This window comes from Rhagoletis zephyria, unplaced genomic scaffold, assembly GCF_001687245.7.
Source record: "Rhagoletis zephyria isolate East Lansing unplaced genomic scaffold, Rhagoletis_zephyria_1.1 Rzeph_scaffold_00025, whole genome shotgun sequence".
In the NCBI taxonomy this organism is placed as follows: domain Eukaryota; kingdom Metazoa; phylum Arthropoda; class Insecta; order Diptera; family Tephritidae; genus Rhagoletis; species Rhagoletis zephyria.
In genome coordinates this window covers 25,966-98,054 of record NW_016157109.1, presented here as the reverse complement: position 1 = coordinate 98,054, position 72,089 = coordinate 25,966, and the positions used below count along the sequence as shown (strand labels likewise).

Below are 72,089 nucleotides of genomic sequence, written 5' to 3'. Positions count from 1 at the left end.
ATCTTTTGTTCACGCATTTTCTTCCAAACAAAGTATGTTCGAATTTTTTTTTGTATGGAGGAAATCCGCAACGCCTTCCACAAAAAAATTTCCAAAAATCAATAGTAAGTCCTAGTTACTTAAAATTGGCATTTCATTAAAATAAAATTGAATGGGCTACAAAACTGCTTACTCAAAATGTTTAAAGAAGAAGTTTGAAACGAAGCTACACTTTCATAAAAAAAATAAGAAACATTAAATACACGAAAGGGAAATAGCGAAAGAATGCTAAAATGTCATTACTGTAAGTATTGTTACGATTATCCTTGAATTAACCGCTGAGTTCCTAAATCCTTCGGGTTCTTTTCACTGGATTGTTAAATTGTTTACGTTACAAAAATACTTGTATCATTAAAAATCTACGATTTCGAATGAACTATTTTTTTTAACGTTGAATAAGATAAATTATGGAACAAAGTATTGCAATGATTTGTATGCATAGGCGATATACTACTTTTAATACATATTTACAGTTGTGATCAGTTAATTAAGCCAGCAACATTTTGATCAAGTTTGGCTATTTTTCATTTGTTTATTTAATGTTTATTATTTTTCCGTAAAAGTCTAGCTCATTATATAACAAACACCACATAAATCGAAACTTCAGCTAATTCTCAACTTTTTATTCAGATTTTTTGTATTTTTTTTTATACAAAAAAAATTGTCGAATTTATTTTGTATGGAAAAAAATTTGTAATGCAGTCAGAAAAAAAATTATTAAAAATCAACACGATTTTTTAGCAACTTCGGACTTGCACATTATTACCCTGGGTTATTAAACTGCATACTCAAAAAAAAGTTTGAAATTTAGCTGAAACTTTGCAGATTTTTCATAATTTTTGCACAAAGTTTGAAATCTGTATTTATATGGTGAATTTATGATATCAATTTCGTGACGAAAATTATACGCATTTTTTAACTGCCTTTGAAACGTACGGAAAGTCCTTTTTTATTCATACGAATCGTTGCAAAAGTTTTATTTTTTATTTTGTGTTTCTAGCAGTAGACGGAATTTCGCAACGTTCCGAATAAATAAAAACGATTTTCCGTACGTTTCAAAGGCAGTTAAAAAATGCGTATAATTTTCGTCACGAAATTGATATCATAAATTTTGTGTTTCTAGTTCAGCTTTCGTCACTCGAAAATTTTACCTCAAAGAGGTGTTTTATTTGATATCAATTATTTTGCGGTAGCAAATTTAAAATCGACGAAAATTCAAACAATAATCTAAATGTTTTATTTTTCCCAAATAAATTGCTAAAAATATCACCTAAATCTAAATTATGTATTCAAATCGATATGTTTATTGACACATATAATTTTTCGAATACGGAATAAAGCGAAAAAAATGATCATATTGTATTCGAAAAAGTTAAAAAAAAATTAAATAAAATATGAGATATGATAAAAACTTATGAATTTGGTACGAACTTTGGATACAATAAACAACTGTATTCGTCTGATAGTCTCGTAGTTTATTTTTGTTAATATTTCTACCAGGTGTGGGGCGCATTCATTCATACATATTTATGTACAACTATAGGTAAATATCAGGTAGGTTAAGTGCGGGTGATAAACCCATGTAGCATAGTTAAATATTGTCTACATACCTGCAATAAAAATGGGAAAAAATGTTACAATTTCCGCTTGTGACTGAAAAAAAACTCTAAAATACACAATTTGTGGTTTCCAAGGCATGTACGAAGTGAAGCACAGCTGCATCCTTCAACTTGTCAACTCGCGGGAAATTCCCCGATTTGCAGTGAATTTCGGTTTAAGTGGCAATCGGAGAATGGGCAATTTTTTTCGGGGAACTGGATATGTTATTTTTATATCTTAAAGTAACCAAATTAGACGGATATGTTAATTTTTAACCATTTGACCCTTTTTGGAGCGACATTTTTTCAATTTGAATCGCAATATCTCCACAACAAGAGTTTTCCCAGATATAAGCTNTTAAGTGGCAATCGGAGAATGGGCAATTTTTTTCGGGGAACTGGATATGTTATTTTTATATCTTAAAGTAACCAAATTAGACGGATATGTTAATTTTTAACCATTTGACCCTTTTTGGAGCGACATTTTTTTGATTTGAATCGGAATATCTCCACAACAAGAGTTTTGCCAGATATAAGCTATATACCAGATGAAAGCTAAGGTTTTGGGCTAGATTTGTGGAAACCTAGAATAAAATCGATTGACCACTTTTTGAGAAAATGCCCGAAATGTATATTTTCAGCAGCGCGAATTTCAGTTTTCCGGCAATAATGTTATGACATATTGATATTTTATAAACACAAAAGCTGGCATTAGATAGCTTGTTTGAAGGCCCTTCTACTGATATCCACATCAATGACATGGACTGAGTAGTGCGGCCTGAGTGGTAGTTTAAAAAATTGCCTTTTTTTCGAATTTCAGGCAGCAGCCACGCCCACAAAGGCATACGAATCAAAACATCCTGGAACAAAACCTTCTTAGTTTTTTTTGTAAATACTTTAATTCCTGAAAGTTTGAAAAAAAATAGATGAAGGTACGTACACGCCACATACATACCAAAGCATGTCGTAGCGGAGACACGAACCAAAACACATTTACCTCTATATCTTTCCAGCTAGTAGCCGGAGCGTAATATATAGGGTATCGTTTGAAAGGTATTGGCCTATAGAATAACACTAAATACGTTGGGTGTACCCACATGCCCCCTTAAACCGGCAAAAGCAAAAAAATGTTTTTTGTTTCGCAACACTTTAGCCTAATTTTTAAGAATACATTTTCTGGACACACTCTGCAAGACCTTTCCAACGATATCTCAGACATGTCGAGATTCCAAATCTCGTGTATATATAAGCGAGCGAGTCATTTCAGCATTCTACTGTGGCTGCTTTCGTCACTCGAGCGCACTGCCGTGCGCTATGATAATGAGCTAGACTTTTATGGAAAAATAATAAACATTAAATAAACGAAAGCAAAATTGCCAAAATTTATCAAAATGTTGCTGGCTTAATGAGCTGATTACAATTGTTTGTATGTACCTAAAGAAATGAATAGATTCTTGAATGATTACACTGGTCTACAAATTTCAACTTTTTTTCTGCGAATAAGACGGGACCTGGTGTTTCTGAACGGATTTTTCGTGCTGAACACGAATCCGGGGTCAAAAATGTCCCATCACGTCACGTTTTCGAGAAAAAAGGGGTTGAAACCCCTAAAAACAGCGTTTTTGGCCATTTTCGAAAAATTATAGAGCTGAACCCTGACGTGGTACAAATTTTGCATATATCAGAAATTAAAGGCTAAACCGTGCCCTTTCGAATGAGCCCTATGCCGAATTGATCGCGTGCACCCTTAAAGCAGGGGGTGTATTTGTGTTTAGGGGTGCAGGAAAAATTGATCACAGAAAGAATTTAATCTTAAACGATCATAGAAAATTAATAATGCCAAGGTTTTAACTATATTAAAAGTCGCTGATTACGAATCTGCAGTTAGATTTTAAAAATTTAAGATGACGGGTCGAATATGGTGGATATAAAAATTGGACTCCTAGACACAAATACACCCCCTGATCTAAGGGTGCATGCGATTAATTCGGCATAGGGCTCATTCGAAAGGGCACGATTTAGCCTTTAATTTCTGACATATACAAAGTTTGTAGCACGTCAGGGTTCAGCTCTACAATTTTTCAAAAATGGCCAAAAACGCTGTTTTTAGGGGTTTCAACCCCTTTTTTCTCGAAAACGTGACGTGATGGGAAGTTTTGGACCCCAGATTCGTGTTCAGCACGAAAAATCCGTTCGGAAACACCAGGTCCCGTCTTATTCGCAAAACCCTTGTAGACCAGTGTTATTTTTTTATAATGTTATTTTTTTATGTTTTTCTTTTGTTATTATAAAAGTTTATCAAAAACATTTGTTCTTGAATGAATTTATATCCAGGTAATTTTTTTAAGGAATATCGGCCGATTCTTTGCCCTAAGGCCGATTAATCAGCATCGGCCACAAATGGGAATCGGTGTACTCTATTACCAATGGCCAAAAGTACCTAACAGCTTTCATTATTCATTCCGTGAATTTTAAAGACAATTGCATATATTTGAAGAAATATTGCGGTCAGGTAGGTGCAGGGTGAGCTCCCTGATAAGCAAAAACTTTTAAGGTAACAGGGTCGCCGTTTTTGAAATATTAAAATTTTTTTTAGTTTAAAAAATATCAGTACTTTTCATGTACATATTTTCTTTAACAGCATCTACAAACAAGGCTATACTTAGTAAATTTATTATGTAAAATACTTCCAGATAGTTGCTTAACCATATTCAAATGCAATGTAGTTAGAATATATAAGGTATATAAAGCATAAAATAAATTAAGGAACCATTAGGACTACACTGCCGGAACAAAGCATTGGCACAGCAAATTTTTCACAATATATGCCACCATTTTTATTCTAATATTTCTACGCCAATTTTGTATGAAAATTGAATTCATTCTACAACAAAAAACATAAAAATATAATTCCTAAACTTAGTGCAAAACGCGAAAATTCAGCAAATATGTATGCAAATTTTTAACTTTTTAATAAAATTTTTTAGAATTTTTCGAGTATGCAGTTTTGCAGCCTATTAAATTCTAGTAAAAATGCAAAATCGGAGTAAGTAAACAAGTAATTTTTAGCAAAAAAAAACCGACTTCAACTCTCATATAAAAAAAAAATATATATATATATATCTCATGATCCGCTGATCGGATCTGAACCAGATTAGTATGGGACCACCTCTGAGACACTACATTTCCGATGCAAAAAGAAATCGGTTGACGTGGTCCAAAGTTATGCGGTAACATACATAAAAAAAAAATATAAAAAACAAATATAAAAAAAATATAAAAAAAAATATTCCGACGAACTGATAACCTCCTCCTTTTTTGGAAGTCGGTCAAAAATCGCATTGATTTTTGGGAATTTTTTTGTTGAGGGTGTTTTGCATTTTTTCCATATAAAGTATTTTCGAAAAAAATTTTTTATATGGAAGACTGCGTGAAAAAAAATTGCCGGAAATCAACGGTAATTCCTATCTACTTAAAACTTGCACCTTATTATAATAAAATTGATTGGGCTACAAATCTGCATACTCAAAAAATTCTAAAAAATCTGATTAAAAAGTAAAAATTTGCTGAATTTTCGCGAGTTTTGCACAAAGTTTAGGAATTATATTTTTTGTTGTTTTTTTTTTGTGGTAGAATGAATCATATTTTTATACAAAATTGGCGGAAAAATATTAGAATAAAAATTGTTGCATATATTGTGAAAAATTTGCTGTGCCAATGCAACAAAAACCATGTTATTAAAAATTTCAAACTATTTCTTTAAACATTATGAGTATGCAGTTTTGTAGCCCATTCAATTTTGTTTTAATGAAGTGCAAATTTAAAGTAACTAGGACTTACTATTGATTTTTAGAAATTTGTTTGTGGAAGGTGTTGCGGATTTTCTCCATACAAAAAAAATTCGAACATACTTTGTTTGGAAGAAAATTTGTGAACAAGAAATTGTCGAAGATCAACACTTACTAGCCACTTCAAACTTGCACTTTATTATACTAAAATTTAAAAAACTGCGTACCCAAAAAATTTATAAGAACTGTTTTTTTTTTTTTATTTTGATTAACATTTTTTAAAATTGCGAAAAAAGTAGGCAGAATCGGCCAAAAACGGCCGATGCCGATTAATCGGTCGGACTCTAGTGGCGATTGCCTAACGCATCCAGAGTGACCACTTTGTGAGTAATTCCTAAAAACGTGAGGAATTTTCGGTGCGCTTGAGTATTTTTTGAGGATTTTTATTTTGAGGAATTCTCTCTCGATATACTTGCAGATAACAAATGCAACCATGTTTTACACAACAGAGTTGTTAAATTGCTCTGAAAATTATTGAGCAAAAAGCTTTCCCGAGTTTTATAAGGAGCGAAAAACACCACACACTCGGCTTGTCAAACATTCTTCACACCTACTTTTCCAATTTCGCCATACACCATGCAAACGTGACTCGTTCAAGCAAAGAATTTAAGTTTTCTTCCTCTTCTCAATGCAAGAGTTTGGTTTACTTCGATTTTTCTCTTTTGCGGCAACATGGCGGCCAGAAAATCAAAAAGTTTTGAATTTGGTTCACATTTACCTCAAACGGCTTGTCAAACCTTCAAACACCCCCATACACGACATAAATAGCTTTAAGCAAAGGCATATTTTGCTTGGTTTTTCAAGCCGCTTGTGTGGTGTTTTTCGCTCGTAAGCACATCTGCATTTGCTGCTAAATATTCAAAATGTTATGGATAATTTTTTTCATTCCATCGTTATATTTTCAACTTATTTTGAACTTGCAAAATCTCGATAAAGAATCGAGAGAACACGCATTGTTCGATCATAAGAATATTCATATTGATTCTTCTTTAGATCCGGAAAATGATAGGAAAAAAGGGTTTGAGTTAAAAGATTCTTCAGGTTCATATGAGTTTCCCAATTAAAAAAAATTATATCTGCATTACTTATATAGTAGAACGTAGTTTAAAAATGTGTAGGACTGACTTGAGGACCAAATTTAGCACTGATATAGTTGCAGCAATATTATATACAAAGCAAGGCATAAAAAATAACGGTGACACTTTGTTTGAGCCGCAAGAACAATTGTACCAATTGAATTGGAGAATGTAATTTTTTTATACTTAGTACCTGTACCTGGCACCGCAATTCTGCATGTCTTCAGATGCAGGAGCGCGCTGTTAGAGCCTTGGGGCTGCTCTTTTGTAGGGGCGTTTCATTCGGGTGTCCTCAGTAGACAACCGTCCTCTCGTTTGCAGCGGAGTACGAATTTCACGTATCTCGCAACTGCTTCCCACTTTTCTGCGCTGGAAATCATTATCCCAACTATGTTGTTCGGCGTTATGTCTCCGTGTCTTGTGTCCTGTAAATAGTACTACACACAGTACTCATATCGGTAATAAGCAGGGAATGGATTTTATGGAAATTGCCTTTTTTTCTGCTAAAGAGATAGAGTATATTCGATTAAGAATGTCCACGATTTAGCTTTCCCTGATTCCATATATACACATTTGATGTTGCATTTTTTTGCCTTTTTTAAGATATTTGCCTTTTTTTTGCCTTATTTAAGATATTTGCCTTTTTTTGCCTTTTCTACCTTTAAAAAAGTGATTATAGCATTTACAATATTTTTTTTAAGATTAAAAAATATGCACATGCCCTTGCGGCTTATAGGAGCGCAGGGACCTCTTGCCAAATTGGTGTTGGAAAAATTCAAAGCCGTTTTCTCAGCTAACGTAGGCTTGGAGACAATAAGGGGTGTAGATAAAATTGTAAAAGGCGAGGAAAACGCCCTTATTCCTGATAATATGAACGTTTCAAACGTTCCATTTTTAAATTGGGCTCCACTTGTATCAACTTACTGCCAGAAAACTTCAAAATGCATCTTGTGGTTCAATGTTACTACAATTATACAGATTAAAATTTTATGAGTTAGAAGCTCGAAAAGATAAAACAGTCAAAGATTCAAAGTACAAATTTTTCATATAATGAAACTACTTCATAGTTTTTCTCTTTTTACTTGTAATATAAACATTTCTAAAATAAATGTATTTTTTGGTTGTTCTTCGTATTTTCTGTCTTTTTTAGTGAGTTATTTTGCTTTTTTTGCAATACCTAGTGCCTTTTCCTGCCTTTTTCGCTATTTTATTTTGCCTTTTCCAGCCTATTTCGTTATTTTATTTTGCCTTTTTTATAGGTTTTTAGGTCCTAAAAATCCGTTTCCTGTTAATAAGAAAATTTTGAGTAATTTGTTCGGATTTTGAGGATTTGCAATTGGTTTTTGTGGAATTTGCTAAATTTTTGTGGCAACACTGATCGCATCGCATTTCTCTTTCGCATCGCATTATAGATAACCCAGGCTATCTGGTTAAAAATTATTATTGTCTAGTGTATTTTATTGTTGTAAACTAAATAAAAAATATAACCACATAACCTGATAACCAGTGTGTGAACAACCTCATAATAGCAGTGGCTCACGCACACCATGAAGTGTTGACACACTGTGTTGGCACAATTGTGTTATTGCTAGCAATCGAAAGTTGGTCAAGAAACTCCAAAACTTATCGCTCGAATTTGCCATTTCCTTGTGTTTTTGGATTATTGGCTGCAAAAAAACTCCACACAGCCAGTGTGCTACAAGGCGCCTTGGTGTGCTATGTGTGCTATGAATATTTATTAAAAGGACCTGGTTTAAACAATGGGAAGCTAACGCATTTGTAAGTTATGTTAAAAAAATATATATATTTTGCTGTGGCGGGTAGGATGTCCAATAAGCATTTCTTTGAACGCTGACAACTTTAAATGTAGTTTCGTAATAAGCAACCACTGTTTTAAAGTCCATAAATTTTACCTTATTTTTGGATAATAATTTTATGCGTTGTCACTTTCAATACACAGAAAGGCCTTGTTAACTTCATAACAAAAATACTGTATCAGAGATAGTTGCATTACAGCTGTGTTTATAGACAACCATAATATTTAATATTCAGAAATGGGCTTTTCGAATTTTAAAATGGGATAAACAGGGCGATTTTCAGAGGAGATTGGGATTTTCGGACCTTTGGAGTTGGCAACACTGGTACTCACCTATAGTTACTATTGGCCACAGTGCCTACCCACCATTTTTGATCAAATAAATATTTTTTTGTATAGTACAGCAGCAGGATTCCAGCATTTGCTATCGCTAATTTTGATCGCCAAAAAACTCCAAAAGAATAGCAGGTACGCCTAACAACACACAACATCTAGTTACATGCCCCTCATACTGCCATATTTGAAATGAAAACTTTGCGAACAAAATTGTATGAACGACCTTTCTCAACTCTGGATTGCAAATGTAATTTTTTTCAAAATGCTGCGTATAAGTGAATAAATATATAAGAAACGTTTTTACCATTACATACATTGGCATACATTTTTTGTAATTTTTTTTTTTAAGTATTTACGAAATGTTAGCTACTTCATAGCTTTTGAATAAACGTTTTTACCATTAAATACGTTGGCATACATTTTTTGTCATTTTGGTTTTTAACCGACTTCAAAAGAAGGAGCTATAGGGTTCCTTGGCATACGAGAAAATTAAAAAGGCTAAAGAATTTGAGGAACAAGTTTTTAAGAAAATTTAAATTAACAAGTGCCCAAACGTATAGGGGTAAATATTTGCGCTATTCCAAGAAGTTTAAACAGTTGAGTAAAATTCTCCAGCGAAATTATATTCGCAAATTTGAGTCTGATATTAAGTCTAATCCAAAAGCTTTCTGGCGTTACGTTAAGTCCAAAAAGTCCTGCTCTAATATTCCCTCTGAGGTATTTTACAACGGGAGTTATGCTTCCTCCACCCAGGAGGCAGCTGATCTTTTCGCTGACTTTTTTAGTTCTAACTTTGATCCATCGTCGGAACATCTGAGTGATAATTTTTGGAAAACCAATTCCACCATTAACTTTGGCTCCCTTTCGCTATCTATTGAGGATGTTTGGGATGGAATTCAGGGCCTTAAAAGCTCTTCGCTTGCGGATATTGATGGTTTCTCATCCTATCTCTTCAAGAATTGTCCTGCCCTTACATATCCTCTTTTGCTAATTTTCAATAAATCGTTAGAATCGGGGGAGTTTATTGATGCGTGGAAAGTTACGTCCATCACACCTTTATTCAAGGCTGGTAATAAAAAAGATGTTGCTAATTATAGGCCTATTTCCAAACTTTCTACGACATTGAAGCTATTTGAATATATTATCAAACAAAAGTTGTATTTTGCCGTAAAGCGTCGCATATCTAATAACCAGCATGGTTTCATGGCTGGCAGGTCAACCATCACTAATCTTGCTGTATTCACAGAATTTTGTATGTCGGCTTTCAATGACAGATTCCAAGTTGATACAATCTAGACCGACTTTTCCAAGGCTTTTGACAAAGTCAACCATTCAATTCTAATCTCCAAATTGCGCAGTTTTGGGTTTCATTCCATTTTTTTAAAATGGATAAAGTCGTTCCTTTCATGTCGTAAATGTGTAGTTGTTGTTGATAATGTTTCTTCCCAACCTTTTGTTGCCTCTTCTGGTGTCCCTCAGGGCAGTATTCTGGGTCCATTACTCTTCATCATTTTTATTAATGATATATCTGATTGTTTTAAATTTTCTGAATTTATTTTATATGCAGACGATTTAANAGTACTCTTCATCATTTTTATTAATGACATATCTGATTGTTTTAAATTTTCTGAATTTATTTTATATGCAGACGATTTAAAAAATTTTAAAACAATTTCAAGTCGATCTGATTCAGCTAAGCTCCAGTCAGATCTCAATAACGTTGTGGCATGGTGTGATAAAAATCACCTTCAGCTAAATATTCGGAAGTGTTCTCACATAACGTTTTCTAAGTCTAGGCAGTTTTTGGCTACTTCATACTTAATTAAGGAATCACGTCTCACCACTTTGGATGAAGTTTCTGATCTGGGAGTAATTTTTGATTCAAATTTCCTATTTCTGAGTCATTTAAATTATATAATTTCTAAGTCATATTCTACACTTGCCTTTATTCGGCGCTTTGGTTCAGACTTTACTGATCCTTACACTCTAAAATTACTATTTACCTCGCTTGTACGATCTAAGCTAACTTATGCGGTCTTTATATGGAGGCCATATCACCTTTGCCACATTAATAGACTTGAGCGAATTCAAAAGAATTTTCTTCGTTTTGCTCTCAGATCGCTTAACTTTGCTGAACCGATTCCTTCGTATGATGCTAGATGTGCTTTAATAAGCTTGAAGTCTTTACAAAGTAGACGGAGTGTTCTTTCACTCTGCTTTATCTTTGATATTATCAGTGGAGAAATTGATTGTCCATTTCTTTTAGAGCGCATTTATTTTTACATTCCACAAAGAAAATTGCGGAGCAATGATTTATTCTTTCTGGAGCGAGTCCGGACGGTTTATGCATCCTATGCTCCGATTCATAGAGCATTGAAAGAATTTAATCAAATCTCAAATTCTTTGGCCTTTGATTTCTCGTCGCCTAAGCAATTGTTTAAATTATCATTGAATGAACTATATAGTTAAGCTTGAACTTGTATCGTTAAGTATTTTTGTAGTAGTCTGTAAGAAATCATGTATTTCTAGATTTACTAGATATGAATAAATAAATAAATAAATAAATTCGTCGGAATATTTTTTTGTTTATGTATGTATGTATGTTACCGCATAATTTTTAACCACGTTAACCGATTTTATAATTTTATATATGGTACCTCAGAGGCGGTCCAACACTAATTTGATTTAGATACGATCACTAAAATTTTTATATGAGAATTGAAGTTGGTTTTGTTTTTTGCTTAAAAACTACTTGTTTACTTGTTTTTTCAAAGTATTTACGAATTGTTAGCTAGTTGATAGCTTTTGAATAAATCTGGATATTAAACCGTTATGAAAAATGTATGTATGCTTTAAAAATTACAATAATAGTTTGGTCAGATCGCCGTGTTTTGTTTTCTTGTAAAAAATAGGTAAAATACGTTGGGAGATCGATTTATTTTTTGCCGATTCCTTCCAGCATCAATTATTTTTTCATAAATCGATTTTTTTACTTCGATCTGGCATCTCTATCATACATGTGAGGTAGCAAGCTTTCTATGCGCAAAGTACATTTTTTGGAGAACTTAAAAGGTTCGTTTGTAGAAGCCTTTGAACTTCACATTGTACAATTTTGGAAATTTAAAAATTTATACAAATAATTTTGTACGTAGAAATATAAAAGTTGATACTTAACATGTATGTCATACATATGAGCGTCTGGTATTGGGGATTGAAAATATGGTTTGGATCAAATAAAAACTGGTCATAAAGGAGGCGGCGCGAAAATGGGCACATATTTAACAAATGGACATAATATGTATATGTATAAATCATGGTTCTCACTGAAACGATTTTTCATCCCAACACGCATACGCCCCTCATTCTTAAAGTTAAATTCTTAAAATTTTTGTTTTCGTTTTGTTCTCTAGCAGAACGTTTCCCAGACTTTTATTCTTATTTGATCCTCCTTGAAAACGTTCTCTATTTTTCGTTTTCTTTTTGTTCTCATCGAAAACGTTCCCGAAAAATTCGTTCTCATTATGTTCTTCTTGAGAACGTTTCCGAGGGTTTTGTTTTGGCATCCTACGTTACATATGAAGATGGAGTCCGCTGGAATTACAAGTCCTGTCGGACTGCAGATCCAAGGTTAGGTTAGTTTAGAGTGGCTTCTCCGCGCAGAGTGCGGAGCACACGTGGGCTGGAAAAGCCCGTTGTGACACCACTGCCGGAACCTTTTGCTTCTTTCCCTCCCATAGTAATTGAACCACCCAGTGCGTTTTATTTAGCACAAAAAGTCGAGAGCGTTCGCCGAGTTCAAATCGGCTAAACAATTTAGAAAGTACTTGATGAAGAATTGATTGCGCGTGTTGGCCAGGGCAGGACAAGGGCAGGGATAGTGTCTGTTGGAAAAACGCTACCACGGTCCGGAAGTGAAAACTGAGGTTTAGCGCGAGTTTGTCAGAGTAGATCCCGCTATCCACTCTTTTGTTAAGCTTGGAACCAACTGCATATATGGCCCAAGACCCTGGGTTCAGGTCTGTGGCTCTTTCCCACTCGTTCCTCTCTGGGATTCTTGTGGAGAATTTGTTGTCTAAAGAGGGTAGAGAAGTGGTATAATCTATCCGTCGTAGATTATCCGGTAGAGTTTCAAGTATTTTTGCGTGTCCCTATCTGAGGTCTCTCCACGGCTGTATTGTATTCAACCTGGCAGCACTGCAGCCGGCCCGAAATTCGCCGTACAGATCCACAGGTGGAGGATTTAACATTATTTCCAAGGTATTTAACCTCAGTTGAGAGAGTAAGTGCCACCCCGTTTAGGGTGGGAGGTTTGAATAAGGGAGTTTGTGAAAAGTACCATTTGTGTCTTGATAGGATTGACACTAAGTCCACATCCCTTGGACCAGATGTTTACCAGATCGAGTGCGCTTTGCAATAACTCACTCAGGACCTGAAGATGTTAGCCCGTTACCACGATCGCTATGTCATCAGCGTACGCTATGACTTGACAACCGATGCCCTTTAGGCTTAGAAGTAGGGTGTTCACTGTTAGATTCCAGAGTAGAGGGGAGAGAACGCCTCTTTGGGGAGTGCCTCTGGTCACATACTTTGTAATGAAACCATACCCCAGCTCTGATAGAAAAGTTCTCTTTTGCACCCCCGCCATGAGGAGGGAGTTAACAACAGACTTTGGGTAGATGTTGTTGAAACCACCCTCGATATTGAGAAAAACTCCGAGCGTGTATTCCCTTAAGGCCAATCCTTTTTCTATCGTCGATACGATTTCGTGGAGTGCGATCTCCACGGATTTTCCCTTGGAATATGCATGCTGATTCGAGGATGAGCCTCTCCATAGTTTTAAGAAAAAATGAACTGAGGCTTATAGGCCTGTTGTTGTTGTTGTTGTAGCGGCTACAACAACCCCGCCCAGAACGGTTGGTACAGGCATTCACAGGTCTAGAGTCTACATAACTCGAGACTGAGTCCCTGTGAATGCNCTGAGATACTTCGCCGACCTAAACGGGGTTAGATCGCCGAAACAACAGCCCTTGGTCGGGTGAAACCCGAGTCATTCCGGTACGTAGAACCGGCTGTCGTGGGAATGGCCTGAAATCCTTCGGTTTCACATGAGCGGCCTTGCTTCCTTTTGGTAGGAATAAAAATTTTGCCTTTGTCCACTCGTGTGGTATGTGAGTCAGGGTTAGGCAGACGGGAGATCCTACCTCCTATGAGCTTTATAAACCAATTGAAATCTTATGGCCGCTATTAAATTGCGACGATAATTGATATAATCTTAAGCATACCTACATTTGACCACAAAAAAATTTCACACTTCACATTTGTGAATAAACTTTCAGTTTCTCAATTACTTTCATAATTCCTTTGAGTAATTGAAAAAAACTGAAGTACTTTTGCAATTCCAGGTAACGGGATTGGAAGAAAATATTTTACAGTTTACATTTTCAGTTCCTTTCAAAGGAATTGAAAAAATTACATTTCTACCACGTAATTGATTCCAATTATAATATGAAATTCCTTGTAATGGAAAAAAAAAACAATTACATTTGAAATTACTTCTAGGGAATTGAATAAGTAATCAATCCTTTGCTGTGGACTGAAGGAATTGATTCCTTACAATTTAGTTGTGATTGTAACGTAATTGCATTTACCCAGCTCTGTTTATGTAGTCATAAGTGGGCGGTGTCTGCCCATTTTCCAAAAATCTATAATAATTTTACATATTCACGGTGCTCCTGAACCGAAAATAAATGAAACATTCTTGCACCTCGAATGTTCTTGCGGATCTGGAATATTTGAGATGTTTAGATCATAAAAAGTCAAAAATGAAAATCATACACGTAGGTAAATCTTTTCGAGAAATTCAAGTATAAATATCAGTTGAAGATTATCATTTAAAGTTTATTGTTAGGAATCAAGTTAATTTATTAGGAATTGCTATTATTGTAATATTTTATAAAAACTTGTACAAAAGTTATATCATTCATGCATTAGCAGAGTGCAATATTAGAAAACGCTGCACTATTAATGCCGTTGATTGCTCGTCGGTACGTCGTCGGGTCCACTGGTTGGTCAATGTAAGTCTGGACTGCGGCCTTATAAATGAATAGGTGCCCCCTGACGTGCCTGTGCGGAGGCTCCTCCTCTATCAAGGGTCTGTTAGGGTGTTGACGTCTGTGGCACCCCATCAGAAACTGCTCACAAAGCATTTTATTGTGCTCCCTTACGGGAAGCATTTGGTTCTCGCTGTGTAGGTGGTGCTTAGGCGACATCATAAGGCAACCTGTCGCTGTCCGGAGTGCGGCGTTCTGACAAGTCTGAAGCTTCGTCCACTGCGTCGAACTAGTCCCCGGCGACCAAACAGGCGCAGCATAGTTTAGAACCGGCTAGCCAATTGCCTTGTATGTTGCCAGCGACGTTTCTTTGTTCTTTGCCCAGATAAAATTTTTAAAATAATGGTCAATATCGTCGTTTAAAGTACAAAACCGCGTATGTAATTCTGCAAAAACGCGTAACTGACATTGGTTGCCAAAAATTAGATTTGCTCACACAAGTTCTTGTCTCAATCCTTATCCATTCGTCCTGAAATATACTAGCCAGAAATGCTATTGCTTTATAAAAAAGAGAACTATTTTGAAATATGAGTGTTTTTACTCTCTAGAAAATAATTTATGCAACCTCACATACGCGGTTTTGCATTTTGTTGATGCGCGGTTTTGTACTTTAAACGACGATATATATGTATGTATGTATGTACATTGACCACAAGGAATACCACAAATACACCTAGCAATAAAAATAAAAGATTCTTAACACCTTTAAACTAAACTAATAAATATTAAATTGTTCTTATGTATAGCTCCACGATGTATTTTTGCATTTGTAACTGAGGATAGGATAAGCTTACAAATAAATATGAAGAATCACATGCATATGTACATATATAAAATTACTAAACGAGACACTTTTATTTAAGAGTGGTGAATTTATGATTAGTTTATTGTACGCTAGTACGGAAAGCTTTTTGAAATGTCTCTGTATAATATAAAAAATTCATATAGTAATAAGGTATAGAAGATCTATAAGAAATATACTTATGCACTATATATTACATGCGATATTTTGAAAAAAAGTACCGTAGAAGACACGTTTGAACAATTTTTACCACGTTAAACGGACAGTTGTTGATTTACAGATGTTTTAAAAATATTGCTAATTACAAAGTTATTTGACTTCAAGGTTTTAATAGTTCGGTTCTTTGATATACATATGTATTCCTCTACCATTCTCAATAGAGTATATGTTTCCCTGCAGGGATTAATGATTGATATTGAAAATATTTCGAAGTTCGATCATATGGATAGATATATAAATATATATTCAACACAATATTTTGTATGGTCAAAATTGACTTAGTTCTACTGTAAGCTAAGCTTTAACGCCTGTTCAATCATTTCCTGTTCACGCTGTAACTCAATTTCATACTGCTGCTGATCCTGTCGGCTAAGCTGTAAAGCAATCGCAAGATCAGGATCCATATAGCTAAAACCACCATCGTCATCATCGGTAGCTGGCGATCCTGTATTATTTGCGGCACCACACAACGACTCTTGCAGTACCCTGGGTTTTAAGTGAAAAGAAAATCGAACGGGATATACGTGGCAAATAGCGTTAACTACATAAATACATTTGGTAAATACTTTAATGAGTTTAATTAGCAATGACACGAACAGATTGTGAAAAAATAAAATAAATTGATGAATCAGAGCATGAATTCTTACGAGAATAAGTGAAATGTCAAAAATGAGTCTTTGTAATCAAAATATAGATACATACAGGGCGTATTTCTTTATTCATTCCGGATCTAGAATAGAATAGTCATATTTTATACGGAATAATTACGGTGACCATATTAACCAATATCAAATAAAGGACTTTTTTTTCAAAATTATTTGGGAATACGTACATACAACTTGTATGATAAGAGTACCTTACCCATATCGTAATTTAAATCAAATATTTACCAGTTAATTAACCGATTCCGAAAAATGAAGCCAAATCCTTTTCAAGGACTTCGCCATCCTTTGCTGCCAAAATGCATTTACCATAATTCATACTGCACGCCGAAGTCAGCACACAGTGGTTGAAAATTGGAATTTAATGTTTATAATTCACCGCAGTCTTCATTTTTCAACCAATTTTTACTAAAAACCAAAAAAAAAATTATTTTTGTGAACCTTTTGTTATAACATTTCAAACATTTTTTTGTAATTTATTCAGTTTGGGGAACCATACAATTGTTTTTAACTAGTTTTTGTTATGTAACATTTATTAACTGGAACAGGAGAATACATTTTCTTCAAAATTGCCACTTTTTCTGCATTTTGCACTAAAAAAATTAATATAATCAAATAAAAATTCACAAATCAGGCCCAACTGGTCTCTTGCAAATATTATAAGCTTATAAGTGAAAAAAATTAAGGCTCCAGTGAATTACGAACACTAAATGCCAGTTTAGAACCACTGTGCAGCAGGGGGTTTATTGTTCTCTTTCAGTGGAACTGGAAACTCAGGGTGCAACACGATCCTGGGCACAACTTTCCCTGTGCTTTATAGATTGTGCCAAGATACCTATTAAAAAAACCCTTAAGTGGGGTGCGAAACAAACTGGCGAAGGTTTTCATTATATTTTATAAGGAACATTTTTATTTTTCATATTCTGTTTAAAAATTTACCTCTGAAAAGCGCAGAGCTGATTTAAAGGACAGTTTAAGAAATAAAGGACAAAAGGCGTCCTTTATTTTGAAAAAAATTATGAAGGACAGGGGGTTAAAGTAAAGGACTGTCCTTTAAAATAAAGGACGGATGGTCACCGTAGGAATAATGGGAATAAAGAAACAGAAAAGAATAAAATTATTAGATATCAGATAGAAAAGAACTTTTCACTGTTTCTCTATTAATATTTAATTTAATTTGCTAAAGGTTTTATTCGTAAAACAATTTGCATAAACTTACTTGGTTTCTCTAGCGCCATTATTTTCATGCAATTTGTACATATGCACACAATCAGCTGTTCAGCAGAATATTTTATGAATTCCGTGCTAAAGACGGAATGAAAAGAATGCGTTTAGGTTATCCTGTAACATATTATCCAGAACGTTCCAACGAATAAGTAAACATAAAAATGTATTCCGAACGTTTGGAATGAATAAAGAAACACGCCCGCAATCTAACTAGAGCAAAGATCTAGAATAATAATAATTTGATAGTTCAGTTTTAAAAAGGCATCCCATATTTCGTCGGAATTATGAAATCCTTTATAATAATTATGAGTGAGACAAACTTTTTAAGTCATCGATAACTGATTTTGAGACTCTAATTATAATTCCACCGTGCTACCAAGGCGAATTAATATAAGGTGATAGCAGGAGTACAAAAACAGAAATTTACATGTATGTATTTTGTTTTTGCTTTGGCGGCATAAACTGTCAAAATCTGTAAGTGTGTGTAGAAATTCAAACAAAATTTTTCAATTTGACATCAGAAGCCGTGCGGCGAATCCCATACACAAAATCAGCTGATCTAGTAACACCACCTTATATAAATTCGCCTTGCGTGCTACAGTAATTTTGCTTCAGGCATTAATTTTTATGGAGTATTGTGGAAGATAAAAAGCTGTCGCATAAAAACACTTTAGGTAATATAACTATGTAGATTAAATAGTAACGATTGTACAGATTTATTTTGAACTTACTTAAGCCAATATTACTTACTTTAGAAAATTATTTATAAGTTCAAAACATTACGTTACATATTTAAATAAATAAATATTTTAACTCCCAATTGTGTCTGATTTATATTTATGTAAACGTAGTTGATGTACTTTTAAAAGACTGTTTTCATCTTAAGTTGTACAAATGTTTTCTTCAATAAATATCAAACATTTGAATGTTTAGTTAGTTTCGAGTTACAATGGAAAAACTCGAAACTTTCGCTTTTCTTAATTAAACAATAAATAATGATTTTGGGAGTACAATAGAAAATTTTAAAAATGGTTTTGCGTTGTAATCGAGACGCAACATCTACTACGAGTTTAGCATCTTAAAAGTACATGCCATTTTTTCATTTTGTAGCACCGTGTTATATGCGAGATCCATTTTTTTAGTCTTCGAAGACTTTTATTTAGGGGTGTGCCGCATATCCGGCAGATATCCGGAATCGGGCTTATCCGTCCGTTTTTCTGTTATCCGACAATCCGGCCGGATACTGGCTAAAATCCTGCCGGATTTCCGGATTCGATTATAGAAGATTCAATTTAAAAATCTAATTCAGATTTTTTTTTTTTGTATTTTTATAATCAAATTTAATACATAGTATCTAATTAGTAATTAGAGTTAAAAATTGATATATATTTCATTATGAGAAGAAGCATTTTTGCATTACAGTGCAACAACCTATTTCTATTTTCAACATATCTGTGTTCGTATGGAAAAGTAGCTTATGTTGAAAGGCTGGCTTTAGTATAATGCGGCATTCCCGTTATTCTTTAAACGACAAAGAATTTTTTGATGAGACTTAATAAGAAAATTGACTTGCTAGTATCGGAGCTATTTCTTGCACGTTTATTTGCCAAAAGTTCTCAACGGCTCACCGCCAGTGAGTAATTCGCAATCGTATGCTGCGAATGCCGATTTATACTAAAGCCAGCCTTTCGACATAAGCTACTTTTCCATACGAACACAGATATGTATGTAAATGCTACCCGATGGACTAAATACTATTTTTAAGTTCACTGAGGATGGTAGAGCGCAGCTGTAAATATTTGCCCATTTCTAAATTGCTGCCTTTTTTCTTTAACGGTCACTGCCTTGTCTACCCACATCACTACAAAAACTGGAATCCGCATCAGAGCCGTTGGCGATTTCCTCAAAGCATTGCCAAATATCCTGGTGAGCACCCTGCTCAATAAAAGCTTTCACTAGAGTTTGACCTTTTTCATATGATTCAAATAGTTTCTCCATGCTAACTGATTTATATTTTCGAATTACTTCACTATCGACCCCGTTTTTAGATTTATTGATGTAAAAAAATTAGACCTGGGTAACAAAAAATAGCAACAATGAAGCACTACGGGACAATGCGGGAAGCAAGGTGATATGTAAGCATGCATAATCCCTGCAAAGAATTGCTGACCATATCGTAAAGAAAATATCGATTGTACACTCACAAACATATCGACCCCTTTTCGCAAAATTATCGTATGTTACATTTTGTACGAAATGCATTTTTTTGATGCAACTTTGTTTTACATCCCATAACGCATCACCTGTTCAAATATTACGGCTTAAATCACAATAGCTCCCCCACAAATTGACTGTAAATTTTATCGTATGTGACAATGAATTTTTTCTTGTGGGCGAAATTGTATGTTACATTTTTTACGAAATTCAGTTTTTGATGCAACTTTGTTTTACAGCCCATAACGCATCACCTGTTCAAATACTACGGCTTAAATCACAATAGCTCCCCCGAAAGTTGACTGTAAATTTTATCGTATGTTACAATGAATTTTTTCTTGTGGGCGAAATTATCATATGTGCTAAGAAATTAGAAAGGTGTCAACACATTCTACAAAAAAAAATCTTGCGTTTAGTTATATTTCTCAATTATCCCAGCAAATCTAAACTTTGGTATTGATGGTGCTAGCCAAAGCAGAGAAAAGTACAAAAAACACTTTCCAGTAAAATTTGGTTTTTGTATCATACTATAATTTTGCGCAGTGGGGTCGATATGTACAGACATACATACATCAAAGAAAATTTAACTTCATTGTTAGCTGTGGTGCAAAACATATAAAAAGTGGGTGAATGTAAAAGAAAAATAAAAGAAAATCCAGTGAATTTAATTTGTAATATAAAAAAAAAATTACAAGAAAACTTTTTCTACCTCTATATGGATAGAAAAGCAAAAATGTGCGGCCAATGCGGCGAAATACAAAAAACTCGCAGGATTCACCAAGGCCGACTGTGGAGGTAGTGACTCCAATGGAGGCAGAAAGTCCAAGCGGCTCTGAGGAATTTGTTTTTAGCGACGAAAATTCAGACTCCGTTGAAAAATTAGAAGAATTGTCTGAGCTCAGTGAATTTAATTTGTAATATCAAAAAAAAATAAAAATACAAAAACACTTTTTCTAACTCTTGGTGGATAGAAAAGAAAAAATTTTAGGCCAATGCGGCGAAATACAAAAAACTTGCAGGATTCACTGAGGCCGACTGTGGAGGCAGTGACTCCAATGGAGGCAGAAGGTCCAAGCGGCGCTGAAGAATTTGTTTTTAGCGACGACGTATGTTACGATTCGAGCCCAGGGTTGCAAATCTTTTTAATGGAGGATTATTTTATAACTTAACTCTATAACTCATAAGTATGTCGCTAAACAAAAAAAAAAATGAATATAATATTGTGAAATTTATTAAGGTTCGGGTATCCGAATCCGGCTCTTATTTTTTACATGGTATCCGGAATCCAGTTATCCGGCACGTCCCTACTTTTATTCTAAATTGGAAAAGTCTTTTCATAATAATTTTGATTGAAAAATATTTTTGACGTAGATTACTTTTAGTCTTACTTTTCGATATGGGGGCTATGATCAAATGTTGGAGTTGTAATTTTTAGAGCTTCTCGAAAACGCTTATTGCACGGGAACTAAAGAAGAGATTTCAAAGAAAAGTGTGGCGTTTCAAAGATAAAATTCCAAACCTATCGACAGATTCATTTTTGTAAGTAACCAATTCGGTTTCTGTCGTAGAAACAACGGTAAATATTGACTTATTTTGGGGAGCCTTTAAAGTGCTCTAGCAACTTATGATTTGCAGATATAATTTTCATTTTCGGGATGTATGTAGGTTCTTTGTAGCAATAAAAATCTTATCAGGTACCAGTTTTATATAAATTTAACAAATATTGAGCACTTTAAGGCAACAAATTTTTGAAAAAATTAACCAATTTTTCTTATTACCAAAATGCTTGAAAACCGCTTGAATGATTTTGTTTTTGTTTTTGTTTTCTTCAATCAAAAATTTAAGTTTTTTCCTTTCGTTTGTTATATGGGAAGTATTGGTTGATATCTTCTAAGTATGTTTATTTATTTAAATATGTGGTCATACGTGATTTTCCATAAAAAATCACTTCGTTATCATTTTGTAAACACGTGCTTGCGCTGGAATTGAGAGAAGGAGAGAAAAAGCATGTGTGTAGGTATTTCGGCTTTTGAGTAAGAGATGGCGCAATATTTATAACCTAATCACAGCGTATGTATGTATGTAAATACCTCTATGTATGTATGTATGTATGTAAATACCTCTATATATATCTGCAGTGTGAAAGGAAATAAAAATGAATCGAAGTAGTGATACACGTCATGGCATATATCTATTTATAATATATATCTATATATGATTGAAGTTAATGTGGAACTGCTTATCTATTGCTAATTATTAATATTTTGCAATTAATTTTGATTTATTAAATTCAATACAATCAAAGTGAATATTTCATGTACCGTTTTTAACTTGACTTAATAATATCACGTATTCTACGTTTAAGTTAGGCGGCTGTGACTCCGACAAAGCCCGCAGGTCAAGACGAAGGCCCTGAACTGATCCTTTTTAAGTCATCAATAAGTTTTGGTTTTACATCACATAATCTCTACTAATTTACATAATTATTTCTCTAAAGTATTTTTGTGTGGCAATTTTATATCTTCAACAATATTCCCATCAAAATTAATGGCCAATAAGACGTTCATATGGTTCACCTAATGTTTGCGCATTGAAACAACTAATCTCGGTGCGGGTAGCAGCTAAACCAACTTTGCATCCCCTTAACTTTCTATGTATGCGCATTGAAAATTAACATTATGTTCTAAAGGTAAGAATGGCGAAAAATAACATTTCATAAATTCACAATTTTGGAATCCATCCGTATCACATTTAAATTTTTTAAAGAATATTCGAATATGTATTATAAGAACAGAACGTGAACAAAAAATCAATGCGCGTCTGGTGAATCACTCAAATCAATACCGATTTAGGACATTTGGATAAGTTTCGAAACGATATCGACGCGTTCGTCTAAATAAATGTGTCGATAGTTAAGTTGTATAGATATCTCTTTATTTTGTACTAATTGTAGAGGGAATGAAATGTTTATTGTCTCATCAACTATTTAAAAATTTTTTTCATGTAAGCGATATCGGTTTTAAATTGATTTTCTGGTGCGGAAGTGTAATGATCGCCCTGCACTGTTGAATTGGTTATTGACGATGCCGGTGAAGAACCGCAAGCTTTTTCACTACTTAACAGTGCGTGACGAATTTGGGAATGATTGGAATTTATTTTACTGAGCGCGCAATTACTAGCTATACGTCGATTTGGGGAGCTACGGTTACAATAATGTGCTTTAGTGGGAACATGAAGTCTACATATCGAATTCATTTGGCGAAGCATGGGAGAAGGGTTAGTACACATTTTTTTAAATAGAAACATAAGCATAAAGTATTTAATTTAAAGTTCATATATAAATATATGCATAATGATACCTCTGCAACTGTTCGTCTTCCTCTGGAATTCCATCTACCCCTTGACCACGCAATGCCTCCCATATATCCACTTTATCGGTGTCCTCAGCTGTATTTGAAGCAGAAGCCCCGGAGGTCGTTTCCACTAAACTTTGTTCAATTGCATATTGCAACATATCGTCTTCATCCAAAGGCATTTGACGAAGAGTGTCCGCATCTGAAAAGCGAAAATAAATTCTCTGAACAACAAAAACGAATGCGAATTTTATTAATTTGTGTACCTCTGTTGACGTAATGGCTCGGTATATCGAAACAATGGTCGTCGACAAGGCAAGTTATGCGATCGTCTTCATTAATTGTGGTTACATTCTCAACGGGAGCCGTCATGCCGAATACATTTCCAAACGTGATGCATGCATTTAAAACATGGAAGAGTGGGATTTCAATTTTCACTGGAAAACCAGAGGGCAGCTGCATGGTAATGAAATCTTTCAGTTTAGATACGTGTGGACTTGCCATAGTAGACATTAAGTCAAGTATAGGAAGAACTTGTTCTTGCAGTCGCATAGGATACTCTTCGGAGAGCCATAGATTAGCCTTAAATCTCTGAATCTAAAATATATACTTAATTATAACTTCTCAATTAGCTGCTCCGTTTAATGTTAAATAATTGGTCTTTAAGCAGCAATCAACAGTAATACATTTTGATAGATACCTTGGTAGTGACTTTCTTTGGTCGTCCAATGTCACGTCCATTCAAATCGACATTGGGAGAAAAATACTCCTCTGCCGTAATAGCGTGTTTTGGTGGCGTTGTGCCTGAGCTGATACTGGCATTTTCTTCGGGTGTGCTATTTTCAGGGCTTTGATCTAGTAATGGACTCCCAATAGATGGAGACGGCGTCTGACATATATATGTAATTTATATGTGAATCGAGTATATATTTTCTCCGATTAAACTAACGAGCAAACATGCATTTAAGCTTGTCTTTTGTAACACTTCTTACCCGATCTTTGGCAATTATTCCTTCATTAGTGTGAGAATTTGTTAAATCGTCGTCAGCGATCCCTAAAAAGCTATGCAATGGTGTCCTCGCACATTTATTCTGGTCATATTGAATTTAGAAAATATTTTTCATAAAATGTTTTCTCAGCGATGTTTTTTAATAAAATTTAGAGTACCTTAATTTGATCTTCATTTAGGTGATCCATTCGGGTGCGCGTTATAAACTCAACGTTGCTGGCGCCATAAACTTTGCAATTGTATCCATTCACCATCTCTGACTTTTCGCTGCGCCAACCCCAAATTCCCGATTTATTCCGCTCAAAACTGATTTTTTCCATTTCTATATTGTTAGTAATGACGGGTGCATTGAGGCGGCCGCGCACAGCACCAATTGGAGGCGGTATTGCGACTATATCTCCGATTTCGCTATTCATTTGTTCTTCAATCACTTCGTGAGTGTCATGATCGATCTCAATCATCGTTGCAGAGTCCTCTGAAATAAATTTTATTAAATAAGTAAAGAATAAAGGTAATGTTATCGGCTCGTTTCTCTTACTTGCGCCTTTAAAGATATAAGAGCGATTGCCTCGTTGCCAGGAGTTGTTATGAAACCCTAATAATGTGGTATCTATTCTCACATTCGCTCCACGTTTATAAACTTTGTAGGTGTCGCTCGGACAAAGACGAGACATGAGGGGTACTGTAATATATGTACATTAGACCACGTCAAAAAATAAAAATCCTTCAATGCGACCGCTATCTGAATCAGACTTTAGTATTTGCTATAGTAATGATCCTCAATGAATATCCCCTCACTACGGCAATTCCAAGAGGTCGCGCATCGAGTGTTTATTTTTCCCATACGAATTACACGTTAGAAAATTAGTTATTGTCTTTTGAGGTCAATATAATTTTCTAGGATTAATGAAAACGCTCGAAACTATAATAATACATTGATTACATTCCATTTAAGTATTATACATGATCAGATTCATGTCAAATCTAGTAATTAAGAAAAAATTTGTTTTTGGAATCTAAGGAATCTGAGCATGCATAAAACTTAAATGACATGCAATCATTGTATTCTTATAGTTTCGAGAATTTTGAGTAATCCTAGTAAATTATATTGACCTCAAAAGAGAATAACTAATTTTCTTAGGTTTAATTCCTATGCGAAAAATAAACACTCGATGCGCGACCTCTTAGAATTATCGTAGAGGGGAGATTCATGGAGGATCATTGCTATAAAATCTGAGTCCGACGGTGGTCGCATTGCATGATTTTTATTTTTTTACGTGGTCAATGTATGTACATACATACAAACATATGTATGTATATATGTAAAAAAAATATTTTTTTATATATTGAGATGCAATAGTAAATTCATGATTATAAAAAATGGTTTACCCCAAGATGTAAACTCCCATTTCATTTCAATGTAGAAATCAGGTGCATCTAAAAGGTGTTGTAATAATTTCGGAACATGTGTTACCCGTTGAACATGACGTTGCAAATCGCGTACTTCAATGATGGCAGTCAGTATATCCTCATCGCCGGAGCATACGGCTTCTTGCACAACTGGAAATCGAAAATATGCATTTTTCTTCTATATATACATTTCGTTATGTAAATCTACACAATAATGTGTGAAAATATTTAGATATTAGTTGGCCTTACTTGACCATCCCTCGTATTCATAGGTGGCATTACATTTTGCTGCTAAAAGGCACTTTACACATTGCAAATGTGATAATTTCACGGCTAGCATCAAAGGTGTTCGGCCACGGGCATCGATTTTTTCCTTGTCAACCTAAACTTGAGAAGTTTCAAAATACATATGTACATTTTATTACAAAATAATCAAAACGCATGAAATATGCACTACAAAATACTCGTACATGTTTTTACAAATTAAGTTTTTAGTTAAGAGATACGACTAATGGCAGTATAGAGCTATGTATGTACTAAGGTAGCTTATAAATGCTCCTTAAAACGACTGGTTATACTTCGTATTTTTGTTTGTTTACTCGATTTTGTATGCCGTATTTGTATTTTTAACTGGTAACGTGAACCGTGTTCGATCATTCAAATACAAATTTGGTTTAGTTCCCATCATGAAGGATCATGAAGAAATTGACGGTACTCTTAAATTTGTATATTAACATTGAAGATGGTTGTGTTTCTTGCTTAAAAATTACTTGTGACTTTACTTATTTATTTAGTTGTATTGTTTGCACTTCATTGATTGTAATATCTTCTATAGTTTTTTTAATTAACTTCACGTTTTGACCGACTTCACAAAAAGGAGAAGGTTATCAATTCGTCGGAATATTTTTTTTATGTACATATGTTACCCCATAGCTTTGGACCACGTTAACCGATTTCAATAATTCTTTTTTAAAAGGAAAGGTGTTACCATACAGGTGGTCCCATACTAATTTGGTTTAAATCCGATTATTGGATCATGAAGAAATTAACATTCTTAAATTTTTATAAGAGAATTGGAACCGGTTTGGTTTTATGCTTAACAATTGCTTGTTTAATTCACATTTTTCTGCTGTTATTCGACTTCCTCGACTGTTTTACAAAAGTTGGCAGTCAGTAAACAGTAAATCTAAACATAAGAAGGGCATTATATGTATGTAATTAAAACCGTTCAAAAATGAGCTTGTATTAACTTATTCGTATGCAACTTCAAATATGTATGAAGGTCTAGGTTTTGAGTGGGATAACACTACTCGGATGAATGGCAACTATAACATTAATATTCAATTCCGGTGATACGGTATTTGATGTCTGATTATCCTTGTTTATAAGTTGAACTTATTCTGATGTTTTTAATTGTAAAGAATACATAGATATTAGAGTCCAGCGCAATTGTATTTGCCGCATTTCATTCAATAAGTACTCCTTGCATTGTACTCTACTCCCAACACATTGTTACTTTTTTTCCGCATACATACACTACTTGGCGTTGAGAGAGTAAATACTTGACGTACTTGCTATTACTCCACCAAAGTACGTACTCTACTTTCCCTCATCGCGTACGAGAGATATTTGCTGCTGCCAAAAGGGANTTGCGCTGGAGTCTAATAGATATTATTAAGTAAGTAATGTCTCATGCTTTACTGTATTCAGCCGAATAAAGGATGGTTTAATAAATAAAGGCCTACAAATATTGAACTACGAAACATAGCGACGTGTGTCACATCATGAAGTGCCAGTTCATGGTATGTCGCACATACATGTTTGACAATGACATATGAAGCCCCTGTCGAATAAATTTAAATCAAATCATGTATCAAGTCTATGCATGTCAACACATGCGACATAGTCAGCATTATTAATTACATTGTTTATACGGGTAGAAATTTTGCAAGCTCCTACTATAGTAAAACTCATTAAACAATTCTCTAATTAAAAATCTATATATATTTTCATACAAGGCAGGATCATACAGTACTTTAAATATGCTGCAGAAACACAACAGCGAACAACAGCTTAGCTAAGAGCAATGACATGCTATAACAGTATGTTTAAGATTGAATGACATGGCATTACACCTTGTTTGAGTTGGCATGGCATAGCAATGTATATTTTTGAAAATGACATTTTTACAGAAAATGTTGAATTTTGCAGTTCTTTATTAATAAATGATGGAAGCGATGCGCAAAAAAACTCGATTTAATGGGCCAGAGTTCGCGTAAAGGCTTATAAATGTTACATTGGGGCCCAATTCTCACACAGTATTGTGGCTTTTAAAGATTTTCCGGTGAGTTTTGTAATTCAGTTCCAAGTTAATTTGAGCCAAATTCGCTTTGAATTCAAATTGGCAGGTGCTGAAATTCACTCAGAAGTGAATTGAATTGCGGTCGTAAAATGGCTCCTCGATAGTAAGGCCGTGTGACCTGTCCCACAGTGCGGCCGAAATCCAAAAGTGTTGCCAAAATTGGAAAAAAAAGTTTCTGGATAGGGCTTTTCCATCATTAAGTTGGTAAAGAGATCTCTAAAAAACGAAAACCGTTCACAGTAACGGCCTGTACCCCAAGTTTCCTCTTTATTTTCAGTCGGAATGTCGTCTTCGCCCAAGCATAACATTATGGTAGATTCAAAGGGAAACGTTATAAACGTGTAAAAGTACTTTGAGTTAAGGAAATCCAACAAAACCAAATGGCATCTACGTCTAAAGGCTAGTACAATACGTAAAAAAAATGTGTGAATATCTACACTGTAACAGAATTTTTTTAAAGTTGAAATATAATGGTACTTTTTTTTACAAAATTTGAGTTGTTAAATGAAACATGATAACACGCTGTAGGATGCTGCCTTTAAGCCTATTGGAGGTTACTTAAGGTGTTCTTACACGATGTGTATTTGCGTCTGTAAATGTGACTTTTTCAATACATATGTAATTGCGTATGTCTGTCAAATTCCCAGTCTTTATTTAACTATTTAAAAATTCATGCTATGAAAACGAAATAAACTAAACTCAGATGATTCTATCTGTGTGTCAGATGAAAATAGAAACATTTCTATTTCGTAAGTACGTGCATCTGATTTGTACAGAAACAAATTTAATACATATCTTGTAAGAACACCTTAAGAAAACCACGATTCAATAATGAAAGGTTTTGTAAGACAAACTTTCTCACTCTAATTTTATCAATGACACTCCCACCCTACTCCTAAAAATAAAAACAGTGATCTTTCTTTTCGAAATTTCTTTGCAAGTTTAAGGAACATTTTTAAATTTTTAGTAGTGAAATTTTTACTTTTTAAATTTTAAGAAATGTTTGTCAGTCTACAGAAATTCAATGTAGACTAAAGGGCGTGTGTGAATCGGTAACAAAGTTCTATGGGGAAAGCTGTTGAATAATGTTTTTACTATGGTGAGACAGTTTTGCCAATCTGCTGTGTGAAATGAAATCTTTTTTGACAGCAGTAAATTTTTGATAACCACAGATTTATTCGGAATAAACTATTACAAATTGAAGTGAAATTGATATTTTAAACACATCTAACATCACTGATTGCATTTCATCAACTTAAGCTTTTGTTTTACGAAAAATTACTCACAGCAACAGTCTTTGCGATTGTCAAAATTTTCTATGCATTTGTCAAAAATTTCACTAGCCTCATGTGCTACTGAAATTTTATTCACCTCATAGTTGTCAAAAATTTACTTGCCGCAAACTTTGTTACCGATTCACACACGCCCAAAGTGACGAAATTCCCTTAAATGCCGAAATGTATTTGTCGACATTTGTGGAGACCTATTGATTCTGCCAAGTCGCTGTAAAGTAGAGCGCGCAATGTTTCTGGTAAATGAGTCAGCGAAGGTATTTAGGCATTGACACAATCCAATCAAGTCAAAAGCAGTTTATGTGATCTAAATTTAAACTTGCACTGAAGAACTGACCCTAAAAGTGCAACATCAAAGAATTCGCGTTATATAGTAAACAGACGACAGCGTTAATCTGGATCAACTCGGGAATTAACTGCATTTGATCCGGAATAAGTCCGAACACACGGAACGTTGTGGAGAAGAAGAACCCGAGCCCGCAATCGATGATGACGGAGTCGACGTTCCACCGCCTGACTATGACGAGGTACGTATAGCAATAACGCAGCTGAAAAACAACAAAGCTGCTGGAGCTGACATCCTGCCAGCTGAGCTATTCAACTACGGCGGCGAGGAGTTGATAAGGTGCATGCATCAACTCTTGTGCAGAATATGGTCAGATGAACGCATACCCGACGACTGGAATTTAAGTGTGCTCTGCCCAATCCACAAGAAAGGTGACCCCGCCATTCGCGCCAACTACCGCGGGATCAGCCTTCTAAGCATAGGTTACAAGGTCTTATCGAGCGTATTGTGTGAAAGACTGAAGCCCACCGTCAATGAACTGATTGGGCCTTATCAGTGTGGCTTTAGACCTGGCAAATCCACCATAGACCAGGTATTCACAANACTGAATTTGGCATCCCTTCAAAACTCATACGGCCGTGTAAAATGACGTTGAGCACCAGCTCCGTCAGAATTGGGAAAGGCCTCTCCGAGTCGTTCGCCACCAAACGGGGACATCGATATCATCGGCATCAAAAACCGCGAAGTCTGTTCTGCCTTTTCCAAGTTGGATAAGGAAGCAAAGCGAATGGGTCTGGTGGTAAACGAGGACAAGACGAAGTATCTCCTTTCATCAAACAAACAGTAAGCACATTCGCTCCTTGGCACCCACATCACTGTTGACAGTTATAATTTCGAGAAAGTAGAGAATTTCGTTTACTTGGGAACCAGCATTAACACCGATAATAATGTCAGCATNTTTGGACTGAGTAGGCAATTCAGGAGTAAAGTCCTCTCTCGACGTGCGAAAACCACGCTTTATAAGTCACTCATCATGCCCGTGCTGGTATATGGCGCAGAAGCATGGACAATGACAACATCCGATGAGGCGGCTCTTGGAGTGTTCGAGAGAAAGATTTTGCGGAAGATTTACGGGCCTTTACGCGTTGGCGACGGCGAGTACCGCAAATGATGAAACGATGAGCTAAATGAGCTTTACAACGACGTGGACATAGTGCAGCGAATTAAAATACAGCGGCTCCGCTGGCTTGGCCATGTCGTTCGAATGGACACCGACGCTCCAGCTCTGAAAGTATTCAACTCGGAACCCGCTGGTGGTAGCAGAGGAAGAGGAAGGCCCCCACTACGATGGAAAGATCAGGTGGAGAAAGACTTGGCTTCACTTGGCGTTTCCAATTGGCGTCAGTTGGCACAGAAGAAAAACGACTGGCGTGCTTTGTTGAACTCGGCCAAAATCGATTAGGCGGTTACAGCGCCAAAAAGAAGAAGAATGCGGTTCAACGCTGTCGTCGGTGCAGGCTTTTACCGTATTAGAAGCAATCGAGCCATAAACTCGAAAGAAAATGTTTTTATTTGGCGTTTTTTTATGAAAATTACTTATTTAATTTTTCCATCATATCTATAAACCGTAAATGGTACCGCAAAGAAATTACACGGCAACAAAAAAACAACAACAGAAAACAACAACAGCTCAAAGTCGACCATCCATTCTCAAGTTATACGCGGACTGACGTACGAAACTTTGGTATACATATACATAAATAAATAAATAAATAAATATATACATACAAATATTTTTTTTAATAGCAATCAGAGGATATATGAGATGTAAATAAGCTGATTTGAATTAAATAATTGAAGCAAATACTACCATGCACTATGTGGAACTTCGCTACTTTTTGAAGGTGTTTGAATTAGTGGGAGTGTCAAATTTTAGAAAAAAACTACTTACAAAACCTTTAATAACACTGTGAGACAAATGGTAGGGGTCAGTGATCGGGAAGGGTTCAAACTACCGGGGAAAGTTATATCGGTAAAAAAGAAGTTATACGTGTCCCGGCGTTTCGCTGGGTCACGGTTTCTATTTTGAGGCTGTTTTTGTACTTTACATTGGTGTTGATTTTATTTAAGATTCCCCTAAATTTGGTGAAGGTATGACTGTAGCTAGAGTTTACCTTTTGTCCATTAAGCAGTTCCGCTCTTAATCTAGGATTTAGAAACCATTGTTTGGTGAGTTCTTTTGCTGTTAGCCATTCTGCTCTTTTCAATGGAGTGAGTTCACACGCAATAGCATATCTGGCCAGTGTAGGAGTATTTGGAGGCAGCCCAAGACAGCGCCTTAGAGGTTCATTCACAATTGTTTGCAGTTGCTTGTTATATCCCTTCGATGCATTGGCGTAACTGGTATTCGCGTACTCAATTTTTGATCTTACAAATACTTTAAAGAGATTCAAGGCTATATTCGGTACTATTCCTGCTTTTATCGTCATTAATTTGGCAAGTAGATTTTTGCCTGGAGTTATGTCTTTTTTGATTTTGCCTATATGTTCTTTAATCGTGGAATTTGCATTTATTGTCCTACCCAACCATTTGAGATTGTGTTCTTGTTCTATTTTGTGGCCTCCTCCCTCTATGCAATATCTGTTTCTTTTTCCTGCCGTCATAAGCATAAATTTCGTCTTACTGAGGTTTAGTGTTAGGTGTAGGGAGTTTAAAATCGCCTGAATTTCCTCAATTTTGGAAGCTAGTTTTATAATGGCTGTTTTTTCTTCTTTATTGCGCACCACAATCGCCAGATCATCTGCAAACTGGAAAAGCTGAGTTTTCTCTTCGTTGATGTTGTGAAGTTTAGCAGTATATATATTGAATAGTGTTGGTGAAAGGCAACTTCCTTGCGGCAGTCCGTTGTTTACTTCTATTGTATGTTTTCCCAAACTAAGTTGCCGTGATGCGAAAAAGTTATGAATCCAATCTGCAATTTTTGTGTTAACGTTGTGGTCCACCAGTGTTTGATGCAGAGTTGTGAGATCAACGCAGTTGTATGCATCCGCTATGTCCAGGAGGCAAACGACCACTTTTTCCTTGTTGTGTTTACTGGTGGCACTAGATGTAACATCTCATTCAGACACATTGTTGTAGATCGGGTTTTTCGGTAAGCAAAGCTTTTTGGAGGGATGATGTTTTTTTGTTCGACTTCTTCTGATAAGGCGTCCCTGATGAGCAAGTTAAGGCTTTTTGCAACCACAGATATAAGTGATATGGGCCGAAAATTGCGAAAATCTTCTAGGTCTCTGTTCCCTTTTGGTATTGGTACTATTTTTATTTTTCTCCAAGTGTCTGGAACTTCATTTTTGTTAAATTGGTTTTCTAGGGCTTTCAGAAATTCTTGTAGAGTTTCTTCTGATAAGTTTTTCAATATTTGGAACGTGATGTTGTCGTGTCCTCCTGCTGTCGACTTTTTCTTGTTTAATTTGCGCAAAAAATTTTCTACAGTGAAATTTAAATTTGTCACGTTCGTCAATTCTTGACTGTCTGTGCCTGCTGTATGTCTCGTTCGTGTGGTGGAGCCTGTTCTTACCTGGTTTTTGATGTGTTCCAAATACTTTAAGTTGTCCTCAGAAGCCCATTCTTGGTTTGTATATTTTCTTCCTTTGACATTGTTTATGAAGTTCCAGGCAGCTTTGGTGTTCGGTTCGCAATTTAGTTCTTCCACTCTTCTCTTGTAGCTGCTGCTCTTTGCCTCTTTTACTGCCTTTTTCCATTCTGCAGTCGCTATTCTGGACGCCTCCAGGTCCTCTATATTATTTGTAAGGTTCGCTTTTTTCCTGTTGGCCGTATGTAGTCTGAATAATTTATTCAGGTCTACATTCCACCATGCCTTGGGCTGCCATCTTTTTATGTTTAAATCTATGCTTACGCTTTCCCTGGCCTCTTTAACATCTTTTTGCATTTGATTTAGGTTAGTAAACGTGATTCTTTTCACTTTATTAATAAAGCTACTTTTAGGGGTAAACAAATTTGGGAGTTTGTGAATATCTTTAAGTGTGGTCAGAACCGGGAAATGCCTACTGCCTCCTATGCTGATTTGTGAACACTGTCATTCTAATTTCTCTTTATTAAAGTTGGTGAAGGTAAGATCCAGTACAGATCCCGCATTTCTTTCATTACACAAGTGCGTTTTGGTGCCATCGTTTAGACATAGAAAATTTGCGTTTTCAGTCTCGGAGCTTAGCAAAACGCCTTTAGGTGTGTTTATTTGATAGCCATACTTAATACATCTAGCATTAAAATCCCCTAGTAGGATTACATTTCTAAAATTGCTCAGAAATATTAACAAGCGGTTTATTTCTGTCGAGAAATCATTGAATCTTAGGCTAGGCGGTAAGTATGCGTTACATATGGTTATGTTGGAGTTTAGGCTAGTAGTCTTTGCTATTAATACATCCATATTGCTCTTATACTTAATTTTCGTGAATTTGAGTCCTTTTTTGAAGCCGATAGCTACCCCTCCATAACCATCCGGCCTAGTCTTTCTTAGTAGATTAAAACCTATAAGATTGTGATTTGTTGTTGATTCGTCGTGTGAAAATATTTCCTGAAGGCATATAATGTCTATGTCGTGCCTATTATTAAAGTGGTCTAAATAGCTCTTATTTGCCTTAAGGCTTTGTATATTATATTGTAGGATTTTCGTGTTCATTTGTGGGAGTTGGTGTAATTCTGTCGCTAACTCTAACTTTACAAATTTTCTCTAGCAACTGTACTAGGGGTTCGTTTTGATCTATTTCAAACTTTTTAATGAGTAAGCTAACCAGTTTCTCTATTTCTGTCACTCTGTCCCACTGTGCACTTAAGACAGGCTGTTTAGTTGTGTCTTTTCTTTTTCGGTGTGCATGTTTGCGGGTTTGTACTGCGTTACTTGGCTATACTTCTTTCTTGTCAATTTTTGGTTAACTACCTGATCATTGTTTATGACTTGATTGTGATTGGAAAGAGTGGCCGGAAAGTTTTACTCAAAATTTAACACCGAAAAACGATTTGCTCTATTTTCTAAACTGTACATGTCAAAGGCCTCCTTTTTAGAGATTTTTTTATGGTCATTATTTCCAACACTTTTTCTTCTTTCTGCCACACTTCACATGCCTTTTTGTTCACTGAGTTGTGACCTTCATTCCCGCATAGAATGCAATTATTGGTATTGGGTTTACAGTTGCTATTACATCCTTCCTCTTTTCCACAAACAATGCATCGGTTTTTGGCTTTGCAGGTTAACCAGGTATGGCCAAGCCTTCCGCAGTTGAAACACTGTCTTACCCTCGGAATATAGTGCTGCACTTTAAGCTTAACATAAAATAGGTTTATTGTTTCCGGAAGCTCATGTCCTTGAAAACCAATTTTGACCGAAAATGTTGGCAGAAAATTTTCTCTATCATTTGGGTCCCGTCTAGTTAATCTAGTTACTGATGTCACTTTTATGTCTGATATGATGTTGCTTAGAATTTCTTGATCAGAAAAGCCCATCGGCACATTTCTAACAACCCCTATGTTTTCAACAAAATTTCTTGGAATGAATGGCTTCATTTCATTTTTAGTCAAATATTGGTTTGCAAGGCACTTGTTTGCTAATTCGTACGTTTCAAAANAAGAAGTAACACTGTTTCACGTAAGGTAGTCAATATGGCGGAATTAGAGCGAGAAGTTGCCAACTGATAACACCAAGGTGTATTAAACAAGGTGGTGTTGGGGCGACAGCTGAGTTTTTCGCCGTGGAGGCCATTACGTCAAAATGATGTGTTTGTTGTAACTCATACCAATGACAGTATGGACATCAGCGTATAATTTGTTAGTGTAATTTTTTACTTATATACGGCCAACACCACCTTGTTAAATACGCCTTGGATAACACCTTGTATTATTGCATCATGCTGGTGTACGTGCCTTTTGGTACAATCATACCTTGTAGCGGGATTTGCATTCCGTTATTTTCGTCCGTCTTTGTCTTTTTATTATTCTTTCTAACTGTACCTAATTTTGCACTGTCTTCGTCCGTCTCGGAGTCTTTTTTCTCCATATTACACCTTTAATTATTCTTTTTCTGTTTAATTTTTTCTGATTTCTACTGACTTCGAACCAATTCGAGGCCATAGAGTCAGACTCATTAATATCTACAGCCTCTGACGCCGAAGCGTCGGCCATGCTGCTTTGAAAACTTCTTGCTCACTTATATATGTATACACGGCACTGAGAAACTTACCCACAGAAATATGCCAAACTTGATGCCACGCTAAATTGTCCTCTAAATTATAGAGTTGTCCCAAAAAGTTCTATATATTTTATAAAAACACAATTACTGCACAGTGATAAAAGAAAACTTAACACTTATAAATGCTGCTGAAGTCGACGTTCCACTAAAGATGAGTTGTAACCTCCACCCTCGGCTGCTATGCTGCGAATGATTGTCACCTTTGGTGGTCTTTTTTTTGACATAACTCGAGAACCACTAGTCCGATTTTGCTCAAACAAATTAAAAAAAATTAAAAATTACAATTCCTTTAATCTGTTCATATAACGTTTTTCTATATAATCAACAGTTTTGCCGGTAAAAATAAATGTATGAAGAAAAAATATATTTTTTGCCTAAAATATTAAATTTTTTTTTTCAAATTCTTAAAAAATCCAAAACGGAAAAAAAGGCGTCGGATTATTTTCACGCAAAGTCACATAACCTTTAAGCAAAATTAGACATAGATCATGAAAATCGATGGACGCGTTTCGCTTTTATTCACAATTAAGTGAAGGTATCTCATACCAAAGGTGACAATTTCCCCTATATGATAGTTACTAACTTCAAATCGATATATCTCGATTCCTAGACGTGACCCAGCGAAACGCCGGGCCACGTATAACTTGTTTTTGACCGATATAACATTTCCCGTTGGTTTCATCCCATCCCGATTTTGACTGTCGCATAGTGTAATTGAATCATGCTTAGAAAAGCTAATAAGCTACCGAATAAAATAAAATTCTTCTGCCCAAATCTTCCTCTGAAATTTTAATGTACTCTTTTAACACGCTTATATATATGTGTTTCACCTGTATGTAAAACATTCGATCTTTTTAATTAGATTTCATAGAAAGATTTTAGGTATGCCGTTTTGTGGTCCATTTAATTTAAGCACAATAAAGTGCAAGTTTAAAGTAGCTGGGATTATGGTTGATTTTTGGAAGTTTTTTTTTTGCTGAAGGCGTTGCTTATTTTCTTCATATCATCGAACATACTTCGTATGGAAGAAAATTACTGACAATCTCAACAAAAAAATTTCACAAATTAACGACAATAGTCCAAACATAATGAAAGCCACGAGCTACGGACCACAGCTGCCAAATTATTTTAACCTGTACTCTTATGTAGATAATTATTTTGGCGACGACCGGGCTACGCGACCGTAGGCAGATTAGATCTATTTCTATTTTTCCAGCGACAGATAAGGTTCTTCCTCTTCTTTTATGTCAAAATCATACTGATTCATGATGTCGATTGTAAGCTGTGGTCCTTAGCTTGTCGTTTTCAATGTGTTTCTTAAGTCCTAGCCACTTCAAACTTGTACTTTACACTAAAATTTAGTGGGCTATAAAACTGCACTCTATGAAATCTAATTAAAAACTCGAAATTTACCAGACGCCATACTGGATCCGCCATTTTGAATTTTGCAATTCCGATAGGGGATTCGTAATTAGCGTCCCCGAAAAACCCCCAGGTACGATATTGCGAATAATTTCTTTAAGGCTTCGAATTTTGGCACACTTTTGGATTTCGACCGCATGTGTACATATGTATTTAATCTTTAAATTATAAGAAAATTTAATTTTAATGAAATACTATATATGTATATGTACATATCGCACCATTAATAATATTGAGATGTAATTCAAAATTTACGTTTTTAAAGATTTCATTAAGTATGCAATTAACAAACTTGATAAGTAGAACATGTTCAGTCGAAACCAAACTTTCCAAACATGGCGAAGATATGTGTCTTATCTTTCTTTTTCTATACCAACTGTATGAATTGATAAAACTTTCGATTGCGTTTTACCACTAAATTGAAATTTTGAATTACATCGTTATATTATTAAAGGTGCGATCTGAAGTTCCCCCGAGTGAAATTTTAACCATAATAACTATAACTGACGAATAAGGAATAATTATTTAATTGGAGGAATAACCTCGCAGTATGTGGACGTCTAAAGTCCCCGTCATGATTACATTGTGTACATTGAAAATGTCTGACGAAAATTAGAAATCATACAAGCAAATGCTATTACAGCGGTACTGCCTTTGTATAGCTGCGGAGCAACATTGGACACATCTTATTGAATAAACCATACTTTGAGGAACAACCTGACTTGTTGGGACTATTGGCTCCCTTTAGTCATTGCTTCAGTGCACAAAGCAAAAAAAAACATTATTGCAACAAAGCGTTTCATATAAAGAGTGAAGGCTATTTGATTCCAATGAGTCATTTTGTACTCCGAATATTGAGATTAGCACAAATATAACGTCTGGTTGGGCACCAACAGTACTTAGTACAGCTTAGGATTAAGCATCTATGTAGATCGACTTATAAATTAGCGTTTGCGAAGCCTGCTTAACGCGCTTAATTGAATTAGCATATTCTTGCAAAATTGCACATGAAAGTGATTAATTTCACTATTTTTCACCAATAGGAACCTTCTCCAGTTTGATATAATAAACATATTTTCGAACTCATCTTTGCTATCGTATCGAAACTTCTGTCCACTGCCTCATTCATTAAATATATGGTATATCCCTTTTATCTGTACCCGAAATCATCATCACCATTTGTTTCCTCACCGTGTCCGTTTTTAACGCCCATTTCAGCTCATCGACGCTGTTGCTCCATACAAGCCAATGCAGTGGAAACTCTTTTTTTATATCTTCCAATTTCTTCATTGCTTTAACAATTACCGCGAGCTTGCGCTTCCCCAATACTTCAAAAGATATTCGGCTTAGCCTTTTTGTAAAATAATAAAAGTTGGCCCTATATTCTACACTTTTGTATATTTCTGAATTGATAGTCCATTGCAAGGCGAATTTATACAAGGTACCAAGAATACAACAACCACAACCACATGTATCAAGGCGAATTTTTAATGTCAAAATAGGGTGTTTGTGTAATATGAATTCGCTTTGTTTACAACAAACACATCATTTTGACATTCAGTAGTATAAATTCGCCTTGATTTTCATGAACGAAAGACACAAGATCACGCCTTCCCGAAAGAAAGAAAAAAGTTATTTTCTTGCTGTTGAAATCTCGACGCCATCTTTTTTGTAAGAAGTAAACAACAGAGACGTGAACCGGATGAAAAATTTTGTCGGTTCGGTTCAGCGGTTCGAACCGTTTTTGCACTTTTGGATTGGTTCCTCAAAACGGTTTTTTGGTCTTTGAACCGGGGTTTCGGTTCGGTTCAACCGTTCGAAAAACAAACAAGTAATAAAGTCTAAGTTCGGGCGGAGCCGAACATTAAACACCCGGCGCAAGTATTAAATATATGATTTTCACCTTTCCGAGAGCCACCGCAACATGGTAAGCGGAGTGTATAAATTTTGAGTAATTAAGCGTCCTTAAATTTCGAAATATTGAAGCATCGCATTTCTGAAATTTACCGTTATATAAAAAGCGGCCTCAATTTCAGTCTGATTTCAATAATTTTGAACGTTTTGCTTTTATTTGGCAAGCACAATAGCCATACCGAATTTGGTATAAATTGGTAGACCGGTTACCGAGATACACATATGTGATCATAAGTGGGCGGTGGCACGCCCGTTTCCCAAAATTTTATCACAAACGTATTTCTTCTGTCTTTCTGTCACAGGGTAGGTATTACAATGTTTAACAAAANGATAGTCCATTGCAAGGCGAATTTATACAAGGTACCAAGAATACAACAACCACAACCACATGTATCAAGGCGAATTTTTAATGTCAAAATAGGGTGTTTGTGTAATATGAATTCGCTTTGTTTACAACAAACACATCATTTTGACATTCAGTAGTATAAATTCGCCTTGATTTTCATGAACGAAAGACACAAGATCACGCCTTCCCGAAAGAAAGAAAAAAGTTATTTTCTTGCTGTTGAAATCTCGACGCCATCTTTTTTGTAAGAAGTAAACAACAGAGACGTGAACCGGATGAAAAATTTTGTCGGTTCGGTTCAGCGGTTCGAACCGTTTTTGCACTTTTGGATTGGTTCCTCAAAACGGTTTTTTGGTCTTTGAACCGGGGTTTCGGTTCGGTTCAACCGTTCGAAAAACAAACAAGTAATAAAGTCTAAGTTCGGGCGGAGCCGAACATTAAACACCCGGCGCAAGTATTAAATATATGATTTTCACCTTTCCGAGAGCCACCGCAACATGGTAAGCGGAGTGTATAAATTTTGAGTAATTAAGCGTCCTTAAATTTCGAAATATTGAAGCATCGCATTTCTGAAATTTACCGTTATATAAAAAGCGGCCTCAATTTCAGTCTGATTTCAATAATTTTGAACGTTTTGCTTTTATTTGGCAAGCACAATAGCCATACCGAGTTTGGTATAAATTGGTAGACCGGTTACCGAGATACACATATGTGATCATAAGTGGGCGGTGGCACGCCCGTTTCCCAAAATTTTATCACAAACGTATTTCTTCTGTCTTTCTGTCACAGGGTAGGTATTACAATGTTTAACAAAAAGGAAAAAAGTTGGTACATTTATCTATTAAAACTTGGTTGAAACGAACCTTTAAACCTTTATGGAAAGTGGTTCGGTTTTCGGTTCGGATCAAACATTTGTGGAAAATTTCGGTTCGGTTAATGGTTCAGTTAATTAATAAAAAAAGCGGTTTTCCGGTTCAAAACCGGTTCGGTTCAAAACCGGTTCACGTCCCTGGTAAACAACGAAGAGAACAAAAAAAAAACGCGTAATTGTTGAACGCATGAATAATCATTTTTATTATGCAAATTCTTCTATAAATCATGTCGCTGTGTTAAATTATTCTTTACCTTATGTGTACACACGTTGTCACAAGCGGAAATTAAGAAAATTGAAGTAAAAAGCCACCACCAAATTGTAAACAACGAACAAATGTAAACAAACGGCTAATGTCAAAGTCGCCCAACTTTTTTCCTAAATGCGATTATAACGGGCTACTAACAAGAAGGCGTGATCTTGTATTTTTGGTTCATGCTTGATTTTGACATTAGTTGTTGTTGTTTTCGTATTCTCAAGCAAAAAATATCCAGAGTAAAGGCTCCGTTATGCACACTTGGCATTGCTTAAAAGTTGTCACATCAGGAATCTGTTAAATGAACTTCGCGCGTAAGCGGTTAGCCAACGCACAGTATTACATACGTAAAAGTCTGTTGGTTTTTGATTTCTACGTAAAAATGGTATAGCAGTGCATGCAATGCCAAGTATGCATAACAGAGCCTTAAGCCAATATTTACTCCCAATGAGTGAAATATGCAAGAAAGTACGAAAACGCAAAACAAGCAAGAAGCTGCTAGTTTTATGAACAGCTGAATAATTTGTTATTTTCCGATGCAATTTTCTTAGAAAACTAGTATTTTCCATCTTATTATATATTTAAATAGGTTTATTTTGTCAATTGCAACTCTAAAAGCACCACAAACAATTATTTTGGTAATGTGAATTACATTAAGCATCATGCCATCAGCTGTTTTACTTACTAGCAAATAGTTGCTAATAAAAATTTATCCAGTAAAAATCTAGTAAAACTTGCAAGTTCAGCTGTCATTTTTGCTCTCTCAATTTCCCCACTTCTACTAGTTTCTTACAAGTTTTTACGTACGAAAACGACATCCAGTAAAAAACCAGTAAAATCTTTAGCGACACCGCTCACTTTAATATATAATAGGTCTCTATCTACAGGTACCTTCATAAATGATTGGAAACGTACTACTATAACCCCAGTGTTTAAAAGTGGCAGTAAAAGCGATATTACGAATTATAGGCCAATTTCAAAGCTATCGTCGGTCTCAAAACTATTCGAATGCATTATAAACAATAAGCTGCATTTCATTGTGAAGCATTTGATTAGTCCTAACCAACATGGGTTCGTGGCGGCCAGATCCACGTTAACTAATCTCTCAGTTTTTACAGAGGATTGCTTTGCGACTTTCCGACGTGGCTATCAGGTTGATGTGATTTACACCGATTTCTCCAAAGCCTTCGATAAAATTTCCCACAAAATATTGGTTGTTAAACTAGCCAATTTTGGTTTCCATTCTGTTTTTTTGAAATGGATCAAGTCGTATTTGGAAAATAGGAGTTCTAGTGTTGTTATAGATGGTCTCTCATCTAAACCATTTATTGCAACCTCTGGAGTTCCTCAGGGTAGTATCTTGGGCCCATTGTTTTTCATTCTTTTTATCAATGATGTATCGTCGTGTTTCTCTTCAGCTCGTTTTCTTCTTTACGCGGACGACCTGAAAGTATACTCTGAGGTTAGATGTCATAGCGACTCGGTCAGTCTTCAATCTGAACTCAACAACCTCTATAATTGGTGCTCCAAGAATCATCTCTTCCTTAACATCAATAAATGCCACAAAGCCACGTTCTCTAAACTACCTAAACCTCTGTCCACTTCTTATCATTTAGCTAATTCCGTTCTCAAATCAGTTGATGTGTTTAAAGACTTGGGAGTGTTTTTTGATTCCAAGTTTAATTTTAATGCGCATATAAATTATACCATCTCAAACTCTCTCGCAATGCTAGCTTTTGTTAGACGACATTCTTCGCAATTTTCTGACCCGTACACACTTAAGACTTTGTTCACTGCCTTTGTACGGTCTAAACTGGAATACGCCGCTTTATTTGGAGACCGTATCACGCTATTCACATCAGTCGTTTTATTAGCCTTTATTGTATTTACTCTTAGTTCATTTAACGCTTCAAATTGTACCAAAAATTTAACTACATAGCTTGTAATTTTTCATAATGTCTGTACCACTTACAACTTTAGACATAAATAAATAAAATAAAATAAAATAAAAATAAAAATAAAAAATTAGTACTGGATTTACTGGATAGTGCGTACGCGAACAGGGCTATTAATAAGTACCGGAGATTACCGCCCTATTCCCACAACACTGACAAAATTCATCATATGATTATTGTCACAATTACTGCGCCTAAAACATAATATAAACATTGTTTCGCCGTTGTCACTTACTCAGTAGGTCATAACAATAAAACTGACAATTGTCATACGACAGCTTAAAATAAATTTGCGGCATAGTATTAGGCGCAGTAGTACGGCCACTGAGTTTTGTCAGCCGTGTGGGAATAGGGCGGTAATAAGCGCCTTGTATAAATTCGCCTTGACATGTATTAAGGCGAATTTATACAAGGTGGTGTTCAAGGAGAATTTAGATCACAACAACATGTATCAAGGCGAATTTATACAAGGTGGTGTTACTGGCATGAACCAAAAATACAAGATCACGCCTTCTTCTTAGTAGCCCGTTATAATCGCATTTAGGAAAAAAGTTGGGCGACTTTGACATTAGCCGTTTGTTTACATTTGTTCGTTGTTTACAATTTGGTGGTGGCTTTTTACTGCAATTTTCTTAATTTTCGCTTGTGACAACGTGTGCACACATAAGGTAAAGAATAATTTAACACAACGACATGATTTATAGAAGAATTTGCATAATAAAAATTATTATTCATGCGTTTAACAATTACGCGGTTTTTTTTTTGCTCTCTTCGTTGTTTACTTCTTACAACAAAGATGGCGTCGAGATTTCAACAGCTAGAAAATAACTTTTTTCTTTCTTTCGGGAAGGCGGGATCTTGTGTCTTTCGTTCATGTGTTACTGGCGAATTATGTCAAATCTCATTCGCTCCGAAGTTTACATGTATTTTGTCAAGGCGTATTTAACAAGGTGGTGTTGGCTGTATATAAGTAATAAATTACACTAACAAATTATACGTTGATGTCCATACTGTCATTGGTATGAGTTACAACAAACACATCATTTTGACGTAATGGCCTCCACGGCGAAAAACTCAGCTGTCGCCCCAACACCACCTTGTTTAATACACCTTGTATTTTGTTTTTTTACTTTTGATGGGTGTGCTGTCAGATCAGTAAAAGCAACAACAAAATACATGTAACCGGCCGTCTTCACATGCTTGAAATAGAGTTTTGTTAACTGGGAATTTGACAGCATACCTTTTCATTTGTAAAATGTCCCCAAACAAGAAGGTTCAAGCCTTTATGTATACTATATGTCGTCACGCAAGCGAGATTTTCCAGCACGTGAAGACGGCCGGTTAGGCGAAGAAACCAGCTGATTTACAACCCCACCAAAACACCACCTTGTATAAATTCGCCTTGGCGAGTGTTTGTTATGTCAAATCACAATTCGCCCCGAAGTTTACATGTATTTTGCTTCTTTTTTTTTGAAGGTTGTGCTGCAGCGTTGGCACTTTGCGTATTAAATTTACTACGATTTTTTAAAAATTTTCAAATTAGCTACTCCACTTCGCTTTATTCCATTTTTACTACGCTTTTTATAATTCAGCAGCTATATTTAAATCACTATACCCACCCAGCCAGCAAAGAAACGTAAATTTTGTCGACAGTGCAGCTTTGTTCAATTTTGCATATTCGAAAACGAACAGAAAAACTGCCACAGTTATCATAAATTTTCGTATCCGGAAAACGTCCGAAACGTTCGAAAAAGATGATGTCATTTGAAAGCAATAATTGTATTTTATTTGCTCAAGCTAAACATTTGAAAGCATGCATGCGTAGTTGGCAGTGGCTGAGCGTGCAGAGGAGTTTGCCGGTATTTGTTAGCTTCCAGAAGGTGCCGAATTCCGTCAGGCGCTTGCTAATCCTGTTGTCTGTACATACATTTCTACCGCACTCTTTAGTGGGAAAACGGATCGTCAAAGTATCCGGATCATTCGCGATTGAACCTCGGGTGTGTTTGGACGTGTTCTGCGCAATTATCTTAATCTGTGACTTGGACTTGGCGCTTCTTGCACTTGTGTGTGCAGTACAGCTTAACATCTTAGTTTTTTAATTCTTGTGTGCTACCAAGTGTAGCTAGCACGTTTATTCACCGCCAGTTTGTACTCCGCTTCTGGCGTTTAGAGGATTTGCATTTACGCTTGTGTCATCTAAGCACCACAATTGTGTGATACATTTTGGGTAAGTGATTTTGTCTTTTTCTAAAGCTGTGAAAATTTATTTTTGTCTCGTGGATTGCGGTCTCCTAAGCCGGATGCCTGCCGAAGACGGCAGCAAAAAAACCTAAAGCCGCTATGGCGTCGTCGACATCACTGTCGAGGGCGTCATCGGCCGAAGATTTCGAGGCTCTCTCTAATGCCAATCTTGCCAGAGGCAAGAGGCTCAAGAGGGACAATCAATGCAAAATTGTGAAACTTTTAAAGAATCAGGACATTGGAAAAATTAAAAGTGATTTTGGGTTATACAGTGAAAGTAATAAGGAAAAGGTAAAAGACAAAAATTGTGAGGTTAGAAATGAGGATATGTGTGACAGTAACATGGCGGTTGACGTCAACGTCGACGCAGCTAACGGCAGTGCAACGGGCACTCAAGAACCGTTAATCATGCCTAGTGGCGATTTCAGCGTCAGTACTTCTTCTTCNCGTCAGTACAGTGACGGCAAAAAGCAATCGCACCGATCCCCTTACAACTATGACAATGTACCCGGCAGATTTCTCGGGCGTATATTTGGTCTTGGTAGACACCTCGCAATGCAACGACATTATTAATACTAGAGTTACCAATGTGCTAACTTTATTTAATAAAATTAAACACCTACGGTTCAAAGACATAGAGTTCATTCGGGCGATAGGGAAAAGCTTGTACAAGGTGACTTTCAAAAACTGCGCTGCAGCTAATAATTTTCTATTAAGTACCAAGCTAAACGAGCTAGGTCTTAGGGCGTTTGTTCCGAGGTCGGCTCTTGAAACGTACGGAGTTGTAAGAGGCATACACACCTTCTATAATAATGATGAAATCATGGCCAATGCGGTCTCCAGCATTCCCATAACCTCTATTAGGCGCTTCACACGCAGAGACAGCGAAAATGGTGCGTTCACTGCCACCACAACTATTAAAATTGGGTTCTCGGGCAAGGAATTGCCCAAGTACATAATACTCGATTACACCAAACTTAACGTAGACTTTTTCATTCCCCCCTTAATGCAATGCCTAAACTGTGGAAGGCTCGGCCACACACAGTTCGCGTGCAAATCCAAGAAGAGGTGCACTAAATGTGGACTTGACCAATGCGACGAAAGTTCGCGCAATAAGAAGTGTATTCTGTGTGGAGGTGTTGACCACATCTCGTCCGACAAGCTAAAATGTGCTATCTGGGAAAGGGAACAAAATATCAATTATGTTAGGGCAGTCAAGAAGATGTCTCGACGCGAGACCATAAAAACATATTTTGACAACAGGGAAAATCGATTTTACCTTTTAGCAACAGAGGATGCAGACTTCCCCAAACTAGTTGATGAGGAAGAGTTCACTCAGGATAGGGATGTGAACATAAACAAAAGACTGACTAAGGTGAAATTTAACGTTATAGCACGTAGAGGCACGCAGGAGGCATCCAAAGCGTCCATTTCACCCCAAAGAAGGGCAGAAAGAAAACCCAGAGCTGAGTCATCGTCTGTACTTGACAAGCCTGAATACCTTAAGGGGAAGGTATCCGAGCTTGAAAGGTTAGTAACAGATATGTTCAAAATCCTTCAAACAATATGCGCAGATGAGCGGTTGAGCGGCTCACTCAAAGAAATCTCCAAGCTCAAGCAAAAATATGACTCAAAAATATGAGGCAATTAGTGGCGGTTCCCCGCTACTCCCTTAGTCACAACCCAATGAAAGTACTACAATATAATTGCCAGTCATTGAAAGCGAATATCAACACAATTGAATTTTATTTAAATAACTATAATTTTGACATTGCTTGTTTAAGTGAAATATTCACCTCTAGCGATCTAGCACATAGGAATATAACCAATTTTAATATCATAGAGAAAAATAGGGACGATGGATATGGCGGGGTAGCCATAATCCTTATCAAAAGAATCAAATTTCAAAGACTGCTCTACACATCCGACTGTGATATACTTATAGTACAAACAAAGAACCTGGAACCTAACCTTATCATATGTGCAGTATATTTTCCTCAGACCATTCTCATAGATCCGTTCAAAGGCGAAGTTTTGAGGCTTCTCACCTTTCTTGAAAAATATGAAAATGTCTTGATTCTGGGAGATTTCAATGCCAGAGCTAGGGCATGGGGTGACCGCATTACCTCTGGTCGTGGTAACAACTTATACAAAATTATATCCAACTTCAGCTTCTTTGCGCTAAATGATGGTTCGCACACCTTCAAAAGTAATGTAATGGCCACCAATGGCTCAGTACCCGATCTCTCGTTTACTAACTGCAGCATGCCCCTGACATGGAGAACTGACCCGGTTACTATTGGAGGCAGTCACCATGTACCCATAATTATTGAATCCACTGCAATTCAAATCACAGCAGTTAAATTCTTAGCTAAATACAAGCTGATACAAAGCCTTCAACAACTTAATGTAGAACCCGATATTAATGATATACAGTACAAGCTTGAGGAAGAGGTCAGGGCTGCTACCTATACGATCTCAAAAATAAGACACCTAAGGTATGGTGGAATGGCTCACTAGCGAAACTGTTTAGATTCAAGAAGATAGCGCATAAGAAGTGCAGGCTCCACCCCACCCCCGAAAACTTTCAAACATACATTGAGCTTGAGGAAAAGTGGAAAGAGCAGGTTAAAGAGGCGAAGAAAAAGAGCTTCGAACAAAAAGTAGATGAGTTGAATGGCAAACCATTCACCAAAGAAGCCTGGAGGTTCGTGAAGGCCCTAAGGGCGATACCTCTCAACAAAGAGATAGCGATAACTAACAGCTTAGCTATATCGTTTGATGAACTTTATATGGCCATTCACTCAAAAAAACGTAACTCTGCTGGGGTTCCTGACCACATAACTTATAATATGCTCAAAGCTCTGCCAGACCAAGCCTTAGGTAACATTAGAACTGCCTTGAACGACGTATTCCTCACTAACCAAATACCTGAGAGATGGCGCAGCATCAACATAGTACCCATACCTAAAAAGGACAAGGATCTAAAGGATATCAAAAATTTTCGTCCCATTGCTCTTCTCCCGGTGTTCATGAAATGCATTAACAGTGTCATCAAGAAGAGGGTAGCTAACCAGCTGGAAGAAAGTGCCGCACTTCCCAGGCACTCTTTTGCTTACAGAGAAAAGAGGTCAGCAACGGTATGCATCAACTACTTACTACATGAAATTGCCTGCCACAAGAGTCGAGGGTACAAAGTTCAACAGACATCAGCAACGCATATAATTGTGTGAATGTTTCGAAACTATGAACGAAGATGATTGAAGAAGGGATACACCTTACATACGTGGAGTGGATCACCAATTTTTTGGCGCTGAGAAGATTGCAGCTGGGATCAGAGTCGGAGGAAATTTGCAATGGCCTACCACAGGGTAGTTGTCTATCCCCCCTTTTATTTAATCTCTACACGAAGGGGTTACATTCCATAGAAGATAGTATGACCACATTATATCAATTTGCTCATGATTTCGTCCTGGTGTCATTCCATCGTAACATTGAGCAGGCAGCCACAAACCTTCAGCACAAGATAAATAGCTTCTACGTTCTCTGTAACAACCTAAATCTCGCATTTAATCCCGAAAAGACTAAGATCCTCAATATATGCAAAGGCAGCAGAAAAACCCTTCAATATAACTTGCCAATACCTGGCACTGCCAGCCCAAGCCATAAAGGCATAGTAGGCAATGAAAGAGCTGACATTATCGCGAAGAACGCCATTCACTGTGACAATGTATTCAATGTAAGCCTTACCCCTGAGGAAGCACTCAGGTGTATCCGCAATGAGATCAATGATCAGTGGTATGGTCGTTCCCACGACAGTCGGGTCTACGTAACCGGAACGACCCAGATTTATATCTGGCCAAGGACTGTCACTCCAGCAACACTCCCCAAAAAGTCTTTGGGGAATTTGTATGCTGCTACAACAACAACAATCAGTGGTATGGTGATTTTTTAGCCTATTCGAATATAAAACCGAACCTTTTCGGCCAAATTTTCAGTGCTAAACCCAAAATTACTTGGTTCAAGTCCACGGCCTTGTCAGCAATGGAAACTAAATTAATTAACAGGATCCTCACGGGTCATACCATGATCAGGAGTATCTCTTCAAAATCAAAGCCACAACTAGCAACCTCTGCAGCTGTGGAGATCTCGATAATTTCATCCACCAAACCTTTCATTGTCCCCTCTTGAGCCACATTAGGGAGGGCTTCGATATTTTTCAAGATAATCAGAATTTCCACGATATTTTTCACAGCTTCGATAGACGCAAAATCACATTTCTTGCTAACTTTCTAATTAAAGCGGAAGTTAAATTCTAATAAAACTGCATATTAACTGTGTATTTATCAGTGGTGAAATACCATCCACCATACCCTATCTCGCTTTAAAAAAAAAATAAAAATAAAATAAATAAAACAAATAAGAATAAAACTAAAATAAGGCTAAGACCTTCGACGTCCCAATCAAATATTTCCACATGGTCGTGTAGTAATCCAGTGGAAAACTCGGAATTGGAGGGATAACCTGGCTTTCTAGGGACCTGGTCCCGCCAACAACATTCAGAACCCAAAAAAAAAAGTTTCCGGGAATGGAGTCAGTAAACGGACGCTGGCAATGACACTGGTGACAATGTCATGCAGGGGTACTCCTATCAAAGACTTATAACAGACAATGTCTTGCAGCGGTCACTTATGGAAAGTCTATTGCAGGACATTGTCGCTTGAATGTCATTATTGACCACTGCATGACCAAGTCATGCAGATGACATCAACGACGAAATTACCATTTATATGAAAAAGTCATGAGCGACTTCCATACAAACGGAGCCCAAAGTCATTTAAGACGTAATTTTTCCGTACAAGACTCTTAAGTGACTAACGCATGATATTCGCTACGGGGTACAAATATGACACAAATACGTTTGTAGAACACATGTAGTAAGTATATTTGCCTACGGTGGTTACATTCAACATTTGTGATATTTTGTTATTCGCCTGTCACACAGACATTCAGAGCATTTGCCATGTCACATTTGAGTTGCAGAACAACAGCTGTTTACAACTTGGGGCCGTACATACATGTGTAGCGCATTAGGGTGATTCAGAATATAAGTGCCACCCTTTTTTCGAAATTCGTACTCTCTGTTTTTTTTTATAATTTTTTGCTGTAGGACGACCAAAATCTGTTCCGACTGCTTCTTTTTCTTTGGCGTTTAGGCCGCCTAAGCGATTTCGCCGGAGTTCAACAAAGTCGTTCCTCTTCTGTGCCAAAACACGCCAATTGGAATTTTCAAGGCAGAGGAGGCCTTCCTCTTGGAGTGTCAATTCGAACAACATAGCGCTGTATTTTAATTCCGACTTAGAGCTATAGCTTAAACGATTAACAAATTTTACATTCGACTTCAATCATAGTAAATATATGTACGCTATAGATCGTGTCTGCCGTTTTTGCATCCGTGGTAACAAGACAGCTGACACAACTATACCGGTACATCAGAGTATGCGATTTCGCAGACCAGTTTTAATGAGGTACACAAGTCGTAACAGAGCAATCACGATGCCTACAATTCCTTTAAGGATAAATCTGAAATGACTCCATACAAGCTCCCAGACTACTTGCAGTATTTTCCAGGCCGATATATATACTACAATTCAAGCAGCTGAGTCAGCTGCAGATCTAAGTCTTTAAAAATCACCTGTAAATATATTCATCGACAGTTAATCGGCTACAATGACTAACTGCTTTGTGTTCGACAATGTAGCAATAATAGGTTAGAGGTACTCTGCGTTAACAGACGAATCCCTATTTATACTGAGTGCCAAGTAACCAAGGAATTGAAGGGAAAGATCTGGCGATATGCTTGCCAAAATCATGGTAAATTTCCTATTGGGATGCAAACCAGACATCTACCTTTCCCTCAACTTCGTTAGAACAGAATTAGACTGGCAAAGACATCACAGGCGAAATACCTGTAAGGAAGCTTTAACATCTTACAGGACAGCCAAGGTGATGCTTCGCTTGCAAAAACCTCCATCTAGTATATTCTAGCACTTCCAAAACTATATTGCAAGATACCAGTATGACATAGAGGTGAACACCAGAGCGTCTCCTTTGTAACAGTTCAGCTCTCGGAACATCGCGCCTGAGTTACCTTGACTCTACTTAAGTCTCCTCTCTGAAGGAAAAAGCAGACCAATGGACTAGCAAAACGCTAAAACTCGCTAAGAAATGGGATTCAAGTTGAACATTTGAAAACATATCATACGTCTAGCTGTAGCCGAACGTGCAGAGATGCTTGCTTTCATTTTTTGACTTCCAGCAGGTTCGGGTTCGAGTGCCGTTTTTTTTTTTGCTTGATTACAAAAAAGCATCTGTGAAAGTGCAGCACACGATCAAACAACGAAGAAAATGTATTCAAGTTCAACATTTGACGGCAAATTTATGGAACTGAGTGTGCTCAGATGCTTGCTGTTATTTGCTAATTTCGGGAGGGTCCGGGTTCAAATCCCGCCAGCGGCCACGCGTTAAAATGATAATAAAAATTTTTGTTTTGTATCTCCGAATAATGAAAAAGCATCGTGAAGTGCACAAAATAAGCGTATTCAAACGAAAAAATCGGCAACCAAAAATTTGTTTAATGTAAACAAAAGTGTAACTAATGTTACCTATCATTGTTGAAAATATCAACCATGGCATTGTTAATATTAAACAAATATTACTTGTTATTTTAGGAGCTTTTCCGGCCGGTAGTTTAAAAAAGCAAAAACAAGTTTCCTTTTTTCCTCCTACGCGTTTCGGCGTTGTTTTCCGCCTTCTTCAGGGAGTCTGTTTTTATTTATTTGGAAAAGAAAACATACAAAACACATCGGGCAGCAATTGGACACATTCGACGAGCAGATGAGCGATAATTAACATTAGGCTGTGATATTTTTATTTTTATTTATAGTTATGTATTAGTGATGTCAAAGTTAAATATGTTAAAATAATTATTGTGTCAAATGTGATGTAAATGTACAGATGTAAGTGTTACCGTCGAAGAATTGTATTTGTATATGTGTATGTGTGTTGTTTCCATACTGCAATATCTAACATTGTATCTAATGGTTGTGTTTTGTATGTTTTCTTTTCCAAATAAATAAAAACAGACTCCCTGAAGAAGGGGGAAAACAACGCCGAAAAGCGTAGGAGGAAAAAAGGAAACTTGTTTTTGCTTTTTTAAACTACCGGCCGGAAAAGCTCCTAAAATAACAAAAAGATATTTTGAAAACTGGCCCGAAAAATAAACAAATATTACTTTGATTTCTGTTCAAGTTTGAATTTGGTAATATTATCCAATTTTTGATTGTTTTTTTTTTCTCAGTGTAGCTCTGGTTTAAGCGGTGGTTGTTGCTTCTGTCGGATTTTTTTTAGTAGAGGATCATCCGTCGAGGCAAAGATCTGCTGTAACCAAGTAAGGCCTAAGGTCACCCAGAATCCGAAGAGTGAAGGCCCTTAGCCTTGTTGAACCTTGGCACTTTCATTTGAAAGTATAAAGAAAATGAGTTTGGGCAAAGGATTTCCGCGATTAAAATAAAGTTTTCTCGATTTTGTCCAGCTCATAAATGAGCAAATTTTATGAAAGCAGCCGCTACATCCTAGTGTACATATTAATACATATGTATATACTAATGCGTTTATAGAATGTATGTATGTATATATTTATATTCATTCATCTGTTTGCCTTTTGGTCTATTTTGTTTACGTTTATTTGTGTCAAATTAATTTCATTAAAAATGCATGACACATTTATTAACAGCAACATAACAGAGTTCTGCAATTGCATTATGGCAATAATAATCAAAAGCTGTCATATTTTGCTTATACAAACCATAGTAAAATGCATAAAATTTAATATTTAAGTCATTTGCACACAGGGCATTTGCTGGTATGCGCTGTTGCAAATAAAAATTTCGTGCAAAGTGAAATATTTCAGAGCAGCACCTTGTCCTTCATACGTACACACATTCGAATTTATTGTATCTTCGAAGTCTATATCGATGGCTGAGTGGAAGGTCGACCTATCTCGGCAGCCAGTTCGAAAACGCCCTATCTCAGAAAATTTTTGAACAATGCTCTATCTCAGAAAACTTTTCAAGAACGTCCTACTTCAGAATTTGATTGAAAAACGCCCTATCTCGGAATTTAGTTGAAGAACGCCCTATCTGAGCTGCCGATTCGAAATCGCCCTATTTCAGCTTATTTTCAAATGTATTTTCGTTTGAGATAGGGCGCAAGGCGAATTTATATAAGGTGGTGTTGTTTCATCAGCTGTGAGTAGCGTTTGATTGTCAAAATTTTGTATTTCGTTAGTGAGTGAGTGAAAACGTAGTGTTTGTATTTGCTGTCGCCCTTTTTCATTCGGGGAAGAATAGTTGAAATTTGACAATTGCCCGCTAAAAGCAAAAACAAAGTACAAGTAATTGTTGTATTTGTTCAATTGATACCACCTTATATGTATTCGCCTTGATAGGGCGTTTTTGAACCGAATTCTGAGATTTCAACCAAATTCTTAGATAGAGTGTTTTTCAATAAAATTCCGAAATAGGGCGTTTTTCAATCAAACTCTGAAGTAGGGCGCTCTTTAAAAGTTTTCTGAGATAGGGCGTTTTTGAACTGGCTGCCGAGATAGGTCGATCTTCCACACAGCCATCGATATACATTTGTACATAAGTTTTGACTACACTTGTATTTGTTCTATTCTGCCGCAAATTGCATTATTGACTCAGTGTTCGATGATGATTGATTCCCAATAGAGCATACAAATTCAACATGTATGTACATACACTATGCCATTGCCGCATTCTTTGATATTTATGTAACGTACTACATAAATGAAGCACCTACAGAAAAGCAGAATTTTCGTATTACATACATATGTTACTCATACGCCATGTCGCACTTCATATAGAAAAATTTCTTAATTGCTATCATTCTGCCTTTGCAATGGCAGCCCTACTAAACAATACACAATATATTTATGTATTTAGTGAACTGTGAGTATTTAGAAAACTGACGTACTTACGATGTAAATTTTACATACATAAATGTTACTTATACGCCGTGTAGTACGCCAGCCAAAAATGTATTAAATTTAACTGCTACATATAAGCTACTTTATTCATCAAACAATTTCAATATGGACTCCTTTTTCAATCGCTACTTGGAATCCATCTAAATATAAAAAAAATTTCCTTGTTTGGAATTTCTAATTTATAACTAATTGGAATATGTATCCTTAAAAAGAGGCAAACTTGTAGTGAAATAATTTTACGTGGTTAATATATGCAAACTTAGCTTGAATTTACCCGGGTAACGCAAAAAGTTTTATAAAAGTCTTTTAATGGTTTACTTGCGCGAAACTGAAACACAAATACTCTACCATTTTACTCTGTGAAATAGTCTTTACAACTCTTATAACACCAAAAGAGCCCCAGAAGGCTGAGCTTCGAAGTGCAAAATGTTGCTCTATTATTAGTTTATACACTGAAAATTAAATTTCGTAAAAGTGCTACGAAAAACTTTCGTAGTCTTGGTTTTTGTACAATGTACGAAACTTTCGTTCATAATAGGAACACATTTTTCACAACGAAACAGGATTTTACGAACCATATGTAAATATAACGAAAGGACTTTCGCAAGGCATTTTTTCAGTACAATTTACGAAATATTACGTTTATTTTACGAAACACATTCGTAAAGCACTGAAAAAATCTCTGTACGAATAATTTTGTATATTGTAGGAAGGCATTCGTAATATTTACGTATGGTTTTATAATTTACGAAATCTACAATTCTGTATTCGTACAATTTAGTTAATACTTTCGTATAAGGTACTAATGCAGAAACATGTTTTTTGAATTCGTACAACATACGAACATTTTCGTACAATATACTCAATTACCGGCAGTTTAATATTTCATCATACTTTTTGTATCGTGTGTCATTGCAGAATTACTTGTTGGCTGCTGTGAGACGTATAATATAATTTTAAACGTTTTAAAAAGGGATTTGCTGGATAAAAAAAAACCATACAAAATAAAATATTAAAGCTGTGGATATACTATGCTTTTAAGCATACAATGTTTATAACGTCGCCTACGCTGCTATATTCAATAAAATAACCGAAAGTGGTGATCCTCTTGGGACACCATTAAAGAGAGGAACAGTTTTTGAATAACAGTTATTGACCCNCATACAAAATAAAATATTAAAGCTGTGGATATACTATGCTTTTAAGCATACAATGTTTATAACGTCGCCTACGCTGCTATATTCAATAAAATAACCGAAAGTGGTGATCCTCTTGGGACACCATTAAAGAGAGGAACAGTTTTTGAATAACAGTTATTGACCCGAACAGCAAATATCCGGTTGTAAAGGAAAGACTTAACAACGTCGTACTCATCCTCATTAGTGACGATGTCACCGGTAACCATTTTCGCTACTGGGTAATAAAGGACGCGTAGTGAAAGTGGAGCAATGTGAATTTTGACGCCCTTTTTCATCGCCGACCCCATCGTGGATTTGACGTGGGCGACTGCGCCGAATGCTGGTGTCATCAAAATTTATAAAAATTACCGATAAAATTGCAGTGACAGCAAACAACTAACACCAACATCCATACAATCATTAAGTAACCATTTAAATAGAATTGATATGATAATAGCCTATTTTTTCAGCTCATTGTCACTCGTAAATCGAGTGTTATATGTAACTAGTATGTATTTATTTATTAAACTCGCAATTTGTCATTTAGTTGATCTTCGATAAATTAATATACATGAAAATATTTTACTGGCTTATGTATGGGTACGTTCGAGCTTTTTTTCTTTTTTGTATGTATAACAAACTCGTATTTTATAGCATGCATTTGGGCGTCATTGACTGTATGTATGCTTGTATACTTTTATTTATGTGTATGAAGATTGTATAGAATAGACATTTTGTATAATTTCTTATTTGCTTGTGGGTTAGTTATACATACAATTTTCGTATGTTTTTGTTTATAATATTTGTATGCATTATTTATATTTTATAGAAAAAGTTATAATAAGATATTTTCTTGAAATTTACATATTTTGTAAAAATATATTTCTTTTCACTTTTTGTTTTGTAAGTAAAGTAAATACATTTTTCATAGCGTTCACTTTTCACATAGTTTAGGCAGAAATTAAGTATGTAGTTTTTGTAGATTTTTGATTATGCGTTTAGTATGTATGCATAGATACATATTATGTTAGCAGCAAATACAATAGTTGGCTTAGACGGATAAGTAATTCGAGTTACTGATGAGATAGCAGTTACATAAATGGTAGCGCATAAAATAAATTTTAAACTTATGGAGTAAGAAACAGAGCTTTTTTTACATTAAGACTACGCAAATCACTGACTTAATGTACCAGCATTTGATTAATTTTCGCCTATCAAATAAATATATTTCTGGAAAAAAAATGTGAATTTCGGCATGAAATTTATAGCGTAAGGAAAAACATACATACATATATACATCTATGTATGGATTTTTTCATTAACAACTTTAAAACAAATATTTGGAAAATATCTTCGTACCGTAACGCCTCACAAACAAAGAAAAAATTTGGATTTTTTTTTTGTTTGCCGAACCTACATTTTTACATTTTTCTGTGACACCTACATATATTTCGTCAATTTAAGGCTCAATGACGGTATATCATATTGTGAGATCCGATTGTAAATGCCGAAGGTATGACAAAAAATGTAAAAAGGCGACCCCTACTTTGGAACAAATAAAAAATTTGTTTTTCCAGATTGCCTTGTAAAAATACTTTAGATTCAGGGGTGTACGGTGAAGTTTTTACTGGTACGGTCTAATGTACAAACACATGAGGGTTTCAAAAAAATGTACAAAATTTTCAAGAAATGAGATGTCATTTTAATTATATCAAAAATTTTAAATAATTCTGATACTAATTGAACTGCTCACAAATCTTAAGCCAAAACGTGCAAACGCACCAAAAATATTGTTTTAAAATAAAAAAATGAGCGCCCTTCTTATTACTTAGAATTTACGTTTTAATATTTGTAAATAATTTCTGTCAGTGCTGTCAAAAATTCTTTTTTCTTATTCATACTGCGCTGGACTAATATTATTTTGTGAATAATCATTACACATGTATCTGATTTCATGAGTGATATTAACAGGTTTCTTTAAGAAAACTAACCCCGAAAGTGAAATTGCAATCCATATTTGCAAATCATTAGTGTATGTATGTATATACGTAAGTGTAACATTAGAGAATTGAAAATTAAATAACTTAGATTAAATTGAAGTCAAAAAAAAAACTTTAAAAGAAAGCAAAATAAAAAGTGAATACATAAATACAAAAGTTCGGGAAAGTAAAAAATAAAAATAAAAAATAACTAAAATAAAATAAAACAAGTAAAGTCGGTTAAAAAAATAAAATAAAATAAAATAAAATAAAATAAAATAAAAAAAAAACAAAATAAAATAAAATAAAATAAAATAAAATAAAATAAAATAAAATAAAATAAAATAAAATAAAATAAAATAAAAAATAAATAAATAAATAAAATTAAATAAAATACAATGCAATACAATAAAATAAAATAAAATAAAGTAAAATAAATAATAATATAAAATAAATAAATCAAAAGTTAAATGGAAACAAAATTAGATTAGATAAGATAAAGCAAAAAAAAACTAAAGTAAATTACATAAAATAGAACGAGAAATTTCAAGCAATTAAAAAATAATAGAGTAAGCTCGCGGTGATTTGCTAAAATGTATATTCTTATCTATTTAAAAAAAATAATAAAAAATTAAAAATCAATCAAAAAATCGTTGTGGAAAGAAATAAAGCTCCCCGATTATTTGTTGGAGCCATGTATTTGTGAATATGTAATCCAATTGCAAATACTTGTAAAAAAAATATAACTTTCTTCAATATGTATAAAAGACAATTACAACAAATTCAAATTTCTTAAAATAAATGGTCTGGCTGACTTCCAAAACGTATCAATACAATGTTTGGATACTGCGGTATTCAAACCATATACATTGCATATTTTAAATATTCAATATAACAATGAACAATTTTTCTGAATAATCCGTTTTTAAAATACCAATGGTAACCAAAAACAAATGAAGCATCAACATTGTTTCAGATGTGCTGATTGCTTTAGCGATGCGTTTCGATAACGTTTCGGATGCGTTTTGGAAAAGTATACATTGTCACTATTTTATAGTTCGGCGTTATGGAACATTACAAAGTACGTATGCAAAGCAATTGACGTTTTGGAAGACAGCCGCTTTTAATACCAAAAACGGACTTATTATAATTTCATAAGATTACAAATTATGCATTGGGACTCTCGAAAATGCTAGCAGCAGTTAATTATCAAAGAGTATAGTATGAAAAGGGCGTAACTAACATCGTCGCTGAAAATCACATTTCAAATTAAATATCTTACCATTTTATAGTCAAATTTAAATGCTTTTGCCTTTTAAAGAATTTTCAAATTAAAAATGGAAAGACTGTGTTTTAAAGATTTGAAATCAGTTTAGGATTTTTAATCAATCATTTCATAATTATAATTATATTAATTAATAAAATTTCACTTCCTTTTATACTGATTACGTAATTCATAAAAAATAAATTCTGTAGCATTTTGATAAAACACCTTAAGTAACTTTAGAGGGCTTGACTTAGGATTAAAAAATAATACGTTTCCCTTCAAAAAACAACACTAGTTAATCATTAAAATATTGTTTTACAAACCAAGAGATAAGTTGTGTTATCAAAATGCCACAGAAATAAGATTAAAAGCTTTATAAAGTAACTTTCTAATAGAATTTTTCGATTATAAATCAGTTCAGTGCTTTATGAATTTTGCCGTTAGTTTATTCAACATTTTAATTTTCTTTGGATAACTCCGCTCCGCTCCTGCCTATTTCACCCAGAAATTAATTTAGAGTTTCTATTTAAGAAATAAAATCTGATTTCGAATTACAAATAAATATTAATAAATACAAAGGATTCTTGTATATACTGATAATTTTGCGCGACTTTTATAATTGTGTATATATTATTTCATAAACTCTTTAATGTATTTTATAAACTTTTTTTTTTTGCAAGTATACGAATTCATTATCCTGTATTTCCCTCGCAGTAGTACAGTTGTTGAGCTGCAGCAAATACTGTTTGTTTACCATACACCTTTAGTGTGTATATTGTCTAAACGCGTAAAAGTATGATTTAAATAGAGAAAGATTTATAAAATAAATTAACGAAAAAAATATATTATGGAAAAGTGTCGTAGCGCAAAATTAAGCTAATCACTGGCATCAAAACTACCGATTACTAATATCTTAAGGAAAAGTAGAATTTTTCGAAATAAATGCAACAAAAGCAAATATAAGCTAAAAAGTATACAAAAATGTGATATTCAATGGTTTGAGCCTTAAAAATAAAAATATTCTTAAAAAAGCTAGAAAAAATAGCTATATATGTGTGTACATACATATATATAACTATGTGCTTTTCTACAGAAAATGTTCAAAGAAAGCATAAATAATAAATTGTATAAAAAATTAAATAACAATTTAAAAGTAAAATGCAACTTTTTTTAGATAAAATTTTATCGTTGAACAATAACGATGTATATCATAACGATCAGCATATGTATGTACATCGTATTGGCGCTTTTGAAAGCAAAACAAAAATAATTTAACTACACTAAGCTCTAGTGGCAAAATAATATCAAATGAAAGCGTGGCTAGTAAAACTTAAATAAAGTAGAAAAAGCTAATTTAATAAAAAGCTTAACCTATCACAATCTGCATTATTTTTACGCATAGTACATTTTACTGTACTGTTATAATTTTCCTTTTTCGATCATATTTTTGTTAGTAAAGAATGCATTGGTGTTAAACCTTTTTAACATTTTAGGTATTATTTTGGGCTTATTTCGTATGACTAACCTTTCTAATCATGCGCATGCGCATATATAAAGAGTGCAGTTATTATTTATGAATATGCGTACACAAAAATCGCTCCATTATTTTTTTTATAAACCCAGCTCTAAATATTTATTTTTATTGTTGAAGGATAAGCCCTCTAATGCTGCTTTAAACTGCGCCTTAATAATCTATAAAGTATGCCATTATGTGTATATATGTATGCATTATAAAAAGTTTACGTAATTGTTGTCGCGTTACACTCGTTCAATTACTTCCGCTAGCATCTGGATTTAGTGGTATATCCGCCGGAATTGACAGCAGTTCTTCGAGGCTTTTTATGCAACGCTTCGATCCATCGCGCGCCTCGCTTGAGTACTGTAAATTGCAAAATATAGTTTAAAAAAGCTAATGCCTAGCAAAAAAATACACAAACCAACCATTGTAAAGTTGAGGAAACCATGTGGCAAACCATTCAATATCTCCAACGTCACTGGTCGCCCCAATTTTTTTAACTTACGAGCAAACATCACACAATCGTCGAGACAGGGGTCCATATCAAGCGTCTGCAGAAGAAAGGAAAAATGATTTTCAATTCTATGTGCCGTCATGCGCACCATACTTCCCTCCTTCCCCACTTACCAGTATCTTCGTAGTTGGCAGCTGTGAAAGCCACTCATCGCTTGCCCAGTACGGCGATAGGAATGGATCTTTTGGCACTTGAAAGGCAAACTCTACACTAGGGCTACGCGCTATCAAAGCATCCATATTGCGCAAATCCTGTATGCGCTCACCATTCTCCACCTCGCTGCGTATCTCACTCGATTTGGTGTAACGATCGAAAGTTGTTGTCAGCGCATTGAAGGCATTATTAAAGCGGCAATGCAGCGTCTCGAAAGCAATCACTTCTTTTCCCGTGTCAATGATGATATTCTCTTCAGATTCTGTAAGCGCTATTATTGGTGTAAGACTATTGACGTGTGTTGTGCCATTTGCAGTGGTAAAGCCATTGGCTAGCTGCTCCTTAGCCTCCTGCGTATTTGTGTCAATGAGATATTTATCCAGAAATCGATCAATGTATTGCTCTGAATCAGAGTCTTTTTGAATTTCCGCAGAAATTTGTATGGGGTAGTGTACAATTGGTTGGGAGTCATCTTCGAAGGAGACACAAAGGCTGTTATCTTCTTCGGCGGAGGGTAAATCGGTGCGTTCTACAGTTTGACTATGATACGAGGCGCTGGCAAAAGTATCGCTGCTCTCCTCGGTCTGAGCGTCTGCTTCCACGGCATTCATATCCAAAGCTGTGCCATCTTTCAACTAGAAATTTGGATTTATTTTTTTAGTTTAGATAGCAAAAAAAAAGATATGTACACAAATTATAGCTTACTTACCATTTGGTCCCACTTGGAATTCTCCGCCACCGAGGACAATGGACTCTTCGCCGCGGAAGTGCGCCTACTAGATGCCGCACTGCACTCCTTTTCCATTTGCAGTGTAAAGTGCAGCTCTTGTGTTGGCGTTGCCTCGCGTATATCAGCCATTTCGGATGTATGCTTCACATTCTCTTGCATCTGCTCTTTCCCCGGTGATGCATAAGCGCGCAAGCAACGCATCATAAAACCGAAAGGCAACAACGGATCCATGAGGCACAGTAGACGCGCCGGACTCGGCACGAAGCTGATTAGAGTTGGACAGTATGCTAGAAACAAGCCATCCGGTACACGTACACCCTGCTCGATGCATTTCAATGCCACGCCTATGCAAAGATTGGCACCTGCCGAATCGCCAGCCAGCACAATGCGCTCAGCGGTAGTGCCTAAATGCTCAGTATTTCGCAACATCCAACAGTAAGCGTAAAAAACCTCCTCGAGTGCGCGCGGAAAAGGCGCTTCTGGCGCCAAACTGTAGTCCACCGAAATAATAGGCACGTCGAGCGCAGCAGCCCAATCGCGCAAGTAGAGTTCATGCGATTTTGACGACTGCGCTACAAATCCACCACCATGACAATGAAACAGTACGCTGCGACTACGTGCCGGCAAGCGGCGCCAACTTCTTGAGAACATGCCCTCACCGATCATGCCTTCACGGCGCGAAAAACTGAGCAACCGCACTTTCACTGAATTGCCAGGGCCAATGTGCGCAGACGGCAATGGTATATCGATCAGTTCGACGTTATCGTTTTGATTTACATCGGTTACAGGGTGTAGCTTTTGTGACTTATTAACGCTGTAACAAAAACGAATGAGTTTTTAATTATTTATTATTAAAGCATTTTACTCACCGAGGCAACTGCAAGGGCTCAGGTGGTATCTCGATTACGCGATTTACTTTCACCGAACTGCCAACGATCGTCGGTATAGTGTGCATCATCTCCGACTCGGCGAGAAACCAAAATGCTTTGCAAAAATCTATTTTCGCATTTTGCGAAATGTTAACAATGCGACGCGCACATTGTTCTGGATTCAAAAAGTACTTGCTGCCCGTCCATAGGCCGCGTGTAGTTTTTTGTATTTTACCTTCGACCTCTGCATAGAACACCTCCGAAAAGCTGGCCATGCCGATCGCAATGAAACGCAGAACACCGCGTATTGAGTTGTCGTACTGAAACCCAAGACAGCGGCCGTAGAAGGCATACTGATTGATGGTGTCGCCCATTTCGAACAGCTCCTCGGCGGTATGTTCCCCATTAGCGAACAAATCGCCCGAATCACATGACCAGTCATGCATGATGAGCAAATATTGCAAGCATGTGCAGAGCGAAGAGAGCAACTGCGAGCACGACTCAACCTCTTTCATAAAGTATTTCTTGCGAAAGAACATTGTAGCGCGTGTCGCTTGGAGATTCTTGCAAATGCCTTGACCATAAGTGATGCAGGAGTTGGTGACAGATATAAAACTGCGATAACCATTGCCGGGAGTATGTTCGTCAAAGTCATACTTGTAAGCGAAGGCATCAATTTGTAATACTAGCTTATTTGCTAAACGTATGAAATCCTGCCAAGCGACGAACGCAGCATACAAGCGCTGTCCACGCTCAGAGGGATCGTCTCTAAAGTAATCGGCGTGCTCAACGCACTGTTCCAAGAGTTCTGCGTAAATAGGCAACAATGCTGGTGGCGCGTCATCTCCCGCCGTGTCAGTCGTGTCATCCATCATACGTTGATCACGCAGTGATGTGCCGAATTCAGCCGACGAAGCTAAGGATGCAACCGAAGAAGACGGTATCGAATTGGGCGTGGCCGGTGGAGACGGGGGTGCTACAAAACGTTTCAAATCGCCAGTATCTAACATTGGTTTCGATGTGGCTGCTGGCAATTTTTCACTGCCGTTCGCTATTACGCCATCCACTGCATTAATACTTGCCGAGATGACAGCTGTGGGCTCAATGAATTCCATGTTGGACCCCGCTTAGTTTAACTGGCTGACTGTAGTCGCTTGATTTGAACTACAACAAAAATATGCGATTAAAAATTACACATTCCAGAACATGTACATAGGATAGAATTATCATTTAACCTTCTCAATGAAACTTTTAAAGTTGTTAATATAACTAATTTAAGTATAAGTTCTAAAAATTGTTTGTGTTATATGTGCTATATTAAAGGTATGTATTACTTCCATTATTTATAGACAACTCGTGGGTTCAAGTTTCAACTTGGAATATTTAAATTCTCTTTAAAGCAGACTTCAAATTTGTGATGTCATAGATGTAATATATGTTTTTAACGTACACGTATGCGACGTTCTTTTTCTCTAAATTACAACAAAGCATGACTTCAGTTTTCGCTGGAAGGTCTTTTAACGTGTAGTATCAGGCATTAAAAATTTTTAATCAATACACTTTTGAATAATGTGCTCTACACTAGACTGGGTCGCGAAAAAAAAGTGTTATGGAGAGTAAAATTCGACCAGTAAACTCAGCTAACTTATCAAATTCTACTTAATTTTAATTACTATAACTACCACTTTAAATTCAGTTCATATATAAATATGGAAAACTCAAATATGACGGCACCGACACGGTCTAATGTATGTACATCTGATTTCGCTACTGCGTTGTCATGATGAAGCAGTGAAGAAATCGGCTTCCGCTGAGTGTCAAACTCGAAAAAAACTGCAAAAAGTAATACTCAGGTCAAAATAGTGTCACCTCTTAAGGTATTTTAACACTTTTATGCAGAATTTCTAATTCTTATGATATGAAATGTTTTTTTTTACGATAATACTTTTTATTCACAAAAGCGCTTGCAATTTGTTCATTGCGAGTTATTTTTCAGATATATACAGTATCGGTCATATCTATAGCACGCCATTTCAAAGTGATATTGTGTGCCACATATAGTGCATTCTCAGACACACCCGATACAAACCCAAACTTAATAATTTGTAGAAAGCTACAAAAAAGTGCAACAAATTTTCACATAAATTTCAAACGAAGTGTTAGAATTTTTTTGAGTACACAGGTTTTTAGCCCCTTCAATTTTAGTCTGATAATGTGTAAATTTGAAGTGGCTACGAATTACCGTTTATTTTTTAAAATTTTTTTTTTGTCTCATTGGCTTCCATATAATGAATTAACTCAATTTATTTGTATATGGAAGAAATCCGCAACACGTTTGGCGAAAAAAATTCGAAAAAATCAACGGTAACTTTTAGCCATTTGAAACTTGCACATTATCAGACTAAAATTGAAGGGGCTAAAAAACTGTGTACTCAAAAAAATTCTTGCACTTGCGAGAAAAAAGTTTTATATTTATGTGAAAATTTGTTGCACTTTTTTGTAGCTTTCTACAAATTATTAAGCTTGGGTTTGTATCGGGTTTGTCTGAGAATGAACTATATTTTAATTGAAAATTCTTAAAAATAAATAAATAAACATAAGTGGCACACAATATCACTTTGACCTTTACAACCTCTATATGATAAGTTGTTCAAAGCCAAGGGCGGATATTTTCTCTTATGCAGAGGAAGTCTATGCTAATTGGAATTTTAAGTACTTTAACAAAGAAAAGATTGACTCGGGAAGTGCTTTCAAGCACGTCTGCGAGTGCTGCCGCTACATAAACTCGGGCGAAAATAAGAACTCTGCCTGCGGGTATGGAGCGGGCGGCTGACCTCGCGTAACATAGCTCGTTTTTATGATGGCCATTTGATAGGTCACTTAGGCGCGATTTATAAAGTCGTTTCAGTTAACTTTAATTGATATTTAGATTGGGCTTTCAGCGACGATGAAATAGCGACGAGGATGTATGTATGTGCATAATTGATGGGGTTTTAACTCCTTATGCCTGCTTGTTATGTCCACCAAGCCGCTTCGATTCACCATTTCTCTGCTCGCTTGGGCTCATTTACATATTTATTTAGATATAAACAAGTTTTACGCCGACTCCGAAAGCCGATTGTATTTTTATGAGAATCTGTTTCTCATAGCAGAAATACCCTCGGAAGTTTGCCTTTGCCTTGCGCGGGGCAAACGTTTGTTTTTATGCAGCTGCTGGTTAAGGGTCGTTTAAATCTGCGCTTCGCATTTAGCGGAGATACTGTTGTATTCGCCACTTATTATATGGTTGGCCAATCGAAAACGATCAGTTTCTTAGATTTAGGTAGTGTTCTTTAAAAGAATCGTCTAACAGGAGTTACTGCGACTAGGATGTTGTGGCGTAAGGTGTTAGATATGTATTGTAGTAATTTTTCCTTCGGCTTTCGTAAACCTCCTTCATTTCCGCGTGTACAACTAAAACAATAAATCTGGACTGCCAATCGAATGTATTACTTTCTGCGGCAATATGTATAAATCAACAATCATACAAAAGCCATAATGAATGAGTTCTTATCTACTAGTTTAGACTGATTACAAAGCAAACAAATGGGCTATCCCCGCGTGGGAATAGTGGCGTCTAGTAATAACAAAACTATAAAACCTGATAAGCATGTGCCAGCTGCAAACTGATAAGCACAACCTAAAAATACATATAATGGGCAAGTGTCGTTAAGCGCAGTTGATAAAAAGAAATACTTTGTGCAATGTTTTCTCAAAAATTTAAGGTAGTAGGTAAATATGTATTTGATACACAATGTTCGTTTACCTGTTTTGAGCGGTTTTCAAAGAGCCTTTTCTTCACTCCTTGCTCCTGCAACTCCTTTTTATCCCTCGTACAAACGCCAGAAAATTCGTTTTTTGTATCCTTCACACTAATCCTCTTGCTTCAATGCTTTTTCACACGCGTCAGTCCAATGGGGCGCTGCTGGCGACATCGAACAAGAAAAGTTAACACATCGAATACATATAGTATGTACAATGCTTATTGCATATAAGTCACTACTTTTACGGAAAACCTTTCTTATATGCATTAATTTTTTTATGAAGACTACGCATAATGGACAGATCTGGTGTGTTCCGGAATACATTTCTATCAATTATAGTTGTTGTTATTGTAACAGCATACAAATTCTCCAAAGAGTTTCTGGAGAGTGTTGCTGGAGTAACAGTCGTGGGAATGAAAGTCAGCAACAGTTGACATGATGCATTTCTGGACACAACCATTATTGCATTATTGATGCTCTGATGCTCAACTGAAAATCTCTATGAATTCCCCAAAAATTTTTTGGGAATGATGCTAGGGTGACATGCCTTGGCGAGATATAATTCTGGATCCGACGATAAGCCCGACTTTCGAGGGAACAATTATGGAATCGACTACTTTGGTTCTAGAAAGTCCTTTCTTTTAAGATTTTTTAAGATGTTTTTCTTATAAGCGTTTTTCTTATATATATATATTTGCTTTTATATACATATATAGCAAATGTATTACATATGTACAACTTTCTTATACACAATAATTACTGTAATTATAAATGCACCCTGAATTTAAGTTTTCCAAATTTTGTCACGGCACCAGCGCTTTAAACTTTCACCTTTGATTTTAATTTAAATGTGTGGGGAAGCCATACAAACTTAAGTTGAAAGTAGGAAGCGATGGTTCCGGGATGAAAAGTGGAAAATCAAGAGGTAGCCCCGTTGCGGGGCACAAACTGGTAGCATCATCAGAGTCAGTCGTAATAAATTACAAAACATAAAAATTACTTTGCTCGGCCCTGCAATTTATGGTTTTTTATACATTATATTTTTACCTGCTTTGTTTTATTTCGTGTACTTGGTCACTCGTACATTCATAGTTTCTCCTCACGTCACAGTTCCTCGAGTGGTCAAAGTACAATCAAACAATAGTCCACTTGCCGACACAAATGCTTGCTTTTTCACTTTCCTTCCTTAAAATTTAGATAACAAAAAATTTACACGGGTAAATAAAGCCACTGCGAAGAGGTTTTTCCTTCCGCCTAGCTATTAACCCAATTGATGAAAAAAATTTTTCAACTTTTACGTTGTAAGACTTGAAAACTGAAAAGTTAGCAGAATGAGGTAATCACAAAAAACGTCAACAAACAAGTTTTGCTAGCAGCTGTTTGGGAAATTAACTTAATTGGCGGTGCTGCCAATTGGAATTTTGATTCGATGGTAGGAAATTTTCTCAAGTTTTTTTTTTGTGATTTGCTTGATTGATGGGTTTTGAACAGTGGTGAGCAGCAATGCGCCTTGTGTTGAGCGGGATAGATTTGCTGAACACCAATTGCTTTTTACTTTATATGCTGAAGTACCAACAAAGCGCTGTCATCAAATACCGTAACCCAAATGAAGAAGGTTGTAGTGTGTTTGTGAAGATTTGGCAGCGAGCAGAGTTTTGTAGCTTAATTACTTAATATCTTCGGAAGCTGTAGTGCCCGCCCGTGGTTTAAATAATCTCGTTGTCCACCGTACCCCTGCAAAAATCGCGACTACTCCATGCATGCGTGTAAAGAGTACTCCCGAAGGACCAGGGAGTACTCCAAATTTAACAATTCATATAAAAAATATGGTCCAAATAACATTGCGATGTCCTAGGGCAGGACCATATACTCGATCCCTGCATTACTTCAGAGTAGCACAAAACTTCTCTAACATATTAACAATGGCATTGTTGTTATATTTTTTCGTTTGTACACGCTTTTGTTCTTCACTTCTCAAATGCTTTTTCGAAATTAATAAAAACCAAGCCAAAAATTAAAAATTACATGTTTCCTCTGACGGCATTCGAACCCGAACATTCTGGGAGCTAAGAACTAACAGCGAGCACCTCTACACGTTCAGCTACAGTCAGACATGCAAATGAGCTTTCAAATGCTCAACTTCAATCACATTTCATTAAAACACGAGCAGTGATCGGATAACAAACAATAAGCTGGCGCAGAGACACGAGTTGGTCCGCTACAGCATGACAGAGGAACACTTTTGTAAGTACTCCAATTTACCACAAATAGACTACATGGTCCAACGATTTTTGCAGGGACGCGTATGTATGTATGTAAATATTCAAATTTTTTCCGTCATAATATTTTAAATGTGGGACAAAGCAATTTTCTTAAAACATGAATTTTTTAAGTTGAATACATAATATTTATATTTACAAAACATGAATAGAATAGTATAAATTAACTCATTTTTTATTTTTTTTTTGTAAATCGTGGACCACCAAAGTGTTTGCCTTTGTTATATTTATTTTTTCCTGCTTTGTTTACTATTTTTACGTTGCTAGCTTTCTTCTTTTTGGCTATTTGTGTTTGCTTCTTATAACGATTCGCTTCGGATCTGAAAGATTTATGTCCATACAAAATCAAATCATAAAATAATATCTTTCGCAATATCTTTCCCTAACACCCACCTTATACGCAACGCTCCACTACGACTAACGTCTGTCAAATCGTTTGTAAATGCCGACTGTCCGGGGCGCTTTTTCGGCTTCAGTTTTCCGTAGTCACTGACATGTCGCCTAGACTGCTCATCGGCAACTGAGTTTAGTTTACCAGGGCGGCTTTTCAGTTTTGACATTTTTGCGCGTACCAATGATGCCTTTTCGATCTCTTTTATGACCCGCTCTTTCGCCAATTGCTCCGGGGATTTCTTCCTAGGTTCTTCCTTCTTCTTTTTCTTGGCACTCAGCTCTTTTACTGGTGGCCCATCTTCGCCCTCCCCACCGTACTCAGTGCGCTTACGCTTAGCACCTTTGTTATTTGCGGTGGTAGCAGATTTTTTCTCCTCTTCAGGCGGATTGATCGCTAAACGCGCCTTTTCCTCTTCGCGTTGCTTGCGAGTTTGGAACCATTGCCGTTGCTCTGACTGGGTGCCTTGTAATTTTCGCTCGGTTTTGGAAAGTTGCTGCTCCATTTTCGCAATTTGACGCTCTGCCTGCTCTTCGTCCAAAATGTTCTCTGAAAATTTTATGATTATCAATGGACAGTTACTAATAAAAGCATTGGATACTTACGTATTTCTGGTTCGAGTGCGGCTAATCTTTTCCTATACTTCTCAATTATATCAGGCGGTATAATGCGGTTCTTCACAGAGTTTTCTGCATTCTTGATGATATCTTTAACGATCTTGCGCTCTTTTTCACCGGCCAATGACACGGAAATGCCAGCGCGACCCGCACGCGCCGTACGACCGACACGATGTATGTAGTGTTCAGTTGTTATGGGCATAACGAAATTGATAACCGTCTTTACACCCACAATATCCAAACCACGAGCCGCGACATCAGTTGCTATTAAAACATCTATTTGCTCTTCTTTGAATTTCTTCAATGACTCCAAACGTTGCTGTTGAGTTAGATTACCATGCAATTCGCCGGCATGCACGCCTAGCAAGCCGAGCAGTATATGAAGACGATGTGCTTGCTTCTTCGTTTGAACAAATACCATACAATGATCGTGGAATGTACGACAAATCAAGCTAGCTAATATGGGTTCACGATCACCCTCTTTATCTTCGCGTATACGTATGAATTCTTGACGAAGATTGAAGGCCACTTGTTGATTGTTATTGACAAACACCTTTACTGGCTTATTGAGAGAAACAGCAGCCAAATCTTTTACTTGTTCACTCATTGTGGCCGAGAAGAGCATAGTTTGTCGTGTTTTGGCGCAAGAATTGATAATTTCTTTCATTTGTTCGGCGAAATATTCATCCAACATACGATCTGCTTCATCCAAAATTAGAACCTAGGAGAATAAGAAAAGAATTTAATTATGAAAGCACGTCCGGAAAATATTTTTTTTTTGCTTGCTCGAGCAAATACTGTTGCTAATTTTACTGCCACATGTTGTTGCGCTGGAGAAAGAGCCATTAGAAGTAAAGTTAAACACAGTCATGGGAAAAATTTTGGAAGATTTTAGTATACAAGACAATTTGTCATGTCAACTGACCATATTTTCGCTCTTGCTCGAGACACACATACATCTGAAATTCAAAAGCACTCCTGAATTTCTTCAACGCGCCGTACAAGTTTTGCTACCGCATGCGACAAGTAATCTTCAGGCCCTAGGCGCACTAGATCAGTTGCTAACAGTAACTGCGAAGCTTCCCTCCGAAGACGTTCTACATATATCGGAACTTTTAACGCCTTTACTTAGCTCCCATTCACATGACGTGCGGCTGCTCACTGCACACTGTCTACAAACACTTCATCGACAAACGAAAAACGCTCATCCTTACAAGATATTCTATCAAGCCGAATGCATTGAACCCAATGTGCATAATTACCGTGAGCAACTGTTATATCTGCAGCAGTTGGAGCCGGCTGGTGAACTCTATCGCGCCATGGACAAAGAGGAGTCACTGCGCGATGTATACAAACAGCATATATTACGCTTTTTACTTGGCATGTTGTATCACAACTTCAAATTTGTCTGGGAGCCAGTGCAAAAATTAATAGAATCGTACGCCTTGCTGATGAGCCTCGCCGATTTTTGGAACATTTACAAACAACAATTACAGCTCACAGCTGAACGCATTGATTACACGATTGCTGTGACAAAAGACTCCACAGCCACGGTTGAAAATGTAGCCTGCTGGCGCAGCGATGTTTTGAATGAGGTGCTGCCAGCGGCACAACCACCGAAACAGACGCAACAACAGTTGCTAAATTATCGCAACTTACTGTGGATGCGCCTGCCCCTATTTGGTCAAATGGCAACGCAGAAAAATCGTGATCTTGTGGGTCTGTTCCTGCAGTTCGTAAACGAAGAGTATCGTGCACGTCTCGAGCGTCGAGAACTAACTTGGGATTTGACGCAAACGGCAACAGGCCACGGACATGAACAGTTGGCCGAAGCCGGTGTTTTGGATAGTGATGACGAAGCAGATGAAGATATTAAGCAAAATGGTGTGTTGTCAGTTATTTTATATATTTTCTTTCGTAATTTAATTTCTTTCACACTATCTTTCCCCAGAACGACAACGTAAAATCGGCCATCGCAACAAGCAGCGTAAGGACCAGCAAGGTTTCATCGCCAAAAGCATTCTTCAGACACTACAGAGCAAACTTGGGGTTTTCGCTGCGCAACCAAATCCGCGCTCACTTTATCGCGAACCAGAATTGTACACCCTCTATATGGACCTCCTGGCCGGCCCCAATGCACAATTACAACGTGCCGCGTTGGACTGTGTTCTCAGATATAAATCTAAGTCTTTGACCCCACACAAAGAACACCTTTACGCGCTAGTCGATGAGGTAAAACTCAAGGATGAGCTGGTTAACTTCAAATTAGATGAAACAGTGAGCGCGGAGGAGCGGCCAGAACTTATGAAAATATTGCTACGCATACTGTATGGCAAAATGATCACAAAAGGTACACAGCGTGCGATGAGCGCACAATCGCGCAAGTCCATGATTCTCAGATTTTTAGGGCAGTGCACAACCGAGAGATTTTATGGTTCCTAGAGATGGCTTTTGGAAAATATTCCAATTATACTGCAGAGGATGCAACACTGGAGCAGATACCCGCACAAGTACAGTCTGATTTCGATTTGCATGCTGTTTGGTCGCCCAAAAAGCTACAAAGCATAGTCAATTTACTGGAGTTGATACGGAAGGAGTTCGGCGGTCTAATGAAGCGCGACTTCCATATTTACATGCTGAAATTGTTAACATTCGTGGGGAGTGCATGCAATGCGGTTTTGCTAATGCCTGCAGAGAAACTTGCACTTGTTCACCCTAAGATGAGTGTAGTTTACAAGAACGTGCGCAACAATGCCCTTCTAAGTTTGTGAATTTCTTTGCGCACATCGAAGAGTTT

At 36.2% G+C, this 72,089-nt stretch overlaps 3 protein-coding genes across 8 annotated transcripts in view; all 3 read right to left on the bottom strand.

The window, feature by feature from the left end:
- Positions 1 to 15,548: 15,548 nt before the first annotated feature.
- LOC108362974 (ankyrin repeat domain-containing protein 13D) lies at positions 15,549 to 38,824 on the bottom strand. The gene is made up of 10 exons (XM_017616146.1): positions 38,535 to 38,824; positions 25,969 to 26,101; positions 25,699 to 25,869; positions 24,848 to 24,991; positions 24,468 to 24,784; positions 24,293 to 24,391; positions 24,001 to 24,189; positions 23,567 to 23,897; positions 23,307 to 23,502; positions 15,549 to 16,330 (listed from the first exon to the last, which is right to left on the bottom strand). Exons 1-10 carry the CDS (start codon positions 38,631 to 38,633, stop codon positions 16,129 to 16,131), a joined length of 1,881 nt encoding a protein of 626 aa, XP_017471635.1. The 5' UTR covers positions 38,634 to 38,824; the 3' UTR covers positions 15,549 to 16,128.
- A 19,686-nt stretch (positions 38,825 to 58,510) lies between these two features.
- On the bottom strand, positions 58,511 to 67,397 carry Hsl (hormone-sensitive lipase). Of its 6 annotated transcripts, none has more exons than XR_001847542.1 (8): positions 67,053 to 67,396; positions 66,008 to 66,163; positions 62,203 to 63,366; positions 61,313 to 62,147; positions 60,564 to 61,238; positions 60,362 to 60,487; positions 59,946 to 60,299; positions 58,511 to 59,199 (listed from the first exon to the last, which is right to left on the bottom strand). XR_001847542.1 is itself a non-coding variant. In XM_017616125.1 (8 exons), exons 3-7 carry the CDS (start codon positions 63,315 to 63,317, stop codon positions 60,189 to 60,191), a joined length of 2,862 nt encoding a protein of 953 aa, XP_017471614.1. In that variant the 5' UTR covers positions 63,318 to 63,366; positions 66,008 to 66,163; positions 67,053 to 67,397; the 3' UTR covers positions 58,511 to 59,199; positions 60,164 to 60,188. The 6 variants fall into 6 exon arrangements, 5 of the variants coding, with proteins under 5 accessions (XP_017471614.1, XP_017471599.1, XP_017471591.1 ...); XM_017616125.1 differs by having other exon boundaries at positions 60,164 to 60,299; positions 67,053 to 67,397; XM_017616110.1 differs by having other exon boundaries at positions 58,511 to 60,299; positions 66,008 to 66,166.
- Positions 67,398 to 68,372: 975 nt separating this feature from the next.
- Positions 68,373 to 72,089, bottom strand: part of Rs1 (Dead-box helicase Rs1) — a 27,429-nt gene continuing 23,712 nt past the window's right edge. Inside the window, exons 4-6 of the mRNA XM_017616091.1 lie at positions 69,281 to 70,013; positions 68,678 to 69,224; positions 68,373 to 68,604 (exon numbers count right to left, since the gene is read on the bottom strand). Coding sequence (XP_017471580.1) covers positions 68,460 to 68,604; positions 68,678 to 69,224; positions 69,281 to 70,013 — 1,425 coding nt within the window. The 3' untranslated portion in view covers positions 68,373 to 68,459. The remainder of the gene's footprint in view (positions 68,605 to 68,677; positions 69,225 to 69,280; positions 70,014 to 72,089) is intronic.

What these genes read in the sequence shown, in the direction of transcription:
- LOC108362974 (XM_017616146.1), bottom strand. Translation starts at nt 38,633, where the DNA reads ATGAAGAAATTGGAAGATATAAAAAAAGAGTTTCCACTGCATTGGCTT. An exon ending in GGGCGTTAAAAACGGACACG is followed by an intron (nt 26,102 to 38,534) that starts GTGAGGAAACAA and finishes TCTCAAGTTTAG; the next exon opens with GTTGACAAGGAAAAAATCGA. An exon ending in GAAGACGAACAGTTGCAGAG is followed by an intron (nt 16,331 to 23,306) that starts GTATCATTATGC and finishes CTTAAAACCCAG; the next exon opens with GGTACTGCAAGAGTCGTTGT.
- Hsl (XM_017616125.1), bottom strand. Translation starts at nt 63,317, where the DNA reads ATGGAATTCATTGAGCCCACAGCTGTCATCTCGGCAAGTATTAATGCA. An exon ending in GAGCCCTTGCAGTTGCCTCG is followed by an intron (nt 62,148 to 62,202) that starts GTGAGTAAAATG and finishes TTTTTGTTACAG; the next exon opens with CGTTAATAAGTCACAAAAGC. An exon ending in TGCCAACTACGAAGATACTG is followed by an intron (nt 60,488 to 60,563) that starts GTAAGTGGGGAA and finishes TTTCTTCTGCAG; the next exon opens with ACGCTTGATATGGACCCCTG.